The 72,089-nt window shown below is 47.6% G+C and overlaps 1 protein-coding gene and 1 pseudogene across 1 annotated transcript; one reads left to right on the forward strand and one right to left on the reverse strand.

The window, feature by feature from the left end:
* The first annotated feature begins 3,307 nt into the window (after positions 1-3,307).
* Positions 3,308-46,047, forward strand: LOC121046498 (1-acyl-sn-glycerol-3-phosphate acyltransferase epsilon-like). The gene is made up of 7 exons (XM_042286605.1): positions 3,308-3,382; positions 10,813-10,928; positions 13,083-13,169; positions 16,084-16,174; positions 30,075-30,236; positions 41,969-42,092; positions 45,746-46,047. The coding sequence occupies exons 1-7, from the start codon at positions 3,322-3,324 to the stop codon at positions 45,966-45,968; spliced, it is 864 nt and encodes a 287-aa protein (XP_042142539.1). The 5' UTR covers positions 3,308-3,321; the 3' UTR covers positions 45,969-46,047.
* Positions 46,048-63,284: 17,237 nt separating this feature from the next.
* Positions 63,285-65,066, reverse strand: LOC121833544 (annotated as a pseudogene).
* Positions 65,067-72,089: the final 7,023 nt, after the last annotated feature.

The raw sequence follows: 72,089 nt of genomic DNA on the forward strand, positions 1-72,089 counted from the left end.
TTTTGCCCTACACGACCACGGGAGCACGTGCTCACGTGCTCGTGAGCACGTGAGCGCGTGAGTTTACGAGCAGGAGTACGTGCACCCGACGGCGGACGGGCATACGGACATGGCTAGCCCCTAAGGAGCTTCGCCTCTAAAAACGCAGACTGAGTTGCGACATTAAGCAATGCAAGCGTGACGTTTTGGATTTCTTAATGTCACAACTCAAACTGCGTTTTTTGGTCTAAACAGATGTTTCGGCATTATCATTCGCTGAGCTGCCTCCGTAATTTGCCCTGATTGGTTCTCCGAGTGCTGTGCGTGAAAGTAGACTCACAGATGTTTTTAGAGTGCATCCGGTATATTGATACACGCTTTTTGTTTTTCAGACAGATGTGGTTTTTCGAGCGCAAATTCACTCTTGCGTACGGTAACTCTCGTCGTTCGAGCTTTTCGCAATATATAATATAATTTTGTTTATTTAAAAGACATTGCAGTCCCCATATGTGGTTACATAGAACCTTGAGTTGTGATTTAGCATTCTTCACGATACTCACAAACTACCGAGTCCGTTGGAGGAATAGTGCGCGCCCCCTGATCATGGCGATGAACCGGCGTCCTACATGGAAGGTTCTCCTGTGTGCAGTCGACCTTGCAGCAATATCAAACAAACGCGGTTAAAAAAAAAAAACGCCTTTTTTATGCATTTCTGTTGGGAACGTGAGCAACCAAAAGCGTCGCCGTGGTCGGTTTTCTACTTGCATTCCCTGACTAGTCAAACGCAAACTACGCCTTTAGAGGGACCAATAGACCGAACTCACCAGCCAGTTTCACTACGCCACCGCTGCCGCCATGCATCGTGGGAGCTGTAGTTTTTCTGCACGCGCGACAACCCCGCTGGATCTCTGCGCGAGCAGAGCACGAGGCGACATGAGCTGTCTCGTGAACTGGCATCTGCATCCTATAGACGCTTTCAGCGCGCGCCAGATTGAGCCGCCATAGCCGACCTTCTCTCGTCTTACCGAGCGGCCAAGCCACTGAAGCGGGTGTTGACGGGTCTCCAGAAGGACCTATGCTGGGGAGAAGGACACAGTAACACCTAAAGTGGCAATAACCTGTCCTGCTGTGGTAATGATGAAGTGGAGCGAACGGAATGAGAAGGAACAACAACTGAAGGTCGGTTATGGCGGCGCCCATGCACAGCTGCCTGAAAGCGTCTATGAACTACAGTTATGGCGGCGTCACGCATGCGTGCAACGCTTGGTGAGATCGGTCTGTTCTGCTTTCATCGACTGAAATATGAGTCACATATACCAAACTCAAGAGTGACTGTGTTGTTTTAAGAACATTATGGCCTCAAACTTTCATCGTGTTTCTTGCACACACCTCTGAACTCGTTGTTCGCAACTCCTGGTCGCGAAGCCAAGATAGGAACCAGAATAGGGCGCCATGAAAATACCTCGTCGCCGATAATTCGTATCCGCCACATCGTCGGTCCGAGGAACTCTTGTTCTATGTGAACAGTTCTTAAAGGGATTGTCCGGTGAAATCTGGAAGTTACTAAGTTTTCGCGCTGGTGACGTAGGGTGGGCTGACATATAGCTAGATGTGATATTTATTTAACTAAAAGGCGCCTCAATATTTGTTAAATCAATACCGAATACCAATACGCAACCCAACGCCAAGTTTCACGAGTATGCATGGCTGGTCGTGTTGTGATGTCCCACCAGGCATGATAACGTCAAAGTCGGGGGCGTTGACTTATCCCCGGTTTCGATCAACATGGTTGATGCTGCGGACAAAGTTCATCGTCAAAAAACTGGGCTTTCCTCAATAACTTAAATTGTCTTTCTCAGAACGAGGTTGCTTTACCGAGACAGCAGTGAAGAACTGTCGTGGCTTTTTTTTTCATGGTGTTAGGTCAGAGCTTCCGCTGTGGCGAACGAAAACTCCGTGTGTTTTGCGGGTGCAATTTAAGCAGGTGGGCACAGTTTAAAATTTAATTACTTGCGCGGAGGATGATTAAAAGTTCGAATATAGTGCGGAAGATACTTCTAAAAGCAATGGCAATATAACTTAGTTGTTTTCTGAAACACAACAATTTACTGCACCATCTCTTTAAACCATTTCCTACTAAGGCACCCTGATATTGTCCCACGGAAGCTAACCTGATAGAATTATCAGTATGGTACCGCAGAACACTTGTGCCTTGAGCGCTGCGAATGGAAGTCACTCGATCAGGTTAGTTGACCAGGCGGCGAGTACGTCACTAGAATTCGTGACTACCACACGGTGTGCACTGGGTGCGCACCCATGCAGGAGCCTGCATCCTCTCGGGTTTGTGTGAGGTGCAAATCGGTGGAGCAAACAAACAAATAAAAAGACGTACAAATTTTTTTAAAAATTTAAGAATTTCAAACGTTTGGAGGTAGGAAGAACACCTGGGCTTTATGTGTTGATGTCAAAATTTAATTGTGCAAAATGTAATCACACCGACTTTCAGGAAAACACTTTTGAACGTTTTTGCAACTAAAATATATGCAGGCTTCTTGAACAGCCTAATCTTGGTACGATTAACTCCTTAATCTATTACTGTATTACTCTATGTCTGAATCTCGCAAATCTGTCATCGTCCAGGCGTGAGACTATTCGAAACTTCCATGTTTTTGTCGTAAAATGTTTGGACATCTCCGAACATTTGAGTTATGTTTGTAAGCTTGGTTAATTCGTTCAAAGTTAAGGCGACAGAATACCAGTACTGTTTGCATTCTTGGACTTCTGGTCTCAACATGGTAAAACCCGTAGCTGGAAACCAATATTACGTCACAAGACTGTACTAGCGCATCTAACTAAGGTTGAACTGGCCCGTTTTTGCATCTTCACCTTGCTTCCAATATTTCTGGAATGAAAGCCTCCGATACTTGCTATTGGTGATACAGTGTTCCGGCATAGGACACCGGCAAAGACGAGGACACTCGGGGGCGTCCATCAGGCAAATGATGCTCATTCAGTAGGCGCAAGGTCCCGTCTCGAGGGTGGCTTGACAATGAAGAAGACGAAGTAGCAGCTAGTGACAGATATAATAATAATTTGGAAATTAGAAGATGACTAAAGAAGAATAAGTAGAACACTGCAGGTACCTCGTCAGAAGATACTTTAGCCTTTGGTCCCAATGTACCATGTTTGGAGAGTGCTCTCGCCGTGAAGACAAAGCAATTGATTGATTGATTGACAGCTTCTCTCGGGGGATTGAAAGAAGCATGGACTCGTTCCTATGTGGAGCGTGCCTACGTGTCAGTTGAGGTGTCCTATGTCTTGCAGGTGTTCTTTCACGGCGACATGAGCGACGTCGTGCAGAAGAAGGAGCGAGCCTTCTACGTGGTGAACCACCAGTCCACATGTGAGCACTTATTTGTGAACCGTGTACAGAGTTTTAACTGCCCCCTCAAGGAAATCCACGAAGGTTCATTACTCGTTCACTTTTGAAACGAGTTCTCCTTACAGGTTGCGTCGATTCAGACGTAAGGTAGCACTAAGCTGGGTGGCGAACGAAACCCGAACCGAAAACCGGAGCAAAACCATTATTTTTGAAAGAACAGGGACATTTGATGATATGAACTTTTAACAAACCGTTACCGCGTTTCGCGTACCGCACTACTGGAGTCTTTGAAGCATACTTCTAAGCGCGCACCCCGCAGTCAAGGAATCACCAGGGCATGTGCTTAAAAGCACGCGCAATGGCTTCGGTAGTACGGTACCTGGAACAGGGTAACGATTTGCTAAAAGTCCCTAATAAAACTGAACCAGAACGAAACCATAATTTCTTGTGGCGGTTACTGGTTCATTGAAGAACGGTTCGGCGTAATAAAATGTGAGTCGTGTCGATCGACGCTACAGCGCATTTGAAAAACTGTCGCGCAAACTTCCAATACACACAAGAAATACTCGCAGGGCGCTCACTAACAACACTCTAAAAGTCTAAAAAAAGCCCGTGAGTCTGCCTTCCCGCACAACACTCGGAGAGCCAATCAGCGCAACTTATGGAGGCAGCTCAGCAAATGACGATGCCGAAACATCTGTTTAGACCAAAAAACGCAGACTGAGTTGTGACATTAAGCAATGCAAGCGTGACGTTTTGCATTGCTTAATGTCACAACTCAGACTGCGTTTTTTGGTCTAGACATATGCTTCGGCATCGTCATTCGCTGAGCTGCCTTCGTAAGTTGCGCTGATTGGCTCTTCGAGTGTTGTGCGGGAAAGCAGACTCACGGGCTTTTTTTAGAGTGAACCCTGTATTGCGTGATAAACTTCTGTTTTTACTTTTACTTCAATTTAAGACAATTTTTAATTAGAAAAAACAAAAGAAAGGAAAAACGAAAAAGGAAAACTTCATTTCTAGCCCCTAGAAAACTTGCGGCTAGATTTTTTGTGACACTATTATAAACGGCGCGCTAACAGGTTTGTCCTCCAATTGTATAATGTTCTCGGCTTTGATAGTTTCCCTGCTTGGTTGGGTGACACTTGTGCCTAACACGGTGCGGTGAGGTAGTTGAAATGCGCCGAACACCCACAATCTCGAGAGTGAATTCCAGAGTTGGCTTTGAGGAGGATGTTGTTTTGTTCACGAAGGCGGTCATTGAGACACCGCCCAGCTGGTTCTACTCATTATCTTTCACAGGAAAAAGGGGATGAATAGGCAAACCCCGCAACGTTGACTTAAAACGAAAGAAACACAAAAGAGGACGAAACAGACGACAGAGACGACACCGAAAGCTGTGTCGTCTGTTTTGTTTTCTTGTGTGTTTCTTTCGTTTTAAGTCAATGTAGATCACCAATACTCTGAAGCCTTTGATTACCCTCAACGCAAAACACAAAGTTTGTTCTATGAGTCTTGGAGCAGCAGGATATGCTCGATTTGAGGATGGGGTCGCGTTTTTGCAGAGGCTCGAAAGTTTTTTCGGAATTGAAAACACTAAATCAAGGTTCAGTATGTTCGCTGTTTTCTTGAGGCTGTGACAACAATTATAGATGTACGAGACGAGGATTGGTTTTTACCTGTCGCTGTGTTTTCGCTTGACACCGCATCCTTGCTTTATTTCTTTGAAATTTTCAGCCACTGACACCGATCCCAAAGAAAGTTGATCCCGAGAGTAAAACTTTCGTCGATAATCTCCAACCTCATACAACGCGGTCGTGTACTCCCTCGGAAGGAACCACTCAACACGCGAAGCCATTTTGTCGTTTGCTAGCAAGGCGAAACCGACTGGGAAGCTTTATACGGGTTTTCGTTATCGCTTTATGGTACTGAGACGATAGAAAAACTTTTCGTGATTAGATATTGAGACGACCCAATGCTTACAAAAATATTCACTTTTTTATCCGACAATTCTTAACCTCACATCGTGTTTACGCGTTGGTTCGATAGAGGCGTTTTTTGATTCTTCTGTAAAGGCATGGGCTTTATTATTGGTACCCCGTGTAAGTAAGGGCACAAGAAAAAGAAGCTTGAGAATTTTTAAATTTACATGAGCAAAAGATGAGAAACTTCGTGAAACTTCGAGAAGTCCTTCCTGTGTCCTTTATTTTTGACAAAGTTTCCCATCTTTTACCACAGTCTCGGGTTATTTTCATCATGATCAACATTTACCAGCTTGCCTGCGCACTCGCTGTTTTTTGTAGAGCTTGAGAAGTTGTTTTTGCATGATAGCTGAGAACAATTGGGAATATCTTCAAATGTGCGTCCACCGCGAAATCGTAGAGCATCGAATGTTTAGCACACATAATATAAATGAAATATAAATCGAGACATAAAACTCATTGTTAGCCTTTGTTACTAAGCATGGTTTTAACAGTCTCTGAATATAAGCTGTTTAAAGAATTAAAAAAATTAACTATGTAAAAAAAAGAAAAAAAAAAAAAAAAAGAAACTGTCCTCCGGGCAGTTTAGGCCACATCTCTTACCTGTTCTGAATGCCGCTCAGAAGTGCATTCAGTAGCGGCACATAAAGCTGCAGGCCCTCGATATGAAACTGTTCGATGCGAAGCTGCAGCATAGATATTTTGGGCAGAAGATTGTAGATAGGCGTTTGGAAACTCACAGGGAAAAACGACCACAACTGATGGCTCAGTTGCACAGACAATAGAAAGAGAAACAGCCGTGCTTACAAACTAAGGCATTGACATCAAGGGAGTTGCAAGCGGCGGAGCTGCTGACAACCCCACCCCATCTTCAAAATGACAACTGTGTTCTTTTTTTGGCCGGCGTGGTTGTTCCAAACCCCGAACCGCTTTGTTTCGAGGGCATTAGGAAGCCCTTCAATCATAACAATAATTTTAGCGTCCTTTGCAAACTCGCGAAAAAAAACCTCTTGCCCTCATCATGCACGCTGCCGTTGGAATGGTCGTTTCCAGTCCGCAAAGCACAGAAAACGAGCTATTCGACCACCACGAGAGGTGAATCGTCCGCTGTCCGCATAGATAGGAATGGGCAGGCTCAACCGGCCTAAGAACCGCAAACGAAACGACAAAACATTCAAGAGCCGCCTGGAAGAGGAAAGTCAGTTAAAGGGGGGTCCAAACTTTTTTTAGAGCAATAAATGAAACCTGACCGACTTTAGATCCACTAGTGAGAACCAGAGGGATGAAAAGACCTTGCCTTCTAGGTGAAATGGTGCCTGGAGCGCGTCTCCGACTGGTGTGCTTAGCGTCCCATTCCGCCCATAGGCATCCTGCGTTACCCAGGGGACGCTGTAAAAAGGGCCCGCTGGGACTTGTTTTGGGTAGTACAAACTTGAGCGTCTCGAACTTCCACACATGCAGAAGCTTGTCTGCCCCGGTGTGGAACGCGAGATAATGAACAATATACAAAGAAACAAGAAAACTTCCAACACCGTCGAACACGCTCAAAGCGTGAGCCAAAATACAGCATTTTACGCGTTCCAAAGTAAAAAAAAAAAAAAAAAAAAAAAAGCGCATTGGGACATTAGATGTTTTTACGTCACCACGCAGAGATAAAAAACGCGCGCCCTGGCCGTGGGGGTGGGGGGGGGGGGGAGGGGGAGGGGGAGGGAGAGGGAGGAGGGGGGGGGGCGTGAACCTGGCACTTTCAATTGTCTTGCGGCGTTGAATCTAACCGAATTCGGACGTCGAAAGAAGTTTTCCTGTTCTTCAGCAATGCACAAAAAGATAAAAACTCAGCGAAGGTGCCATAAGTAGTACGAAGTCCATTCCGGAGAGCTTGTACTACTCAGAATGAGGGCGCCGCGATTTGTTCAGAGGTTCGGCGCAGTAGGCATATACCAGGGATGGCCAGGCTGACCCGACCTAAGAGCCGCAAATAAGAGCACGAAACTTTCGAGAGCCGGGGGGGGGGGGGGGGGGGGGGGGGGAGGGTGCAAACTTTTGTCTAGAGCAATAGACGAAACTCGAACTACTTTTATTCCATCCAAGTCAAAAGCAATCCAACTGCGCGTAAGGTAGCAGAGCACAAGACCAAACCGCAACCTGTCTTTCGATTTAAAACGCGTTCCATCTCTTTTTTTGGGTGGGGGGAAGTGAGTGCTCGTGTGACCGGAAGGGAGGCGGGGGAGGGGGGGGGGGAGGGTAGGGAGCCGCGAGCCGCACTTCAACACGCGAAGAGCCGCATGCGGCTCGCGAGCCGCAGCTTGGCCACCCCTGGCATATACAATGCATCAAAACAGGTCTCGAAGTCGCAACAATGACATCACAAAAGCCGGACGGTCGTGCCGCTGGATGTCGCTATCGTCGTGGTTAGGCGTACAAATGCTGGCGAAATGCACGAGTAAACGCATGTGTCGCGGGCATCACAGGGTCCCAACCGTAGAGTTATTAATAATAAATGCTAGAGGTTCAGCTGGTGCTACAGAGCCGTATATACAGGCAGTATGCCATCCATTGGGAAGTATAAAACGACAACGAGGAGACGCCATTGGCCGAAAGTGGGCTGAGCGTGTTCCAGGGCGTCTTCGCAGATTCGAATGTGGCCAACCAGAAGCCGGAAATAATACCCTGGTGGTGGTGGCCAGAAACAAACTTAATAAGTGCGTCGGAGTAATTCTCGGTGATTGTAAATATCGTGCACATGATGTTTCAATCAAGGTCATCCAAATCATAATTGAAGAGTGCGACTAGCGAGACGATCGACATAATCCGTACGCCAGGCACCGAGGGCCGGGAGTCTGTCGTCCGAGCGGTCGCACTCTGAAAGTTCGAGCGGCACATTCGTTTCTTAGATGTCTACGTGATCATGATCAAAACATCATGTGCTCCCTGTTTTAAACCATGAGGGGTTACCACATTCAGCCCTTACGCTCTTATTAAAACCATATGCCTATGATTAAAACTGTCTTCGCTACCCCAGCTAGGGGATTATTTTCAGCTTCTGGTTGGCCAAGAGAACATGGCAAGCCATCTTTCTGCGTCTGGTGCACGCCCTGGCTCTGCCCGCGCGTCCCATTGACCACACTCTCTCTATGCACGGCTCTGGTGCTGGCGTGCTGCCGCATTTTGAGGCAGACAGTGACCAGTCTAAATTTGACATCCGGTAATGCATTCCTATGGGAAAACGCAAATGTGTTCTCTCGTCGTGCTCTATTGTAAGAGCAGATATTGCTTAGTGTCGTGGCAGAGTAAAATGTTTGGAACGTTTTGTAATCGGATGTACAAAAATATGAGTCCGTTAGAGAGTTTTTCTTTTTAATTCATAACGTCGGACAATGCGCTGCAATAGCCCAATACACATGTATAATACGTGTTGACTTTGGAGGCTACTATTATAGGGCTCGTACTTAAGGATATAGTAAATGCTATGAAAGACACCGCGTGAATCAGCTTGACAAAATATCACAAGGATGATAATACACGCGACATCAATCAAAGCAGACGACAAGAAAAAAAAAATGCGGTTATGGAACGCACGTTCTGGATTAGTAACAAACTGTGCATGAATAATCAAAATAAAGCAGTAACCGAGTGTTGGTGTTAACCTTACTCACAAAAAAGCATTAACTAAATAAATTACACTTTTATAATGTGAATAAAGCTACATAGTACCCGTTACGAGTAAAGAAACTACGCTGATTTCTGTTTTTTGCTGGCGAAGAGAAAAATATCACGTTCGTTTTCCCATAGGAATACACAGGAAGACTGGAAAAGTAGACTGGTTGCTGTTTGCTTCAATTTGCAACCGGAAGTCCCGTAGATACTGACACCAGCTGAGCCTCTAGCGTTTATTGTAATAACTTTATGGTCTCAACTTCTGGTAGCCGAACCTTCCGTGGACAGTCACACTAAAAATCGACCTGCAGCAGAACAAGCGTCTGCCACATTCAACATCGCTGCTGAGACACCGCCAGGGTCGCGACCGGCGACAGCATGACACTTGCATGACGTCATGAGGCGGAACTCGAGGAACCACTTCTTTGGACGCGGTAAATATACCTGTCAGAGACTCGTTCTAGGCACCATAGCGTGAGCCTCCACGTAATCCTCGCCGAACTAGCCCAACTGCGAGCGGGCTCACAGTGAACTAGAGGAGGGGTATGTGGTGTTACCAGCAGATGCGACCGGCTCGAGTTACCGAGCGGGCGCGGCCGTTTCGAGACCTCACGTGGTTTCGTGTTAGCCGGCGGCCGGAGGATGCCGCTGAGTCGGAGTCCAAGGCCACGGCCAAGGCTACGCCGGGTCGACTAAAGATGCCAGGCTCCCGGCTGTATATATATCATATGTAAGGAAGACGAATAAAAAGGGGGGTTTTTCTGGTTTGGACTTGGGAGCGGGACTCTGTCTTTCTTTGGCGTCGGAGGCCCGAGCAGCGGCCTAACGCTACAGGGTAGTAAGATCAGACAACGACGTGCGCCATGAATTGCTGTGAAGCGGCGATTGTGAAAAGGTCCCGGATGTACGCAGCAGCGCTGCGGGAGCCTGGACTGCAGGATCCGAGCGTTCCGAGCGCTTTCGACGAGCAGGTTTGGCTTGGCGGTTTAATGTGTTTTCTGACGCTTATGTCGATTGAAGTGCAATGCCGAATCGTCTACGACGACAACGACAATGTCGTCGTTGTCGTTGCGTCAAGGGCGCGTCGTTGCGCCGTTGTCAAAAAGCGTCGAGGGCGCTGAATTTTCGCCTGCCACCTGATGAGAGTTTGCTTGTTGCGCAGTAAGAGCGCATGCAGACCCGAGAAGTATCAGGGGAAGCCGTTCAATGTAAATATTTTGAGATTCTAGTTGATCAAGTGTGCATATTCCCAAAGTTCAAATGCCTCATTTTTGAAATTTAATTCGGAGCAAGATTATTAAAGCCCACTCAAAGACACCGGAACGATCAGATCAAAACATCGACCGAATGCACTAGGAAGCCCAGCAGACGCCCGACTTCCGGGACAACCATCAAACTTCCGGTGGCTTCACTTCCGCCCTGCTCGGCGAGTGGCTGGCTATGCGCTATCCAGCCTCCTATAATAGAGATCAGTGGTTCGCTGAGCTAACTACCTATATTCTACACTTGGTTTTAGCTTAGGTCCGGGCGTGGCCGTGGTTATGAGCTGAAGGTCCAATCAGACAGAGCAGAAAGCGCAACGTCATGGCGTTTTTCGCTCTTGATGGAACGAGCCGGCGGAGGAGCCCGCAGAGAAAGATGGCGAGCACCGCTGGTCCTATCAACAGCGGAGAGCGCGCCATGACGGTGTGCTTTTCTCAACGTTAGATTGACCCTTCGGGTCATAGCGTCGGCCGCGCTCGGACACAAGGTGAAACAAAGTATAGTTCACTGTAGCAGTGGCCCTGGAATGATTGGCTCGCTTTGCACACGCAGTCGACTGGGTGGCGGTGAACATCTTCGCCGAGAGGACGGGCTCCCCGGGCCAGCTGCGCTACATCATCAAGCAGAGCCTGCAGTCGGTGCCCCTGTACGGCTTCTACTTCCACCAGGTGGACGCCCGAGTCTCCCCGCTCTAAGCGGCGTTTCTTGCGTCAGCATCGCCGCCAGCGCCTCTTGCAGAGTCTCGCAACGAGCGTAAAGGCTCTGTTGTACTCAGACGTTGAGCGCGCGGTGAACGCAGTGTAGCCCAGAACGTGGGCCTTTGATTGGCCGGCGAGCAGGAACTCGGCCTGAGCGACCAATCAGTTTCTACGTGTTCTGCGCTACGCCGCGTTTGCTACTCTCAACGACGGAGCATACGCTAGCAGGCGGCAATGCCAAGACGGACTCGCGTGCGGCTTGGCGGCGTCTCTCGTCAAGCGTTCAGCGTGCTTGCCACTTGTCGGGGATTCACGAGTAACAAAGTCATGCGCAGGTCTCGTGTTCTGGGTGGTATCGCGTTGGCCGAGCCCCACTAGAGCGACAAACGAAAAAAAAAAAAAAATTGGACACCGGCAAGTCTTGATCAAGTGCAAAATGAGGGTACCCCCTGCTGTCATTCTTGTTTGCGGCACGAACACAGGTAGACTGCAAGCTCACTAAAGGTACCATCGCCCGCTTGCCTTTTTGGTTGTTTCTGTTTGTCGCTCTAGTGCAGGGGTCTCCAAACCCCGGCCCGCGGGCCAAATCCGGCCCGCGGAGGTCTTCAGACCGGCCCGTGGCTGGCTGCAGTCCTCCCAATGGAGCCCGGCCCACGGCCCACCTCCAGCACGCCCGCTACTGGCGAAAAAATAAGCGCGTGTAAAACGGCGCCGCGGCGCGCACCAACCGTGTAAATGAAGTTACCAGAAAAAAACGAGAGAACACTGCCTTCCGTAAGGCGTGTCCTCTGGTCATATTAGTAATTGGGCATTTTGTCATTAGCAGAATCCACACTCCTAATCCCCTGCTCCATATCTGGGTAACTAAGTTAAAATTAATTTACGTCCCTATGTATATAGTGCTTGGTGTACTGTGTAGTAACTATTAAATATTGTCAGCATAACTTCTATCGTTCTCACTAGTCTTCTGCCCCGTGTGAACGTGCCAAAGTTCCTATGCACTCTGGTTTATGCTGGTATGTTTTCTGGGCTCCAATTATTGCGTGATGTCATAAGCAGCTAAATGATTAAATTTGATAACAAAGTGAATGCATTCATCTACCTTAAAATATTTTTGTTTCATGTTTACTCTAACTTAAAATATTGTATATTTAAATGCTTAGATATCTAGGATTATTTATTTAGATTTTCCTCATTTACATCTGCCCATTTATATTCCGGCCCTCGACACAGGCTGAGTCTCTATCCGGCCCCTTAGCCAAAAAGTTTGGAGACCCCTGCTCTGGTGGCACTTAAAGTAACTTGATCCTGGGACTGAACCATGTAGTAATGTTGCTCGGACATCGGGAATTACAAGTAAAGTGTAGTGGAATACGGGATAGTGAGGCAGGGTAGATTGCGACGGGTGTGGACGCCGGCGCATGGCTAGTGCGTCGCGGTAGGTGCGTTGCGAAGGGTTGCAAACGCCTGATGCAATATTCGCCAAACTTGGCAACTGCAACGACTTTCTAATACCGTGACGACTGCAGCGCCGCGATTGTTGTCTACACGCGCAGCCTCGTATTCTAGTAGACTCTATTACAAGTAGCGGCAACCGTTGTTTTGCGGTGGAGGATACCACGAGGGTATCCTCCACCGCCATTCGCTTTCAAGGGCCGCTCATTTCAGTGCTGCTCCGTAATTTGTTTTCAAGGACGCATGAGGCACGGTCCTCGGGCATCGGCGCATTGGACGCCACTTGTAAGACCAACGCAAACTTGTCAAGGAGCAGTGTTAGAAAAGAACAACGTAAAGGACGAAAACCGGACGAGAAACGTGTCGTCCGGTTTTCGTCGGAATTGTAGTAGACCTTTTTTCTCCTCCGCTACGGTATCGTGAAGAAAACGCCGCAGCTGCGCATGCGCACCGCCAGCCTTGTCTGCAAAGTTCAAGGTCTTGTGGCGGATTACGGAGAGCTATGCGGGTGCTTAGCGGGCTGCGGAGACGGTCTACTACAATTCCCCAGTTTTCTCTAACACCGTAACTCAACCACCACGCTCCATTTACACAAATTATCGAGCAGCTTAAGGCTGCCGCGCGCGTCCTTCTCGAACGCACCACTGACACTGACTCTCGGACGCTCAGCACGGCTGCATCTACGTGAACCGGCACCAGTTCAACGTGCGCAAGATGCGTCGCTCCCTGGCCTACCTCACCAACAAGAACATGCCGGTGAGGCCGCCGCGTGGCTGCAGCGCGGAACGTGTTTTTTACTGGCGTAATCATTCGGTACACGCACCCGTAGTCACCTGCCACAAGGGCCGCGAAGGGATTAACCCACTTTGAACGGATCGCAAAAATCGGTTTCTCAACGTAGCTTGCTGCGATCTACTACAGAGATGCGGCAGTGGTGAAAGTATGGATCGCAAATATCAACGAATAAGCTTACTTCGTTAAAAAAAAGAACGCGTCTCGTGCAGATAAAGATGGCCTTAGCGCTGAACTCTCCTGCGTCGCTAAAAAGGGCTGCCGTAGGGAACAAATTGGACACGAATTCTGCCTCAGCGTTCGGTTAAAACCCGTGTTCCCACGAATTTAGTTGCGGTCAACCGCTGATGCAGCACTCGCAGGTACGTAGCCAGGATTTTGTTTCCGGGGCGGGGGGGCGGAGGCCGCTTATGACAAAATGCTGTATGAGGGGGAGGGAAGAGATTAGGTCCCAGCAAAATCGAAGATTTTAGAGGGGGGGAAGGGGGGGCGCGGGCCCCATGGGCCGCCCCCCTGGCTACGTGCCTGAGCACTCGTGCCCAATCTGCGATGTACGGTGGCCTTCTTTAGTGACGCACAAAAACTCAGCCCTAATGTTTTCTTTTTTTTTAATCTATAGGAGGTGTTGGTAGTAGAGCTGCCGCAAATGTTTCTTTTTTCTTAACCTGGGGTTCGGAGATAGAATCGAGGGGTTCGAAACGTCGTAAACTTTCGAAGCTGTTACATGAGATCGTTCGGCGATTTTCAAAGTTACGATATTGTTGCGTTAAGAAACTGGCCGATTTGGAAATTTTCAAGTTTGTCGCAGTGTGAAGCATTTGCTGATTCCCAGCTTGCGAACCTGTGAAGTTAAGAAAAGTTTATGGACTTGGTATTTTCTGAACATAAGTGGGATGAAGTTGCAATCGACATTACCCACGAAGGTTTGGATAAAATATATATATATATATACGTAACACAAAGATTTAATTTATTTGGCCCTTAAATGCCCACGGGGGTCTTTACGTATGATGTGTGGAAAGAAAATTGCAAAATGCATCACTAAGGTCGCTCCAGCATCAACTCGCCTCGCCGACCAGGCCTCGTGCCTCATACATAAGACTTTTTCTTCGACTCTGGCTTAGAGCCTCTCCCACATATAACCCCATAGGGTTAACCGAGGTAACATGCGGGCCAACTGGTCCCCGATATGCAGGCCTAAAATTCGACCGAGGCGCTACACTGCAAGTGTTTCCTCACCTCAGTTGTTTCTTATTGTAAGTCCTCCAATTAGATTGTGTAAGCGGCGGGCGGGGAAAAGGCGCGCTCACAGTGCGACGCCGACGCTCGACATAAACGCTGGATCGGCGCTTGCTTTATTATCATTAGTAACCATCTGCAGTTTACAGTTGCCACTGTCTTTATTAACCGAAAATAAAGAGCGAAAAAGCGTCGAAATGGCGAGCCTGACGCACGACCGGCAGTGACCTGGGGCTCCAAGTTGGGTATTTTGCGAGAAAGTCGGCGAGGTTTCTGAGCGCCGCGATTGGTCAAGGCAGCGCCGCGTCTTGGCGCTGGCCAACCGTCTTGGTCAGAAATCTCGCCGACTTTCTCGCCGAGTGTCCAACTTAAGCCCCAGAATGATCGGGTGTATTTTCGAAGGACCTCCGGGTTTGAACTGTTTGCGTTCTTCTCGAACCTGAGCTGTGTCGGGTGCACGGCTGGGCGCCGTGCCCGTGTCGCCGTGTCCAGTGTTCATCCTGCGGGCCGTCCCAACGCTCTACTCCGTTGACTCCTAAGCTGAGACCGCAGTGGGAGCTAAGTGCCCACCGGACCAATCAGCCGCCTCCCTCTTATCACCTGACCTCTGCGTGTGGCTATAAGGGGGGGGGGGGGGGGGGTAGGGAGCGTTATTACGTGGCCAATAAGAGGTGTATGACTAGTTCAACCAGGACGTAGCTTCCACCGAAGTTTCAGCTTAGCGGTGAACGGAGTACAGTAAACACCTAGAGCATCTAAAACTTTCGGGAAGCCTGGGTGTCTTTATGTGCTTGCGTAGTCTGGTATGTCTCGTTCTTTCGTGCCACCTTTGAATTTAAGTGGTGTTCGATCGATTTGCTGCCAATTTGCAAAGAGTTAGGAACGAGGTTCACCGGTCTGCCTCGTGGTTTTTTGCCAAGCCGCTCAACCAGCTGAACGCTTACTTAATGAGTTACGATAAAACCAGAGTAATAATGGTATTACAGTAAGTACCACAGTACTTAGAAAAAGAAGTCTTCGCTTCATGAAAAAAATGCGCTACTTTTTAATGAAAGTTGTCGCACGTTTTGCAAAGTTTCGTGATAAATTCGGAAACATTTGATGAGAACCTAAGGAATTCGATTTCTTTCCGTGATATTCGAAGACTGAGAATATAAATTCGAAATACTGAAAACTTTCAACCTCTTGCACCGAAGAAATTCGAAATCTTAACGTTTCTCAAGCTTGAGCAGTAAAATATTCGAAATCTTGGAATTTTTCAAGCTTGACCAGTAACAAATTTGAAATCTTGATATTTTTCAAGCTTGACCAGTAAAAAATTCGAAATCTTGGAATTTTTCAAGTATAACCAGTAAAGAAATTCAAAATCTTTGAACCCTAATTTTCAGTGACCTTGACACCTTCGAAAGGTTCAAATTCGAACCTCAGCGAAATCTGAAAGTTACGATTTTTTCAAATTCTTGCCGCCCCCTCCCTCCCCCTCTCTCTCGTTTTCTATTTTTTTTACTTTCTTCAGGGCTACATGGTAGATGACGCGGAATGAAAGCGGAGCGCACAGGACGTTCCTATAATTCGTTTTGCACTTCGTACGCGGCCGTCTGGGATCATTGCAAAAAGTGACAACTGGTTCGCTTTGCAGTCGAGCCTCGTGATCTTCCCTGAGGGGGCTCTCTTCGAGCCAGGACACACGGCCAAACTTAAGAAGAGCTACGAATTTGCGCTCCGTCAAGGTACGAAAAGTGCATGACCTTTTTATAACTTAATTAAAGGAGTGGCGAAACGGAACTGTATACTCCTCCCAAACAAAATCGGAAAAAATTGTGCCGTCTTGATATTTACGTTTAAACGCCTCGTTTATGGATGGAAAGCGCACTAAAAGTAAGGTCTGGGTCTATTCCAACCAACTTATTTTCTTTTAAATTATAAAACAAGTTTTGGGAAAAAAAGTTTATATTGGTAATATGGTAAAAAAATTAAACTGAGTTTTAAACGCAATATTGACTGAATATGGGATATAAATAGACCTTTCCTAAGAAATTCCACAATGCCTCTCGGCGCGGATACTTGTGGGACCATGTGGTCAGGCAGGTTTTGCTGCCGGGTGCCTTCTGTGCTGAGTTGGGTTCTGTTTTCCGCCAGAAATCAACGTGGTTCTGCATTTCTGCGTGTCACCAACATAGCAGCAACATAGCGGTGGCAGTGTTGTGCGTTGTGAATGACTAGAATTATCGCCGATGTGACCGTGTGTTCGCATATCAGTTGGTGTAACAAGATGAGATGACGTAAACCGTCGGGCATTGATGTTGCTGGTCGGGCCGTGATTGGAGGGGGGTACTCATGTTGGAACGCTGGTCTGAACCGAAACTCCTATCGTACGGTGGCCAATATGACTGTGCTCTGCGATGTCCTGTTGTCTCCAACTCAAGAGCGATTGCGCTCTGGGATGGAGACAACAGTATGGACTAAAAACTGTGGAAATGTGACGGAAAGTACGTATATTTACAGTTTGGACTTTTAGCATTAAGGAAGTATTGTAGGTAAAATCGACAAAAAACAAAACAACTATATGTTATTTTGCTGTTTAAATATACTACGGTTCCTGGAGAAACTGCCCTCCAAGTGGCGTGCTGGGATGAGCGCTAGAAGTTTTCGAGCTCGCCATGGCGTAGCTCCATACACTTAATACCCGCCGCAAGTCGCGCCTTTGACTGCATTCAGGTTGATCGGAAAGCGATTTCTCTCCTCGTGAGGCATCGTTTCCGCCTGTGTGAATACCCCATCTACAGAGATTAATTCAAGACGACAATTGCAGCCGCACGCGAACAGTACCAAAATAAAATAAAAACTGCGATAGAAAAACTGACTATGACGTGCCGTGCGGTGAAGCAAACACATGGCTTGGAGCCGCATTGGAGCGGCTTGATTTGTTGGCTTTCAAATAATTACGGCATGAGTGTTTACTTTTTACTGAGAAATTCATCCCCTGAGCCGTTCAAAATTCTCTCAGAGGTATGACATTACTGAAAATAAATCAACATCCTGGAAATATTATTTATTGCTTAGGTGGTCACCGAGAAAATCCGTATCTTCAAAACGACCAGTATAAAAGGCGGAAATGCAGAGCTCAGAAGGGGGAATCGGCACGCGTTCCTGTAATGCACGTTAAAAGCTCCAGGTTAGCAGGTTGTACTGCACTGGCTTAATTTTACCTTTACAGCTAAGAGACCGGTCACCCGTTGAGGCGTACAAACTAGGGATGCCACGAACAAACCTAGGTTCGACTTCGAAAGGTTTCGAATTTTCGATCCGAACTGAGGTTCGAATCTGAATGATTTCGATATTTTCAACCGTACCGAGGTTCGAAATCGAAAAGTTCGCAACTTTAAATCGCCGTGGAGTTTCGAATCTGAAAAGTTCGAAGCTTTCACAGTTTCTAAAAGTTCGGGTTTGATTATTTCGAATATTTTTTACTTGAGGTTCGAGAAATTTGAAGATTTCGAACTTTCCTTTCCTAACTTGAAATTCGAGAGATTAGAAAGTTTTGAAATTTTTGGGGTCTAAAGATCAAAGAATTCGAAGATTTCGAATTCCTTTGAATCTGAAGGTTGAAAAATTCGAAAATATCGATTTTCTTTCTACATAAAATTCCAAGGTTTCGATTCTCTTTTAAAGCTGAATTCGAAAAAAAAAAAAAAAAACTTGAAGGTTTCGAATTTATTTTAAGGCCAAGAGTGCGCAAAGTTCGAAGTTCGTCTTTCATGTTCCTCCACAGTTTCAGTTTCAAATAACGTTTTCACGCCTCACTGATTTTCACGAAATCAGGTTTAGAAAAGTTCGGGTGTGTCTGCGCGAAGTTGGTAAGGCAATTAAATGGTACGACGAGTGTCCTGGATGTGGTGGAATATTTGCCAGTGGAGAGTGACGTGTGACCCCAGATCAGTAATTGTAACCGCCAGCCCCTCCCCCCCCCCCCCCCCCCCCCCCCCCCCACCCCCCCCCCCCCCCCCCCCCCCCCCCTCCGAGGGGGTCACACGAACTCACTGTTTAACGATACTCATCCAGTTCGAAACGGCCAGGGGCAGGCAGGTGGTTGAGACTCAGAAAACGTTTAAGCTATCTGGCAAACGGCCTCTCTACCCCCTCGCACGCTGGTAGTAATCCTATCGAACGCCGCCCGAGTGACGCTGGCATATAGTAAATTTAGTTTGTACATGCAAAATCCTGAGACTGGGAATGAAATTTGAAAGAAAAAGTGTGAGGCGAGAAAAAAAAGGGGGACAGGACAACGTCGCAAACTCAATTCAGCTGAAAACTCAGCTCAGTATACAACGTCTCAAACTCAACTGAACTGAGTTTGAGACGTTGTCCTGCCCCCTTTTTTTTTCTGTCTTCTTACACTTTTTCTTTCAAATTTCATTCCCAGTCTCAGGATTTTGCATCATGATTAACATTCACCAGCTCGCCTGCACCTTGACAATATTTTAGTTTGTAATTGTTCTGGAGATTTATTTTCCGGGACGGAAGAAACGCCGAGCAAAAAGCACAGAAACCGACACAACTCGAGTTCGAGGAACGTTCTACCATACCTGTGACGTCGGAAGAGGAAGAACGGTGGGGAGGGGGGGGGGGGGAGGGAGGGGAGGGGAGGGGTTCCAGTTCCCCCCGCCCCCCAGATATTTCGGGCTGTTAAAGAAAACAATACGGGGAAAGAGGGAATGGTCGAGCTTATTTTAATCTGAAATTATTTAGGCATATGTATGTCTACCAGACTTGTACCGTACGCATTACAAGTAATCAAATTACTTGTAATTCATTAATGTTTGGAGTAATTTTGTAATCAGTTGATTACTTTTATTAGGTAGTAATCACAAGAGTAATTTGAATACTTTTTGAAGTAATAAAATTACTTGTAACCGTTACGATTTGTCCACGGAACCCCCCCCCCCCCCCCCCCCTCCCCCGGCACACGCCTTTTTTCATCAAATAACAAAAATAAAATTTGCTTTTTTTTTTTGAACGGAAAAAAAGAGATATTTGCGGAGCTGTAGGAGACGAGGTCAATCTCTTTCTATGTACAGTTTCTGTGAATTTCCGTTTTTTTTTGTCTTGTTTTTTTTTTCGAGCTAGGACTGGGAGTGGGAAGCCCCAGGGAAGCCACAGTGCGTGACAAAGGCCATTCAGGGTGAAGTTTGAGGAAGCAGAATGTAGCTTTGTGAGTCCTTCGATCAAACTAGCCCCCTCACGCTCACACACACAGAAATAAAAAAATATAGAAAAAAATCCTGCTTAGGGTACCTACTCGCAGTCCGTAGGAGAACCAGAACCGAAGAATGCCTAAAGCGGATGCAAAATATAACAAAGGCAGTTGAAATATTTCCCCATTTCCCCTACGTGGTCTTTGTGACAAGCAATGTATCGAGTTGAGAAGTGGTCGGGGCGATCTCTTCCACTAATGGATACTACACATGATCCGTTTCAAATCCTGGAGCTGCTGCTCTTTTGTATAACATGCGAGCTCATTCACATGTGAATAATAAAATGAGCGACGCAAACTTTGAGCGACAACCCTTGCTCAAGCTTAACAAGATCTAAAGCCCCCTCCGCTCCCCCCCCCCCCCCCCCCCCCCACCACACACACACACTGGCGAACGCCCAAATCATTAAACGTCTTCAAACGAATTCTATGCTTGTGTTCGCATTGTGAAGGTGCAACGACCACGAAGAGGGAGCCAGTTTTTCTTTTTAAATACTTGTGCAAATGTGAAATACAGGTTGGAAGTAGTTCATTGTTATGAGCGCTAAAGATGTGTCTTCACTCAATAAAGTAATCGGAAAAGTAACGATTACTTCTTTAAGTAACGTCCAATTACTTTTGCCGTCGAGTAATCAAGTAATCTAATCGAATACTTTTTAGCCAAGAGTAATAGTAATTGTAACCGATTACTTTTTTTTAGTAACGTGTACAAGACTGATGTCTACTGTCGCTCTTCACTGCATAAAAGATTGCGTAGATGGTCATTGTTAGAAACTCGTTGCCAGAAGGCACTACTCGTCACATGCTTAGTAGTTCGGAGGTTCGAAACTATGTCTTTTAACCTAAATGACTTTGCTATTAGTTAAAAAAAATTAATCAGAACAATAAATGCGAAAATGAAAAGCTGGAGAAAAAAAAATCTATCAAGAACCCGCCGGAAGAGTTCTATTCTTGCACATTCAAAGGCCCAGAACACTTGAAAAAGTTTCTCCTACCGAAAACGTGTACAGGTTGAAAGAAAAACGTCCCAGAAACGTAAAATAAAAGAATGGCTTTTATTGTAATGACGTACTGAACTTGAACAATATTAGAAATCTTTTTCCATGAGTTAATTTATTCCTCAGCGTGAAAAAAACAAACAATACACTAATGACGAAATGAATCCCTGGAGAAGGGGAACAAGAGGGACATAGGACAAACACAAATCTCCAAACGCAGCTAGGTGACTGGAGAGCGAGGTGGTGACTGGTGCTCTACTGACGTCTAACCCCTGGTTAGATCAGTCGGTGGAGCGCTCCACTTGTAATGGAGAGGTCCCGGGTTCAATACCCGGAGCAGGCGGATTTTTTCGGTCGCGCACCAGTCACCTAGCTGTGTTTGGAGATTTATGTTTGTCCTATGTCCCTCTTGTTCCCCTTCTCCAGGGATTGATTTCGTCGTTCTTGTCCAGCTCGCTTGCACCCTTGCATTTAATTGCATTATAATTAAAACAATACACTATTTTGTATTCTGCAGATGGCAATGATATTTACTGTCTGTGGTGTTAATTTAAATGCTATACCTCCAACAATTTAGACGAAAAATTTAACAAGTTTAGCGCATAATTTCTCGTAGATACATCTCTTCGAAACTCATGTTGAACAACAATAATCATATTGTGCAGAGCCAGACCCGACGCTCTAATGGCGGAACTACACTGTTTCTCCACACCTGAAAGATGGAAGGTCTTCGAAAGCAGAGAGCAGAAAAAGGAAAAGATGTTGGTCGTTTCACGTCACCTTCGATGCACGAAATCGAGGGTGCTTGATTTAGCAGCGCATGATCTCCCACCACCGCCATTAGAGCGGCAATATTGGAGCTTTTTGGACTGCCACAAGAGGACTCTGACTTTTGAAAAGGGTCTATACATAGGTCATTCTTAAAAATTTTAGCATCTCCACCACAAATAGCTTCGGCTATAGCGCGCTTCAAATATGGCACAAACGGTAATTGTCAAAAACCCGTCGTCCTTCCTCGCTCCCTCGGGAAACTATTTCTTTAAAACCAAGCATGCTAGAACATTGGAATAAACGGCATTGTCTTTTGCAAAAAATGCGGCATCGGACTTTCAAAGTTCGTCGAACTTTTGACTTCTCAGGATTCGAAAGTTCGAAAATTATCGATTATCCAGATAAATAAGTTCGAAAGTTGGAAAATTATCGAATTTCTTTGCGTAGGAAGGTTGCAAATTCGAAAAGCTTCGAACTTTTAGTGCGAAAAATCGAAAGTTCGAAAATAATCGATTTTTTATTGTATCAAGTTCGAAAGTTCGACAAGCATCGGATTTTGCATCGAATAAGGTCGAAGGTTCGAAAAACATTAAATTTCTAAACGTGCCGATTTCGAAATTTCGAAAAGCGTCACATTTTTTTTAGTTTAACAGGTTCGAATTGATATAGAAAGTTCGAAAATTCGTAATCTTTTGAATCTTTCGAACCGCTTGATTCGATCATCGACCTTCGGTTCGAGAAAAGTTCGAGGCATCCCTAGTACAAACATCGAGGCTGTATAAACATACATGCAATACATTTTTTTGTAGAGCTCAGAAATAGTGATCGAGTTACTGTGCTGTCTTATTGATCTTTGTATGCGCTCAATGTTTATGTTCAGCCGTTGCTAGTGGTATGTGTAATGTGTGTTGCTGGTGAGCAAATAAAAATATCTTTTGTTGCACATAAATTGGGCGGTACGTAGCGTCACCTAGCCTAGCCACTTGCAATTACTCAGTTTTATCCTGTCACCCAATGGCAAGCGATTTAACCTTCTTTTACGCTTCGCCATAATTTCTTGTTACCGTGCCACCGTGCAACAACGAGTCAAAAAGGGTGCTTCGAATTTGCTCTTTTTGGGAGCGGTTTTTGGTTTCGCGAATGGTTTACCACTCCTCCGTGATGTGTGGTTGACGAAGAAATTGTGGCTTGAGGAATAGCAAAGGTGGGATCAGAGCCGGTTAAAGGATTCTGGTAGGACGTAAAGTTCGCGAAATAACCGGGTACCAGTCATCTCCGTTTAACATTGCAGTGCTGAGGGTGAGAAGGCAGAGTGATTTTTTTTCGAAACGCAAGTTTCTTTACCTGAGGGGGGAAGCCTGCTTCGGAAATACATACAGTTTGGGGAAAGCTGGTGTTACTTTTATATGATGCTCGTCTCGACCCGTACTAGAGACGTACAGTCCTTGTTAAGCCTTACTGAGCTCGATTTGCTAGATTCGGACCCGCCATAACGAGATGCAGGCGACGGAGGAACTTTGCTCCCCTGCTTTCAGGACGAAAACTTTTCCCTTTCTAAGGGAACATAGGTTATAAGAGCGTTCTTCCCTTTAGGCAGGACCATCGAGACCCTTTTTTCTAAGAGTGTATGGTTTACAAAATACGCTTTACAATATGTATATATAACACAACTGAGTCAAAATCTACAGTATTTTCAAAATGCTACGAGAGATTTAGGACAAGCTCTTTCTGTCTACCTTTTATAGAAACACTGAGTGGCAATCACATCGCTTGTTTTCCTAGCCAACATTGTTTACACTCAACACCGTGATGCAGAAGAAGTATCATATAGAATGGAGTGGTGAAAATTGTTCACTTTAACCAGTAGGCGCTTTTGTACTCAGATCAAATCTGGGTATTAGCGCGTACCTTAGTGAACATTTTCGAGTACGGAATAAGCTGACATAGCCTGACTGTTGAGGTTTGTTCGTGACAAGGTTCCGGTCAATTCGATTTGCACTTCACGCTCGCTAATTGGTGATTTTTCGATAAACACGACAAAGTAGTATTTCGCCATGGCAGCTACCTAATAGGTTACTTTCTGAAGGTCTGCGTACTTAATCATCACATTTCCACCACGCGCCCTTGTGTGCTATGTTTTATCCAGCCCACAGACATAAAATTGTTTTTCATAACATAAACGAGGCAATAGTATACTTCTATATGTGTGAGACATTACCAATGTGTCAGGACACATAGTTATTTAAATCAGCTTTAAAATCAGAAGTTTGTTTATGGCTCTCCCAAATCACTCATACACCTGCTTATCGAGGATAAAAATGTCGGAAAAGATTTGCAGAGCATCTTTCAGATAATTTGGGGAGCATTTACTTATGACGTATTTTTTAACATGATCGACCCTTTATTTATGTTGTCAAATATTCAGTCAGTAATTAAATATAGTGTATCATCAATAAGTTCTACTGTCTGAAGTTCACATAACCGCTTGAGACCGACACGGGAGGATGATACTCTAAAATACGTCAGCAGAGCCGATCTGCGGAAACGTGCTTTTTGTTCGCTCTTTGACAGTGTGAAACAGCGCATCGGGGGGTATGCCAAAAAAGGGCTTTGTGCCCACATGATAGAACTAATATCAAATACACGAAATGTGTTGAAAGGGAGAGATAATAAATGGTATTCTACAAAAGTGTCCCATACACGATGCCTCAATGCAAAAACAACAACAACATAACGATGGAATTATATATCGATTTACAGATAAAAAACGCAAAGGAGAGACAAAAATTCTTATTATTTAAAATCAATCACATATTGGGATTCAGCTTGCACGAACGCAAAACTTCGCGAAATACCGCCTCGGGAGGCTAATGTTTATGTTCGGTTATACCTGCACTTGTTTTTGGGACGTCACTTTACAACTCTACTTTTTAAATTATGAGTCATGCTCTCTAACCTTTCACTAGGCTGCCATATTTCATCGCCAGACTGCTATATATACTGCACAATTTTACAATTCAATCATCTACTTTTGCTAGTGTTACGAACATCGCATTTCGTCAAAGAACTAAATTATATAACATGCGTGGTTTGAACGGGACGTCATCGGACTATATGCTGGTGGTCATCGCGATTTGTTTTTGTTGAGAAAAGCAAGTCCGGTGTTGCAAAACGCAAGGTTCGCGCTTAGGGCAAGCCGTGTATTCCAGAGACAGAACTTACTCTTGCTTGGTGCAACGTCGTGAGGAACCGTGCAAACGTGTGCCACTATGAAAACCTGCTTTCTGGCAAGGTTTTTTTTTTTTCTTTTAACAAAGTAGTATCACGGGGGTCGCTTTCTGGTTTGTGCCAAAGTTGCGGGGTAGAGAAACCTTTACAACACGGTATGCTTTTGAAATACCCTCTCCCCCTTTTTTTTCTTTTTTTGTTGCTTCTTCAGAGGATACATATTACTCCTGAGTGACCCTCTTTTTCGCTTATGGGTGTTAAGTCTACAATTACGTTTGTGTCACTTGTCGTAAGTAATCCTCCATTGCTTTTATTTTGGACCCAAAGACTGTGAAGTTCCAACAAAATATGGAGGTGGATGAAGCTTGCGGAAGAATTTGAGAACGACACTCCTGTGATACTTAGAGCGGCTACCAAAGTTCGCCTGTCTACTATAGATCTTTCTTTTCAGGTGTTCCTCCCATACACACTTGTAGTTCTGCGTAACGATGAATTTATTAATAAGTAACATTTAGCCCTTCGAATGCTTCTATTCTCGTGGACAACTTTCTTAGGCAGTACAGCAACAACGAAAACACGTTCGGTGCCTCAACGATATGTGTACATGTAAAATGGGTCGTGAAACAATTTTTATTTTTTCTTTTCATATATCGTTGGTAGCTTGCAAAAAATATCCATTAGTTTTCATCTACCCGCAATGGCAGACGCGAAAAAAATAAAGGATTGAAACAGCGAGCGACCACGTGATCTGTTGCTAGTTATATACCGTCAGTGTTCATCATGGTCATGTACTGGGAATCGGCAAAGCGAAGCATAGATGGGCTGTGCTTCACATATTAAGGTTGGTTCACACACTTGCTTGAGTCCGACCGAATGCGACTGCAACGGCTTGCGACATACAGGTAGCTATGGCACCAGCTGCGTCGGCTCGAACAAAACAGGGTACAAACCGGTTTTGTTGCAGCCGGCGCAGCTGTTGCCATAGCAACCCGTACGTCGCAAGCCGTTGCAGTTACACTCGGTTGGACTCTATGCAAGTGTGTGAACCAGCATTGAGAGTCAAGCGCTGTTTATACACCTAAAACCGAGTAGGACCGAGAGAGACAAGACCGGTTTTTAAGCCTCTTGCGAGGGCGGAGGACCTGCTCCGCAGCAGCGCGTCCGGTCCTCTGCCGTCGTAAGAGGCTTCAAATCCGGTCTCGTCTCACTCTGTCCTACTCGGTTGCAAGTGTGTGAACGGCGCTTTAAGGCGCGTTCACACACTTGCGTTTGACTCGGACCGACTGAGACAAAACCGGTTTTTAAGGCTCTTACGACTTCTTACGACCACATGCGCAGCAATGCAGCCGGTCGTCATGAAAGGCTTAAAAACTGGTCCTGTCTCCGTCGGTCGGAGTCAAACGCAAGTGTGTGAACGGGCCTTTAGTCTATTTTCATCTTTGATTGAACATGAGCTATTAGCTGAATGTTTGCCGATGCTGATTGTCATGAACCCGAGCACTCAACTCGGGCTCATGACAATCGAGTACGTGACGGTGTCACGTGACCTGCGATGCGAAGCTCTGTTGTCGTGTGACGTCACGGTGTCAACAAAGCTAATGAATCCAGCGATGTTCTCAATTTAAATGAACTTGCCGCAGTGGGTGTATCTCGAAACAACCCATTCTTGTTTGAACCCTTCTCGTTTGAACCCATTCGCAAAACGCCCTTCTCGTTTTAACCTTTCGCGTTTCGACCCTTTCTTGTTTATACCCGTCTCATTTGAACCCATTCTCATTTGAACCCTACTCGTCTAAACCCATTCGCAAAACACCCTTCGCGTTTTAACCTTCCGCGTTTCGACCCTTTCTCATTTGAACCCGTTGTCATTTGAACACCGTAGTGAGGTATAGAAAAAAGGAAAAACAGTTGAGGATGAAGGTTGAAGATGAAGCGAAGCGGCACCATCTCTTGCATAGCACATGAAACAATTTTCCCTATGCCTGCGTGCCACCCCGAGTTTGTTGACGTAGCTACGTGGTCACACGGTGACGTGGTTTCAAAAGTGCTAGCGCAGATTCGGTGCTTCATTTCTCTTCTGTCGCTGTATGTCATTAAGATGTCGTCGTTTGGAGCGGATGGATCATTATGCTAGTCGTGTGTTATTGCTTGTAATGGCCAATTCGGATGGTCATTTTCCCTGAAAAAAAGTTTTCCCACATCTTCGGCAAGGGCGTTCGCGTGGTCAAAGACTGGCGAGTGCAAGCTTTTCGGGTTTCGCTTCTCAGGCGTGTACCGGCAATTTACTAGCAGAAGTTTTCCCGAGCTCCAAGAGGTCGGGCAGCTTGACTGCCAGACTGTATCCGGTAACGTCACATCTGAATCGGGATAGGGAACCAAACGAAACAATGTTCGCTGAGGCGGCAAATAGCGGGTTCGAGTGGCAAACGAAGCCATCGAGACAGGCACCCTTTTGTGCTCTGAGACAAGATAGCAAAAACAACGAAGAGAAAGATATTTTATGTTTCAAAGATAGTCAACATTTTTGGAAGAATTTATCCAGCCTGAGCAAGGTATGTTTGCTCTGAGACACGGGCTGCATCATACATCACTTTATTTTACAACTCTGTAATAACAAGGTATTACACCGCTGGAAAAAAAAAGTATGCATAGTGGGGCAGTTTGTAACTTGAACACGCATTGCAATTTCAAGGAGGGTGGGTGCAATGAGAAGACTGAGGATTCCAAAAAAAGTACTAGAGAGTTTTAGTAGATCATTTCGATACCCCCGATAGCCCCGATAACGATACTATGCATGCGCAAGGGAGGCAGTGGCGGAGTACCGGGTATCGTTATCGGAGTCATGGGAACGATCCACAAAAACTCTCTACTAACAGTAAACAGAATATGGAAAGCGACGCTGGCAAGCCTGCGTGGCAACAGTTAATCGAAAATCCAAACAAAGTTTATTGAAATTTGACGCGCGTGCGGGCAGCACCACACTGATTTATATATCTGCCCTTTCATTGATTTTATATTTAAATATTCTGTCAGCTGTACGGACTGTGGTAATGCCAATATTTTGAAAAGTTTTGTGAAGCCGCTTCTGTTTACACACATCTTAAAGAGTCGTAATTTATGTTGTTGGCGTATGCAGCGTGCTCATGGTACCATAGAATGATCGAAGAAGAAGTTAACAGAGCTCACTCGCCACCGAGTCAAATAAAAACGCCAGTTCATTGTGCTTTGCATTCGAGTGGAGACGTGATACGCCGCTGGCGCGTTTTTGGTCGCCGGTGCCACAAGCAAGGGCTCGAAGGCAATTAATTACCCGAATTCGCCATAAATATCGCAGAAAGATTGCGAGATCATGATGTTGGATTAATTTGGGTTCGAAATGAGAGAGGTTAAAAGGAGAAAAGTCTTTCCAACAATGGTCAAAACCAGAGAGTATGTTTTGAGAAAATTTGAAATGAGAAAGGTTAAAATGAGAAAAGTCGTTTTGAGAAGGGTCAAAACCCGAAGTTTGTTTTGAGAACGGTTTAAATGAGAAAAGGAGAAACGCGAAAGTTGTTTTGCGCTGGGTTGAAATGAGAAGGTAAAAACGAGAAGGTAGAAATGCGAACGGGCTCAAATGAGAACCAACCGCCGCAGTAAGTCACCTGACTACGTCACGGTGTCAACAACTCTAATCAATATAGTGACGTTCTCAACCTTAATCGGCTTGATGCGGTCGGTCACGTGACTACTTCGCGTTACGGGAGATTATATACAGCATGACGTCAAGTTACGCATATGATTAATCGTAGCAACAATACGAAAGCGCCACGAAACCACAATTTCTCATATCAGTGCTGTACATGGCAATATGATCAATACACAGAAATACCGAGCACCCAGTACCGGCAGACTCAAACGGGGTTAAACGACTCAACCTATAATCCGTGCTACAAGCCGTACTTCCACCAGCTCGTATGCACCCTGACTTTGAGTTCATTGTTTCAACATGTTTACATAATCCTGACAAGGAAATAGAAGAAGCTGTTATACACGCGCTCGAAATTATGAAAGAACTACTCTGGAGGAACTTGAAACAACAATGTCTTATACAATAAAGCACATTTGTTATCCTTTGGAATGCATGGTTTATTTTAGAATGGCTATTGTCTGTTATCTTAAAGGCGGGTGTATGAGCTGATACCAACGCCGAAGAAGGATTCAGCAATTAGGAGCATGAACCTAATAAAAGTCACGTTTTCTTAGCGTGGGAGTGGCAAGAGGGGTTCTATCTGGGAAAGACGTTGGAATAAGTATACCTCATTTACACTCATTACCATACCGGGTGCTTTTTCGAACATCTGCAAAACGTTTACTCCGAAAAGTACGCACAGCAAAGAAATAACCATTGGTGTTGTGTAGTCACTTCCAAAGGACCAATTTAGTAGGATACGTAGTTAGGTGATTCATTAGTTGTTGAGATTTTAAAATAAGCGTTTAGTACACTATGACAGTAAATTCGTTCGCTCTGAAATGATCAATGAATGTTAGTGTTTAATGATACAAAAGGCTTAACCAAGAAGTTATAAGCATTATCTGACAATTTCTCTGACAGAAAAAAAAAACGCAACTTAATTTCTTTCTTTATTTTCGTGATCGACGTATGTTTAAACACGAATAGTCTCTGACTGCCGCGCCGCATTTGTATTTCCGAATAGCTCGCCTTTTTGGCAATCATTCAGACTGAAGTTGCGTGATCCGGCCGCTTAAATTGGCGGTGTTTAGGGATCGGAAATGCGCGCGAAAATTGCGACCAGTCGCGAAAATTGACAGGTTCACAGTATGCGGTTGGAAAATTGGGTTTTGCCTGAAAGGAAGAACAATGTGTATAAAATTTTTGGCATCTCTTAATCACATCTGATAAACTTGCAGGCGCACTAAATCTTGCGAATGACTGGGCACAGGCTGTGTGTGTGCGTGTGACGTCGCGTAACACCGCAACCTCATAATGTGACGCGACGTCATGATGTCACATGCCGATGTCACATCACAACCGAACGTGACGTCAAGTTGCACATTCGGACCACACGATCGCACTGCACCTTGCAGCTGCTTGAGTTCATGTGGCGTCACTGTCGTGGGACGTAATGGTTTCGCGTGACATGACGCCATGTTGTCACATGACTTGATACTCACGTGACACCATAAACTTTTTTTCTGACACATTTAGCGGACAGATTTGCACCTTTTGTACGCACCCCTTGTACGAAACACGTGCAAGGGGTGCGTACAAGGCAAACGGGTGCATGACATACCCCTTGAATGTCATGCCCCCCTTGTACGAAACGCCCCATGGGATCCACGAGGAAAGCCCTCGGGAGCTCTGACGGCGCATGGACGCAGGCCTTCAGCCGCTTCGGCAGCATCTGATGCCGCGCAGCCAGGGGTTCTCGATCGCCATGCAGAGCATGCGCGACAACCTGGACGCTGTGTACTGCCTCACCTTCATCTACGGCAACAGCAAGATGGCCGGAGGGGGACGACGCAGAGCACCCACGCTCTCCGGTAAGCCTGCCCCGTTTGTTATCCTTCAGCCAGCTCCTGTCGTGGTCCAGTAGTTTGTCAGGATCTAACGTGTTACAGATATTTGTTACCGTCCTACAAATGAAGCGAATTAACGGTACTGATGATTGAGCTAGCTAGTCGCTTTGATTGCTTCGATTGAACTGCACCGCAAAATGTTACCAATAAACGAGACTGACACTGCGAAAACAACGCTTGATACACAAGTAAGCGCAGCCCTTGCGGCTGCTTGAGTGTGTCGGGCTGTCGTCGTACTCTCAGTGTCGCTTATTGGATACCTTCGCAGCGCATTTATTGAGAGCAATCGAACACTGGTGTGGGTCTCACTGGTTCGAGAAATCGGGTTTCAGTATAAATTGACAAAGAGTGAACACTCTGCTCTAAGGAATGTTACATTTTTAAGGATGGAAAACGTTGTTCTAGACACACACACCCATGGCTCTCACCGTTTCAGATAATTTTTTCGATTAATACACCCAGTTTAATTGTAACATAGGGGGCTGTGGCGTGGAACACCCTTCATTTTTAAGGTGTTCCATGCAACACCTTTCAGAAATGCATGCTCCAGGGACCTAGCACCCTTAGGGTGTTACAGACCTGGGACAGGCTAATTTACACACATAAGAGTGCAATATGTTTAGTGTGTAAGGCCCCTCAAGCTAGCCAGGACAATCGAGCGAAGCAGGTGACCGATCGCACATAGTATACTCCAACGTTGCTACGTGCCTCACTACGATGCACTAACTGCCTCACCGGGGCCATATAGTCTGCAGCGATAGACAAGTTATGATGAAACAAATTATAGGCTTTTAAAATAAAAAAAAAACAAGATTTGAGAACGAAACTTTGACAGGTCGCGCGTGCTCGCTTACTGAAAGCTTACACATCTCCTGGAGAACGGCTTTGCCCAATGACGAACGCATGACGAAAATATTCACCGGAGAAGGGGAACAAGTGTGACGAAAAACAAACACAGATATCCAAAGACAGCTAGGTGCCTGGTGAGTGACCGAAAAAATCTGCCTAGAGATTTCTGTCTGTCCTTTGTCCCCCTTGTTTCCCCTCTCCATGGATTATTATCGTAATTCTTGTCCAGCTTGCTTGGACCTTTCCATTTAATTGCATTACTGTCGTACCCTTAAAAACGCAAGCCGTTCGCGCTTGTTGGTCTTAGACTGTTGGCAGCTGATAAAACCCGTTTGCTTTACTGACGTCTAACTCCTGGCTAGCTCAGTTGGTGGAGTGCTCCACTGGAAATGGAGAGGTCCCTGCTTCGATACTAGGACCAGGTGGATTTTTCCGGTTGCGCACCAGTCACCTAGCTGTATTTGGAGATTTGTGTTTGTCTTTCGGACTCCTTGTTTTCCTTCTCCGGGGAATATTTTCGTCATAATGAGAAACAGCGCAAAAGGGACAGGATACAAAGTAGAGGAAGGACACATGACATACGTTGACTAACAACCAAAGGTTTACTATAACTTCCACGCGCGCACAGTGGCCCGCGCAAGCACAAGCTCCTGTTTCTCTTTCAAAAGAGATAAATGCTATTAAAGAAAGAAACAGCGGCACTAGAAGGACGTAACAAAACGCGTGACCAGAATAAATATTAAAAAAAATATTAAAATTCTGACAGCGGCAGGAGAAAACAATAAGATCATGCGCTGCGTACACTCCACGTTCGCACCACGTGCACACCGCGTTCAGGACACAAATTAGACCTTTACAGCTCGCGTGTACAGTATACTAAGGGAGGTCACAATTGAGAAGTTGTAATTCCCTGTTGGTCAGATGCACTGACGCGATACTAATGCAGTAATCTGGTCCACAGGCAAGTATACGCGCCGCTTCCATGATTTCTCTCTCCAACTTGCCCCTCATGCGTCCCACCACCTTTGTGGTGTCCAGCGCAGGAGAACACCCACAATTCCTGCAGTGTATAGGTAGATGGGAACCGTGACCAATGCTGAGTGAGGCCGAGTGCTCATACAGCCTATCGTTCAAACAGCGGCCAGTCTGTCCCAAGTAGACTCTACCACAGCTGAGAGGGATCTCGTGGACGACTTCCTTAACACAAGGCGCAAACTGCTTGGCCTGCCTCGTGTCACAGGAGCCGTTCCTAGGTTTGGTCCCGCTTGACATTGCGCAGAGTTTTGATAGTTTGCAGGGGGCCGTGAAGACAACGTCAACGTTAAATTTTGCTCCTACACGTTTCAGATTGTGAGAGATCCCGTGAACGTAGGGTAGCACTTCGAACTTCTTTGGCCTTTTCCCAGTTTTCGTGTCAGGACTTTTTATCTTCTTAAGCAGGGATTCGGCCACTCCTCTCATCAGAAAAAGAGGGAAACCAGAAAGTTCAAGGCGATATAGCTGAAGGTCAAAGCTTTCGCGTACGGCATGGGGACAGGACTTCTGTAAAGCCAAGCGGAGGCATGGGTTGGTGATACCCCTTTTGACTAATTTAGAGTGCGCCGAGTCGAATGGTAATATTGTCTTTTTGTTTGCGGCGAGTACATCCAACAGATGTGGTCGGAACCATAGAAGGTCAAACGTAAATCCAAGAACTGCAATGCACCGTCCGCCGGCAATCTGATCGTGAAATGTAAGGGGCTCGAGCACCCTTCAAAAACTTGTCGGACAGACTGGCCGACAGAGTCCAGGCGAGTTTGAGGGGGTACGCTAACCGAAACAACAAAGTCATCCACATATCTACAGATCTTGACAACAGGAACGTCAGTCAAAGCCTGTGAAACAGTGCAGTCAAACTTCGCGAGATAGATTTCGCACAGTACCGGTGCAACACTGGACCCGATACAAATCGGTAAACCTTGTCTTTATAACAGACGAGGGTGGAGTTTAGGTAGCAGGTAGATTAAAATAACTTTTTGGTCATCGTCAAAAAACTGATTGAAGCATCGGGTACTGTTGCATCCCGGAACACGTGTGGAGTAAACACTGGGGCATGTGGTAGGCGGGTCCAGTGTTCTGGGTGTCCTCTTCGACTCTCTCTGCATGCTCATCATTCATATAGCGTCTAATCGCCTCGTTGTACCCTGTAACGGTGCCATTCCGCTTCAGTCATCTGATCAGGTTGTGTAGAATTTGTGGGCTACGTCATAGTTGTTTCCCAGGACTCATGAGGTATCCTTCCAGGAGAGAGCAACTTGATAGCGCCCTCTTTTCATCGTGATGATTTCGTTAACCCATTAAGGCCCATAAAATATGTAGCCATCAAATTCGATTGAAATTTCGTACACATATGTATGCAAGTGCAGGAACAACATGTGGAAATTTTCATGAGAATTCATTGATTTGTTACAAACTTATGGCACTGTACTTTATATAGTACAATGGGCTCTTATAGTGGCAAATCCAGTGGGAGTCACTTCTGCGCATGGAACTTCTTGAAGCAACCATGCTTCAGTCACAGACTAAGGTTGCTGTAATAAGGTGGAGAACTGGGCCAGTTGGTTGACGTTATACATAATGGGGAAAACAGCTCAGAAAACACGGACTACGAAGAGGAACACACACAGCATTGTCCTGTCGAGTGTGTTCCTCTTCGTAGTCCGTGTTTTTTGAGCTGTTTTCCCCATCATGCACTAAGATTGCTCTTCTCGCAGTCTCACATCGACCTCTGGTGGCAAGACGAGCAACGTAATTGCTTTGGGAGCTTTTATGGGGAGTGTCCATTTTTGTCCAGCACAACATCCAAGGCAACCGATACTGGAGCCCTTCGCACTCCCAGGTTCTCCACGCCTAGGCGCAGATAGTAGCGAGTAATAATCGTGGTGAATGCCAGAATATATAGTCTTGAGTCTCCTGTAATCTGGTGAATTCTCCATGCATTTACGTCCGCTACATTGAGCATTTGTGTACACAGCACCCACCACCTTTTTCTTTCCGGATACCAATCCGAGGTCGTGACTAGTGAAAAAATTGTCCAAGAACCCGACATGGTCTGTTAAAGTTGCGACAGCCTCAAGTAGGGAGAGTACAACACGTGTTCCCAGCGGCCTGGTGTCTGTGGTCGGGGACTTTCCGTAGTGTCAAATGCGCAGAGGTAACCTTCCGCACTGCACATCATCCAGTTCTTGTACCCAAAACGAACTGGCTTCCCTCTAATGAAATGCTTTGAAGGGTGGTGACGTTAGTGTTTTACCATGGGCTCATCAACAGAGAGTGCCTCGTGAAAAATGCCATGTTGCCTGAATTTTTTGTTTAGCAAGCTCATCAACTGACGCACCTTATACATTTTGCCTGTTTTTCCTGGAAGCAGGTCAGTGTCGGCTAAATGCAAGAACCGCTTGATGTCAAGGAACCGCTGCCTGCTCATGAATTTGGAGACGCACGCGATGCCAACCTCTTTATCGAACGACCGGTACAGCCATTAACAGGGAAGCTTTGGTATCCAGTCAACAAGAGAATACCTATGCATTTTCTGAAATCATCCAGGCTAAGAGCACAGGCGTGCTCATTTGTTTGCTTGGCGTACGTGCCAGTTTGTATGACGAGGTGACTCAAGACTTCTTCATCCAGAATGGCGCTGAAGATTTCGTTTGGAGACATGCCCAAGAAGTCAAACTTCAGCGTCTCTTCTCGCTGTTCAGCCCCGTTCGTTGAAGACCATGTGTACTCCGGGCTGCTGAACTCCCAGCCTGGGTTTGTGAGCTTTGCCCACTTCGCACGCCGCGGTTGATTGTCAGCGTCCTTCTCATTCGCATGGCTGTGCACTACTAGTGTACCTAAAACAAACATACATACATTCAGTTTTTATGTCGAATGTCGGCAAGACCTGCTCAAAGTTCATAAAAGTTTAGTCTCTTACCTGAGACATCATTCACTTGAACGCTACTGGTGGCGTCATCATCTCTCTCTTCTTCGTCGGTGTCAAGTGACGGGCCAGGAGGCTTAATGATAACATCGACGCCTTCTTCGGCATCTTGGACAACGTCTAGAGCTGCCTCTAAAGTGTCGCTCAACCGGCAAAACGTTTTTTCCCGAGGAAAACGCCGGGATTCATAACCGCTGCAGACTGCAAGAAAACATGGACGAAAGCACATTGTACTATGCAAAGTACACCAATTTTTTTGTTAGTCATTATGTGAAAATACAACACGGAACATGAAAACCAAAGTATGCAGCGTTGTATTTGCGTTATATTAAAACAATGTCATGAAAAATTAGAACGAAATCTGACGTAATACGGCCAGAAGAAAATGTGAACGGTTGACTGACCGAAGCGCCTTCCTAGTCCCCGTGTTTCCCAACTTTCTAGGGTAGACAGAGTGGTAATACTGGAACGCAGGCACCGAATACTTATTTAGACGTATAGACCCGACACCTGGGGTCAAAAAAAAGAAAAAGACTAACAGAAACAAACTATTGAATCTCAAATGCTAAAAAAATAATTGAAACGTGCGTGTACCTTTTAAAGCACAATGGACGCTAATGGGTTAAAGTGTTCGGTTATGTTCTTGTGGTCCTGCAGTGTAGTCGTTGGCTCGTCCACGATGCCAAGGTTGTCTAATTCCCAAAAATTTTGCAAAGCGATGGAATCGTCTTCGTGACTAGCCCTAACGCCTGAGACACACACAACCGCATTCATAAAACATGATAGCTCCTGCGCGGCGCTGGTCGGCCTTAGGAAGGTCCATCCTAGCACAGTTGAAATGGCCACCAGCTTGGTGGCAATTTTAGCGCGACGGATTTCTCCCGTGAGAAGTCGCCACATCTGGTCAGCACCTATCATAAGGCTTATACCAGCTTCTGATATCACTGAGGGGAACATCAACTCGTCCGCGAACTTGCCTGAGATGGTTCGTATGAACGATTGGTCGACCGGTGTTTCTGCAAGCTCCTTACATATGAAAGGAAAACCACGGCTTCCAATATATGGCTCGCCGTAGCGTACTGGCTTCGCAGATGGAGACGCACGACCTTTAATTGTTGGCTGGAAATGTTTGTTTCTGTGCTTGCGAAGGTGTTGAATTTCAGTTCAAGGTACCCCACAGTGTCCAGTTGAAACTTTGTGGCCACACCCTCTCGGATGAACGCTTTCTGGCTTCCACCATCTACGATGCCGGAGATGTACGCAGATTTCTTGTCAGTCACAATCCAACTCCTGAAAGCCTGCAGGAGGACGCCGTTGCCATCAGAGGTCAGCATTTTAGGCCGCCTTCACTCACCCTCACCCTCACACTCACATAAGCCTTTCACTCACCCCCACCCTCACAGCTACACTCACCTTCAGCCCCTCACTCACCCTCATCCTCACAGTCACACTCACCTTCAGCCCTTCACCCCCCTCACGGCCTCACGCACTCATGGCCCTCACGCTCTTCACGCACTCACCGCCCTCACGACCCTCACGCCCCTCACGCTCTTCACGCACTCACCGCTCTCACGGCGCTCACGCACTCACCACCCTCACACCCCTCACGCCCTCATGGCCCTCATGTCACTCACCTCCTTGACGCACTCAAACCCCTCACGCACTCACAGCCCTCACACCCCTCACGCACTCATCACCCTCACGCACTCATACCCTTTACGGGCCTCACGTCCCTATGGACCTCACGCACTCACCGCCCTCACGGCCTTCACGCACTCATATCCCTCACGCCCCTCATGCACTCATGGCCCTCATGCCACTCAAGCCTGCTTCAGACGGGGCAATCTCGCCCAGAAACTTGACGTCGCAACACCAGCAACACGAGCCGCCCCCGTTTACACACAGCAATCGATTGCTGCAATTTGCCATCACCACCACGAAATGTTTTTTCTGACACCATTTAGACGCACAGTTATGTGCTATGAACGTGTTTTTATGCATTTAAATCTCGCTGAGCTTACTAATGCATCTTTCTGAAACAGTTTATTTCCAGAAATGATCAATTTCAAACCAGAACCAAGTCTTTTGTTATCATCAGAGACACGAGGTATCACGTGAAAATATCGCGTCCGTAATAGGATGCAGCCGCTTCAAACGTCTTCGAATTGCTCCGAGTTGCTCGCTTGTTTCGAGCCGGACCCGGTCTCAGCAATTCGTGTCGATCTAGAGAAAGCTAGGGAACAATCCCCAGCAACACCAAAATTGCTGAGAAGTTTCTCCATCTGAAGGGGCCTAGCTCACTCATTCACCACCCTCACGGCCGTCACGCACTCATACCCCTCACGCCCCTCTCACACTCATGGTCCTCACGCCACTCACATGCTCACCGCCCTCACGCTCCTCACGCACTCATGGCCCTCACGCCCCTCACGCATTCATGGCCCTCACACCCCTCATGCACTCACCGCCCTCATCGTCCTCATACCCCTCACGCCCCTCACGCCACTCATGGCCCTCACGACACTCACGCACTCACCGCGCTCACGCCCCTCACGCACTCATCGCCCTCACGGCCCTCACTCATCCTTACACTCATGAATTTTCCTTGTTCAGAAACTCACTCACCCTCACCTCACCTGTGAAGATGAGGGCGAGTGACATAACATGAGTGAGGTTTGCCTCATGACATGAGTTAGGTTTGCCGAGGTATGGCTGCCACAAGGTGAAGATGTGGAACCTGCTGCTAAGACATCGGTGGCCTCTCCGCTCTCGGCCGGAGCTCTATGATGGAGTGATTTTGGCCGCCACTCTGGGTTGCACATGAAGGCGGCATGTCTCCCGCTGCACGTAGCACATCGAGCCTTGCTGCGACAATCCTTAGAGCGATGGCCTCTTTTCGTGCATCGGAAACATCGGCTATCCTGTGCAAGCCGCCTTTTCTTCTCATCTAAGGAGTTTTCGGAAAAACAAGTGCTGGCACCATGATCCTCCTTTCCACAGAAGTAACAAGCGTCATCCAGATGACTTGAGTTTTGCAGCACCATTGTTAAAGGAATCGAGATAGTCTGTAGAGGTCTGGAAGCCCATGGTGAAAGATTCGCTGATGGACGCTCTTCACGTGAGGATCGCTCGCGGCTCCCTATTTCCAACCGTAGAATTCGTAGCAGCTTAGCTAGCTCTTCTCCCGCAGTCCTCCATGTATCAACCACAGCCTCACAACGTGTCGCACCACTGGAAGTGGCTGCAGTCTGTTTGGTGAGAGTAGGAGGAGCCAGTTGTGGCATATAGCTCTTGATTTGGTAGTACTCCACTACGAGGTGTGATGGCAAGCTGGTCAGAAGTATATCAACCAGCATAGATGCGTATGTATCACTTGAAATACCCAGGGAACGCAAGCCATAGATGTTTGTTTGCACGTGATCGTAGACGTTCCGTAGTCTCTGTACGTCGCGCTCAGATTTCACAGCTGGTAGCTTACGCAGTCTTCCCAGATATTCGCGTTCGATTCATTGTTTATCACCGAAACGCTCGGTCAGCATCTCTACCGCATCTTGGTAACATGCTGCGGTGGTTTGTAGCCCAGAGATTATACTGGCTGCTGGTCCAACGAGAAGTGAGCGCAAGTACTGGAACTTCTCCGGCTCAGAAAGACCTGTGTTGCGGTGTACCGTGACGTCGAATTGTTGCCAAAATGGTTGCCATTTTTTAAGCTCACCTTGGAACTGCAGCAGTTGTAGTTTCGGGAGCTTCACTCCAGTCAAGTGGGAGCTGCTGTCTTTGTTGCCTCCGGAGCGTGGCGGTTGCAGTGTCGTCTGGGCTCGCACCTCACTGACAATCCTTGCAACCTCGTCCTCGAAGTCAGCCACAGTGTTGTCCTCCTCCAAGTCGTTGTCGTCGATGAGGGGCTCTATCTCCTCACTGACTTTCCAAAGCTCGTCGTTGCTAGCAAGCAGTCTGTCACGCAACATTTCAAGTCTCTTGGAGTCCATGGGGTGCGACTGTAGTGCAGCTCGTATCTCATTTATGAACTTGGTGTTCCGGCTGCGTCGAACCGCTCGTTTCTTCTTTAGTCGATCCATATTCACCAATGTGGCGTCTAACTTTGTTCAACTCCCGGGTTTCGGCACCAACTGTTCAGCCTTGAGAGCGCTCGTAGGGGAAGGAACAGACGACCCAGCTCTGGTGAATGATTTACTTCAACTTCTTCCTTTTCTCCTTTTCCGCTCCCATGCCCGCCCCCTAGCGAGGATCGTTTTAACCTTCATTTGCAACCGATTTTTATACTTTCTGAGGCTTGTGTGTTTTGGTGTTTGTTTTTTGTTTTCCCTGAAGAACGTTTTCTACTCTTCCTTTGTCAAATAAGTACATGGTTTGTACTTTCTTTAGGGATAGCACTTTTGATAAAATATAAGGTGTCCCAAGTCACCAGGCTCGATCTAAAATGAACCGTTATAATTGACGCCTGCAAGTAGCAATCTAAACGTTTCGTCAAAGGTGTAATTCACAGGTCGGTTTTTTATTGTAAAATTCGCTTTATCTTTATCTTTATTCAGGTACCCCATTTCCCATCAGGCATTACAGTGTGCGTGCGTGGGGGGGGGGGGGGGAGAGAAGACAAACAATATGCAGACACTCACAAAAAAAAAACACATTAAGTGCGTGAAAAGGGCATCATTGGAAGCTATTAAGACCAGCGCGCGACAGAAATAAGTTCCAATCGCGAACGATCTCTACAAAAAGGCGCGTCGCAGTACGTCACCCTTAGAAGGAATTTCTCTATTTTTTTAAGCATGGTCGTTGGTACTGGATACGTTAAAAGGCGCTTTCATATATTTATCATTATCGACACCATTACAAAGCGTAGCTCTCTTTCTGTGAAAAATAGGGCCAAAACATTTACCAGGGTCAACGGCGGGCTGCGACGCAGAAGACAAAGTCGAGTAACGGGGTGGGGTTTGGCGCTCGTATTGATAGATGGCGCGCTACCTCCTTGACGAAACTACTCGCGACCACCATGGTTTATTGAATTGAACATAATCTTTTTTGTAATGTGTTTTTGGTTAAAAAACAAAATGCGTGCAATGAAAACAAAACTTTAAGGAGGAAAAAAAAACGCGTTTGCATAACGACGACGTTTTTGCTACCAACAGATTTCGTATGCTTGTCGTCTGCTTTTTTTCGCTGGTCGGCTACACCTTCAGACGCAGCTGCAGACGCGATCTATCAATACGCGCGCCAAACGCACCCCGCAACTCGACTCGGTCGTCTGCGTCGCCGGCCGTCGTTGAGCCTGGCAAGTTTCTTGATTTTTATTTTTTAAACAGGGAAAGCTAGCCATTGTAATTTCACAATAAAAAAAGTGAAAGCCGTTTACAACTCCCTGTAACGCCGAATCGGAGCGCAGCTTTTGAGGAGGACGAGGGAAGGGTACTGAGGAAAGGGTAGACTCCTCTTCCTCCTTCTCCTCCTCCTCCCCTCATTCTTCAATATGCTCCGGGGGGTCACGTGACCTCGGGGGGGGGGGGGGGGGGGGGGAGTCACGTGACTTGGGGGAGTCACGTGACTTAGGGGTGTCACGTGACTTGGGGGGTCACGTGACCTCGGGGAGGGGCCACGTGACCTTGGGGTGATCTGGGGGTTACGTAAGAGTTACCTTAAGGGGGTCACGTGACCTCGAGGTGACCTAGGCAGGGGTCACGTGACCTGGGGGTCACGTGACCTTGGGGTGACCTTTGGGGGTCACCTTGGGGGTCACGTGACCTTGGGGTGACCTTGGGAGGGGTCACGTGACCTTGGGGGTCTCGTGACTTTGGGGGTCACCTGACCTGGGGGGTCACGTGACCTTGGGATGCCCTTGGGGTCACGTGACCTTGGGGTGACCTCGGTTACGCCGACGGCGACGGCGGCGCCAACGGCGACGCCGACGCCGCTCAAGCCGGAAACGGGCTCCTAAGAGCTGCGCTCTAAAACCGACCAGTAAAATCCACCTTTGATGAAAAGTTTAGATTGCTACGTGCAAGCGTCGATATTTACGGCCCATTTTAGAACAAGCCTGGTGACTTGGGACACCCTATAGATCTGTCTAAAACAATATTTAGTAGAATGGGATCATTCCTGGTTTAAAGAATAATTTTCTTCCCGTTGGCCACCCTTTTTCTAAGAAAGTAATCTGCTCTCGCAAAACATTTCATGATGCACTTCATAGCATCACTCACTCATACACTTTACACTCTGCGGTTACAGACGTTCATGGTCCGCCTCGGCAAAAATATAAATCTGGACCTGCTGATATCCGCATCTGCTGCCCCCGGCATCCGTATTACGATAGATGCGGGCGCCAGGGACATCAGCATCTATGTAATGCGGCGGCCAGGGGCAACACTTTTGCCCCGTTTGTTCAGGATGCCTCAATATCCTTTTAATAGGGTAGGCGACTCGAAAGCCCACGTGAAGCACTAGTTTAGGATGATGCCACTCTTTATTGCGCTCAATGTGAGCGGCACACGCTCGTAAAAGATACAAAGAAATCATCGATAAAAAAATTCCACCTTAGCACCAAGTAGCACAATTAACTTTCAATGCCCGTGCCGGTAAGCTCTTATGGAATGCGCTCCTGATCAAAAAAGAGACGAAAGAATTTCTACGAAAAAGGTGTGAAGCCATCGCGCTAGTCTAAACGCACATTACGGCGATAGCTTTTCCAACTGGACCAACAGTTCATTGGAAATAAGTCTACACTCAATTGCTAAGAAAGCTGTAGACTCGGGCCGTCAATTTGTCGTGGTGTCAGTGCAACATGAGCAGTGCTCGTAGAGTTGCTGAATACTAACCGCGTCCGGTTTACAAAGTGGTCGTGCACTCAACAGCTTGTTTTGGGGCGCAGACATGTTCTTGGGCAAGTGCGACGAGATCCACATGCACGTGAAGCGGACGCCGGTCGACAGGTTGCCCGAAGACGACAAGGGCCTCAAGAATTTCCTCTTGGACCTCTTCTACGAAAAGGACGCGTAAGTCTCTCCGTTCTGAAAGCATGCATGACTTGCGCCGACGTCGCATTACCTACCATTGCGATTGCCTCGCTGCTGAACGTCTATACCTGCTGCAGTCGTTTGGCAACACCAAATTTGTCATCAGCAAGAACAAGCAGGAGTGACTGCGAGCATGGTGCATTGACGTCACGTGCAAGCCATGCTTATGTCCTCGTCATTCTCTAAGGACCTTTTAGAACCCCTAAGTCAGCTAGGCTTCAGAGTAACGAAGCCATCGTTTATCTTGTGTAAATTGACTGATCCTTTACGCAGTGCCTCTTTGGGCTGCTGGAAGAATCACAGGAGCCCGCTATTGCTAGCGCGATCGACCGTCCATCACATTCCACTGCCACGTGAAAAGAAACACGTTGGACAAACGTGCAGTTGATGAAATGGCAACATTATACATTCAAATGGAAACAAATCTCGGGATGGACATATTTGCGTTCACGCTCATGATTACGGCTGCGTTCCCTTCTCAGCGGCGGATCCAAGAAGGGGTGGGGTATCGATATGGCTAATAGTCGTGCGATGGCAAAGTGTTCATACACCAACTCAACGCTCTGACGCCACACATCTGCGCTGGCGCTGCTGTCGGCACTGCGTATGCGCAGAAGCTTCGCCTCAGAGAATCTGTTTTATGCACACGGGCAATGCCAACACACGGTGTGGGCAAACACGGCCTTTTTTTGTTAACACTGTGTTGGTGTATACTTTCGTCTTATGAGTAAAGAGCTGAAAGTTAGCGTACACTGGTGTTCTGTTTTCCAGTTATCCTTTTGCTTTGTTTACGAGCGCTCCGATATATTCTCAAATTCAGCACTAACTCACCAACCAATCAGCACTATTTCGTTCCACCTATTACTTCATTTTATCTAGAAGCCTAGACTAATTATCTACATTTGCTTTTTCTCAAGGTGTTGAATTAAGAAATGGGGGCTATTAAGTATTAAGTACGAGTAATATTTGCTCCGCCGCTCCGTAGATACGCCTGTGTTTTTCTCTGATGGCCTCATTATTCTTTTCGAGGCTCTTAAGACCGTTCGGCCATGGCGACCTTAAATTGCCCATGTCCGGCAAAAAAATAACACTTTTCAACTGCATACTAACCATAGGATAACTTGTTAACTATAACAGTGCGATTTCAGGAAAGCGGGAAACATAGTCCACAATTGCGAGGTTCTTTGTACCTTTAAAATGAAAAAGCTCAGCCCCTACCTTTTGCCACGCATCAGAGCAGGAGTTTCTGGCGGCCTTATAGCCTTCCAAACTTTCGGCTGCCCAGTTCAAAGGTATGCTTAAATAGGAAAAGGAGCCCTAGTGCTCTCGTGGGCAGCGCTGAAAGGTCGGAAGGCTATCTGAAAAAAGTTGACTTCCAGTTTTAGATGCCGTGTGCCGTACGGCTCGACGTCTGGATGAGACCGACATTGCGACCAAGTGCCAGGCGAGTCTTTAAAAGCCCCTTTTGAATTCCCAGACATTGTATTTTATTGCGTTAGCATTCGCTGCATGACAGGAAAACCTGACGGCGTCCCACGGTCTGTGGACAGAACAGTGTAAAGAGAAGCGCGCCCCCTAGAGAGGATGAGAGTAGTGAAGGACAAATGTGAGAGGGTGGCGACGTCACGAGGCGGAAGCCAATGCGCGCCCGGATGCTGGGGCGAGTCTGAACTTGCAGGTGTGAGGAGCGTGTATGCTTTGGTTTACGCTGCAAGATGGAGTACTAGTGCTGGCTGCCGAAACCGGTGAACAGAGAAAGCAGCGTCAGGCAGCGGTTGGCGCTGCTAAGCGTGCAAGGCGAGCGAACGAGACAGACGAGCAGAACCAGCGCGTATAAAAAAAAAACAAAAAAACAACAACAACAAGAGACGGTAAGAATTAAAGGAAGATCCATTAGTGGATCTCTAGGGAATGCGTTAGCGTGATCTTTGGGAAACGCAACCCAACTCCCCCTTTGGGAAACGCTGATTTTGGCCCCCGTAACGAAACCAAAAAAAGGCAGCAAAAAAAAAAAAAAAAATGGAGGCAGCAGAAGAGAAAGTTAAAACAGAAAAGTGAAGGGGTCAGCGTTAGCGTTTCCCTAAGGGGGACCTGTGTGGCGTTTCCCAAAGGTCATGCCAAACGCATTCCCGATATTCACAACCACATCCCGTCCAGATTAAAGCCCCTCTCTCCTGGAAAAAGTGGCGCCATTCATTGTTGCGGAAATGCTCGATACGCGTGCCGCGCGCTACTCCTGGGAAGAGCATGGCGTCGGAAATCTAGCTCAGTGCTGCGCTGTGCCGCCATGATCTTCCCCAGGACTGCACGTGGGACATAATTCGTGCATCGACAGACCTTGCGCTACTTTTGAAACATGAAGGGACTTTAGTCCAGATCAGAGCCGTATGATTCGAGAGTTTGCATATTCATTGGTTTGAATAGGTGAGCGTCTCGTGGCCAACCACAGGCCAAACAACAGCCCCTAGCGGTGGTCGTGAGCTCTAAAATTGTGACTCGACTAATTTAAGGCGTTTTAGCGTCGCTAGAGTGAAAATGTGTAACTTTTGGTGACTGAAAACTTGGGGCGTGTGGAGGTTTTTGTCAAGTTCATACTCAACGGAAGAATAAGCGAACGCGCGTTCCGAACCAAAGCAAACTGCATAGTTACAATCATTGCTAATGTGATGTAATTCAATGTCTTTATTCGGCTCTGGAGAGCCGCGGCACCGCGGAAAGGCAACAGCCCGTACCACGGAGGCCCGCGGTGCCGGGTCTAATTAACATGATAATGCGTTGAGTATACACATGCAAGAGGACGGCGAGAAGATTGTTGCTATTGCGGAGGATGTCAGATCGATATGAAGATGTCCACATTTCGTTGAGGTGGGTCAGCATGCGGGCCAGGGGGATCTGTAGCCTGCCGTTCTATCGGTGCACGGTTGCACAAGGGAGCCTCAGGACCATGATGGTCCTGTCGATTATTGAGGTCGAAGCATCAGGCTCCAATGAGGTAGGACAGTCAAAGCAGAAAGCTGCCGCCTCCGAGGTACCGAGGCCCAGGTCTTAGATTAAGGCACCGCCGACGCCCAGTGTGGCATCTTCTCAACGTCGCCGTTTTGCTGCTGCGAGATTGAACGGTTCTATTTCACATTTTAAATATCCTTTACAATATTGTGACGCCGAGGTCTGCTGATCAGTCGACGCTGTGCGCCTTTTTAGTTCACGCTCTAATCGCGGCTAAATATCCGACGCAGGTGGCGGCCTTTGCTCCGCCCACTGGCCAAACTCTCCCAATATACGGCTGTGGTCGAGATAATACGCGAGCGCCGCCTACCATGCGCATGCAGATCAGTCTCCTGAGTGGTAACGTCGCGATGACACTACAGATAGTTTGTGCATAGGAGGTGCTTTCCAAAGCCACGCACCAGCGGCTTTGTTTGCACTGGAGAGAAGCGAAAATCTGTTCAACCCTGCTTAGCAGGACCGCATCAAAACAGGTTACAACAAAGCGGGTTCCACGTAACTTCTGCCTGTATCCTTTGTGTTTCCAAAATGAAGGGGAAAAGACGCAGTAGTTGTGCGGCCGTCTGATATTGCTTCCTGTAAATATGGCAACAGTCTGTCTTATGGCCACAATTTATCCCTTTCAGTCTCTTGGAGGCTTACTACGGCACGGACGGCACACCTTCGGAACTGTCCGAACCCATGACGGTTCCTTGCCAGCAGTTCTACAACCACGTGGTACTCTTCCTTACGACGGTGTTCATCTGCCTGTTCCTTTTCACGGCCGCTGGACGAAGTCTGCTCTGGAAGACCTGGCTGTACGGCTCTATCTTCGGGTACTCCTGGCTCGGCATGAACTCCGTCGCCTGAATGACACACTCGCTTTTTGGGGTTTTACTTTTTATTCGAGAATCGCACACGATACACATATGGGCTGCCTTCTCTGCTTTACACCGTTTGCATCATTTATTTTACTGACTAGATATTTTTGCGCGAGTGGTTGTTCAATTTACATGAATTCTGTCCTTAGAGCTACGGATATGTTTCTAGAAAGAACGGCTTTCGAAGCGCATGAACACGGTCTTTCTCAAATATATAATGTTCTATATTTACCTTCGGCGAATAATGACCGAATAAAATGAAACAAATCTGGCCCTATAAAAATACGTTCTTATAAACTCTCGTCAATCTTTGCTTCATAGTATTGTTCGTGGCGTCGTCGCGTAAATAGACAGATATCCCAGGCGCATGGGCGTTACCTATGGCAGTTTGACCCAGTGCCAGATCACAATCGGCAAACTAGCGCACAAACGTGAAGAGCCGGCATCCCCTGTCGGCTTTCTTGTGCTATTGCTGAGGTGCATCCACTTTTACGATGCGTCTCAGCTATACAACGTAAACAACGCTGCACTCTGAGACTACTAACATGGACGCCTCACGACTTGATCTAAACTGCGGGGTAGGCCAGCATGCAACCGAGGCCACTTGTGGTAAACGTTAGGGGGCTTTAATAAAAATTCCATGTGAAATGTCCGTGGGATAGAAGGTTCTAAAATTTACATGATCACAAACGAGTATATGTTCCACCTTGGGGCAGGTGAAAGATCGCTTCCTCTGGGCAGCGCAGCGCTAGTCCAGCATGAAAGGGTGGCCGGAAAAATGCTGGTACGGCGCTCAGTTTTTTTCTGGAAATGTCGCAATATTCCGGAGGTTTCGCAACGGGTGAGAAGAAAAACAGGGGTTAGAGAAGTAACAGTGGGTATTTGTCTCAGAGATGTGCGATATTGTAAATATGTCACTGCGGACTTGTGAAGCCGCTGGCTTACTCACAGTAGAAAACAATTCCTAAGATCATAGCCGCAACGCTTGTCCTTCTCAGTAGGAAAAAAATGCTCATTATTAAAGGGACCATAGAATATGTTTTTTTGATCCATAGAATATTTTAGTTTTAATCCTCAACTCAGTCAAAATGAAAAATCACGTGGTCGTGACGTACTGGGGCACCGTATACGATGACTCCAAGTTTCCACCGTGCTTTTGAAGGGCGGTGGAAACTTGGACACTTGAGCACCGCGGATGCATCACAGTGAAAAGGCGGAGCGCTTTCGAAGAAAGGAGGTAAAAAATAGTCAGCTACATATTAAAAGATTAGTACCGAAAAAGCATGGCTTTTGGCTCCCTGACCTCGTGTACTAGTTTTCTTTTGGTCCATTAAACGATATGCGATTAGTAAAATCCCAATATAAAACCATTTATCTCAATCCAAAATTAATTTCAAGGTCCTTTTAAAGTTCAAGAGAGTAAAACTAACGTTAGTAAAGCTAAGTCATTGGATCCTGGGAAAGTGGTGCCACGCTCCCCGAATTGTCGCCATTTCAATTCATGGAATGAGTAGTTACTCCCTTGGCCTCTCCAGGTTTCTTTATAAAGACATTTCTTCAATACAGAAATTTCGTTATCCACACACCGGCGAAACAAGCGCATATCTTCGCTCCGCCACCATATGTGACGTCGTTGTTTGGAGGCATCGAAATATAATTTTCTTGTCTTCAACTAAGCAAGGCCACCACCATTGTAAGTAATCTGAGGAAATAAGCACGATTGATAAGTTGATTGCCTGCACAGTGCCAAAGACGCTTATACTGGCGCGGAACGCTTTGAATACGATGATGCTCTATAGCGATCTTGGCGCGACTGGTTCAGAACGACCCTTTCGAAACTTCGACGATTTGAATGAATCGAAATAGCGATTGTCATGGCAACTGAGAGCGATCAGTCAATAACCCTATGAGGTTTGGTCGTTTTCGTATTATTTGTGTGTGTCCGGCTAGCAGGCGAAGAAGGTAATGCCGCTACTTTCCCAAGATGCAGTGACTTTAGTTAAAACTATCTTCGACCGGGGCAGGTTGCATAACGCGCTTCTACACTTCGTCTAAACTTAACCTGGACCATAGCCTCCTCTATGCTCACAAAGCCTGGCAGTTCGAAGACGGAGCCATAGAGTGCCCGGTCGCAGGTTTGAAGCCCGAGGATCTGGTAGCACAGAGCATTTCTCGGGGAGCCTATAGTCAGTGCACAGCTTTTGAAGCAGCGAGGACCCGAAACATGGTTTTCAAACCCAACGAGAAAAGAAGCGATAGCTCGAGGAACGCGAGGAGCGCAAGCGGACATTCCATCGTTTGGGAGAAGTGTGTTTCGACGTCTCGCCGCAGCGGGGCGCCCGTTACGTGACCCCTCTCATCCGTTGTCTGCCGCTCTACCGTTTCACTTTTGGCGGCTGCGTGTCGTGGCGATCTCACAGGCTTTTTCAGAATAGAGGAGGCTATGCATGGACTATTAGCGGCGAGATGTTTAGGTGGCGCCCTCGTTCGGTTACCTTCCGTGACCTTGTGAACAACAAGCTCGATGGTGTTAGCAATGGGCATGGTGGAAGCCTGAAATCATAGCGCTCTCAAAGCAGCACTGCCAACACCGTCAAAAATGAAGTTCCTACATTCCCCTTATTTCCGTCGATGAGACATCCTTTGTTGACGTCATAGTCAGCATTCGGCCAATTATGGTGGGCCGACCACAGCGACGCTTTCGATAGCTCACGTCGCCAATACTGCAAAGGCTAGAAGCGCAAGAACGTAGCCTTAACAGCTGTTCCGTTTGCTCGAGCTTTCGTGCAGCCGAGGCGCGATCAAATCCAGGAAGCTAGCCTCTACTTCGCCAGCAGCACATGTAAAAGCTCATTCACTAGGGCGCATGCCTAAGTTTTTTTTTACGTTACATTCTGAATCACCTAGACATACGTGCTTCGTATTCCGTGTGCAAAGGTACTTACTGAATTGCCTGACAGGCTTCACACGAAGCACGGATGTCCCGGTGACTCAATCTGAGTAAGCTCTCGTAACATAACGCAAGCAAACGGAGCTGAGTGGGCTTAACAGAAAGAGGAGCGTCAGCATGTGGTGATCCTACTGAGAGCTTTTCAGTGCGTTTGTATAATCGGTGGTACGGAACCTTTAGAGAGAAGCGCTGTCTCCAGCGTCGAGTCAGGAACTGCATCAATATCATCTGTTGGGCTAGTTGGTTAAACATGATCAGATAAAATTAGCGCAAACGACAAGAGAAGAGAAAGGTAAGACAGGACAGAGCGCTACTCACAACTGACACAAAAGACAAGAAGGACGGGAAGCATTTTAACAATAAAAGGAAGAGAAAAACCCAACGAAAATACGACCGCGCCCTAGGTTGTCTTGATAAAAGAAGAAGGAAAACGCCAAACTCGTGACTACCTTTGGTTGCTGTACTAAAGGAAGAAGAAATAAGAAAAAATCTCAGAAAATAAGCCGGAACGTTCAGATGTTGAACACTTCGTCGGACCTAATGTGAAACACAAGTTAAAATTCTGTCATAATGTACACTACACACTTCTTGCGGTGTATGGATCATTACTGGTGGAGTTCAATATAGTGTAGTTCTTTTGGTGAAAGGGTCACCGAAGGGGCGCTGATGCAGGTGTTCCCGCGCGTGACGCCTCGAAAAGTTCTCTAGCTCGTTTTTCGCCGTAACGCCTCAGCACTTTGGTGTTGTTCAACAAAGGCGAGCAGTGACAGTCTCGTACATGCACGGCGAGGTGTCCTGCTGGTGACGACTTTAGTGCAAGAGCATGTTCTCTAAGACCCAAGTGCAAAGACTCAAGTCTTCTGGATACCCGAGTTCCCTGTTGTATGAAGTCGCTGAGTTTGATTACTTCACGCGGTAAACGAGACAAAGAAAGGGACAGAAGTCACCGACCAACAGTCCTGCCATACATTCATCGTTTTTCGCATAACTTAAAGAAGGTGCACTCTAAGAAAAAATGGAGGAAAAAAGTAGCAACGGCGCGTCTTCCTCCCTTCTACTGACGCGCCCCCAAGCGGACGCGAGAAAAGTGGAGGAACCGAAACGTTTTTCTCCTTCTCCAGGCAGATGGGAGAAAGCTTTCGCCCTCCCGACTCATCTTCTTTCGGTTTCGTTTTCTGAGCAAGTCGCGCACGTTGTTTAATAAATAGCTGTTGAGTTGATTGAGCCTCAGCGGCAGCAAAGGCCGCCTGTAATTCCGTCTTCTAGTCTAAACTTGCAGAATATTTCGGTTGCATTGACGTTTTTATCACTAATTTTATCAAACGAGCAAACGAAGCCGCTAGAAACAGCGAAGTTCCGGAGCAGTGCCAGCAGCGCCACGTACACTGGGGGATGGCCGTCTCCGGATTGCGGGACTCGCGCGGCGCGGAACTACAGTCACTACAGTAGCGAAACCACGCGGAACTGTGTCGACGTTTTCGACGGTATGGAAACCGCAGGAACTGCGTCCAAGGCAGGCAGGTTTTGCTGCCGGCTGCCTGGGTGCCTTCCGTGCTGAGTTCAGTTCTGTTTTCCGATGCCGAGTGCAACCGGCGTTCAACGTGGTTCTGTATTTGTGCGTGTCAGCAATATAGCTGTAGCATCTTGATGGCAGTGTTGGGGGTTGTGAACAGAAGACTGGAATTATCGCCGATGTGACCGTGTGTTCGCGTATCAGTGGCGTCACAACAACATGAGATCGTAAACTGTCGGGCATTGATACCGTTGGTCGGGCCGTGATCTGAGGGGGTGGGGTGTCGCAGGTTGACATTCCGCTTTACATTAAAAAGTTTAATACCACTTGAGGGGTTACGTGCAATCGATCAACGCGCGGATAGTCATGTTGGAACGCTGGTCTGAACAGTAGGAGCTCCTATCGCTATCGTACAGTGGCCAATGTGACTGTCGGAATTGTTTTGTCCGCGAGAGCGATTGCGCTCTGGGGCAAGGACTGAACAGTACGAAATCGTGACGGAAAGTACGTATATTTACAGTATGGAATTTCGGCATTAAAAAAAATTAGGCGAAATCGAAAAAAAATTTACCCTTTATTTTGCTGTTTAAATATACTACGGTTCCTGGAGAAACTGCCCTCCAAGTGGCGCGCTGGGATGAGCGCTAGTTTTCGGGCTCGCCACGGCGTAGCTCCGTACACTTAACACCTGCCGCAAGTCGCGGCTTTGACTGCATTCAAGTTGATCGAAAAGCGATTTCTCAGCCCGTGAAGTAACACTTCCAGCTGAGTGAATATCCGCTCTACAGAGATTAATTCAAGAAGGCAATTTCAGCTTTGCGCGAACAGCACAAATAGAAAAACGAATAGAAATACTTGCTACGACGTGCCGTGTGGGGAAACAAACGCATGGCTTTGAACCGCATTGAAGTGGCTTGATTTATTGGCTTTCAAATAATTGTGGCACGATCGAGCGTTTACTCTTTAATAAGAGATTAATCCCCTGGGCCATTCAAAATGCTCTCAGAGGTATGACATTGCTGAGAAAAAATCAACATGCTGGGAATATTTTTTATTGCTTAGTGAGTCACCGAAAAGTTCCGTACGTTCAAAACGACCAGTATAAAAGACGGAAACGCAGAGCACGGGTGTAGTGTTCGGGTTTGTGTGGTGTTCCGTTGTATTCAAGGAGGTTAGAAGTACTAGGAGGGGGCACGTTGCAATATTGGTAAAGCCTAGTCATAAAAAGTTTAAACGATTTTGTGCCCAGCGTGACCACAGATCTCTCTGGTGATTGGTGCGCGTGACATGTCACGTGCGAGATGGATGGTTGATTGTAGAAGGACTCCTTGCACCGGCGACTAGAGAGAACTTCGGCGCGAAGTTTATTGGATGAAATTTGTGACGTCATGACCAATAGGAGCATGGAAATAGACGCTGTCTCCTTAGCCTTAGCCCCCACCATTTCAACTTTCAACTTGCTTGTTCGTTGGGCGCTTCTCGGAGCGATCGCGTCGGTTCGAGCGGTCTTTGTTTTTCTCGTTTTATACGTTGTCGTATTATGTGCCGCCGTATTGCCGAGCGTAATAATCATGGAGTTGGTCGTGGTATTTAATGCTTGGGAACGAGCATCGGCAGTGAAGTCCAGAGTGCAGTCGGTGCACTCGTGCAAGTTAGCGGGCCCCGTCTCGCCACGTCGAGGCCCGTGGGACGCTTGTTCGGCACGTAAAAGGTGAGTGGATTTTACCTACTGGTGGCGTTTGATCGTTGCTTTGACACCGCTGCGGTGGAATTTGATAGCGCGTGGCTACCTCACGTAGGGCGGGGGACAAAAAATAAGAGAATAAAGATAATCAACGCGAGTGGCTGCCCATTCGAACTAGAAGGCAGCAGTGCGTTTCCCATGTCGTTCTCGGCAGAGCGGTTCAGAGTACTGCCCAGAGTTTGAAATGCAAAGGTTTGAGAATTTGTAATATGCAGCGTTATGATTGTATTGAGGCACTGCACTGCATATGGCTCAGGGTGCCGCCGGCGCCGCATTTGCATTCAGTAATCGCACTTAAAGAAGGACCAAACGCGTTGGGAATGTCAACTTTTGATGAGCTCCAGCAGTCACAAAAGCGTTCTGTCGAAACACAGGATTCATAAACAGATCAGACGACGCAAATGGACCTCCCGGCGCGTCTAATTTGTGGCGGGTAATAATGTTACTGTTCATCTGGTTGGCCTACCTATCTAGGTATGGCGTTTTCTGCACGCTATTCTGCCTCGTGGCACATGCACACTTGTAGTAGAACTGCTAAGCGGTTCTGCCACAGATTAATAGCGAAGAGTTGTATTTTTCCATAATGTGCAGGTTAAAGTGACGACAAATAAGTGTGCCTCGATAATCTCTGTTCTACTCCTCCTGTGGTATGCAACTGGTTGTATTTTCTGCTACATTTTGGTCACAAAGCCACTGCGATACAGGCGTTATTACTGTATATTATCCAAAAGAATGCTTGAGCATGAGATGAGGCAACAGAAATACTTCTTTATGCGCCTGCTTTTTATGTTTTCGCAATTCACCGGCTCGCCCACTCTTCTTGTAATTGTTTCGTTGGGTCTAAATTTTCCACTCCAGGTGTCCGATGCTTACAGCTGATGGCTTCTAACTACGTGCATCATAGAGCGGCCTGCACCTTTGCCGAGACAGCAGTGACACATTAAGAGTTCTGGGTAACTGCAGCGACTGGGTCACCGATGCCATTACACTTCCTGCACTGTGAAATGCTTGTCACCCGAGTGACTTCAGTGCCGTCGGTGGGGCTATGGCCGGTGGTCTACAATCACAGACTACCAAGCACCATTGCACTGTTCTTGGATGAACTAGTTGCTTTTGAGGAAGAACAGAGTGCTTTGAGAAGAGCTATGGTGTCCACTTTTCACTAGCTCCAGCTGTCGCAACAGACATTTTGTTGAAAGGAGCAATACCTATCAACGAGTAGACGGCGCTGAATGGCCGCAAGGGGCCTCGCTTCTTATCGAGGGGGTCAGGACCGTCCCGTTTCAAACGAGGTACCTTTTGGGGCATTGTACAACAGAGGAAATAAAGGGCCCGAAAGTTCTCAACCTTGACGAGGTGTGGGTTATGGCAGGATCAGTTTTCTCAAAGGTGCGGGTACACAAATGCGGCTTTGTTCAGTGACTGAAACCTTCATGCGTGGTGGCATGAGGCAGTCATTGCTTAAAGGCCAACGACCAGACACGAGATTCTGCAAGGCAGAAGATCCTCCTCACCTTGGGGGAGGAGGAAACAGGCAACGGTGGACAGGGTAGAAGGGGGGCGAGGAGGAAGCGGGAGAAAAGTAAACCGCGAACTGGTCGTCGGTTTTTAACCTGGCTTAAAGCTCAACAACTGGACTGCCTTGACCAGTCCAGTAGACGGCTTTAGATATCAACTTTAGACTTCATTCAACCCTTAACTGACAGGGCACTGGAAGCTACATGCTCGGTGAACCAGCCGATTGTCAGTCTTGCATCACTTATCATGCCCTTTGCTCATACAGATGTGCAGAGAGGAAACGAGGAAATAAAAGCTTGTCCCACCAACCAGATGGCCTCTATCGCCCTGCCAGCGTAGGGGTGAACGGAGCGTAGGGGCGGCAGAGCTGGTGGGGTCTCCTGAGTGCATCCGGCATAGCAGCGCGGCAGTGGTGAATTACTAGAGCACTTCTCACGTGGCATACCACTTTCATGCTGGTGACCACAAACTTTTCACGTCGCCTTGCAGTGACCACGGCACAGTTAGCTGATACGAGCTTGATTTGTTAGAGCGACAGCTCAAAATTGACTATATTTGTTATTCTCCTAGGCAAATAAATACGATGCCTAGACATGACCCTCAAAATGTAAAGCTTGGGAAGTATGTATTGGCGAAGAAAAAAAAAAAAGCCATTTCCGAACCCAGATTTTAAACTTCCACAGAATGGAGCAACGTCAAGGGGCGAGCAGTGAACTCCTTGCCATTTTGTCCTCTCTCAAAATTGATTTTCTCCGCTGCTGTTGAGTGAGAACACAACTCGAACATGTTAGTCACCCTTTTTGGGTCCTATTTATTCAAAGAATCAAGCTCTTCATCACCTCAAATTGCATCTCGCAAATGCCGCCATTCAATGTTACAAAAACGGGGCTTGCGAAGTCTCTAAATTGTGTGGTCCATGAAGTCGTCGCAAAACCGAAGTGAGGAGATGTTGGTTGGGAGAAAAGACCCCAAAACTTTAAAAAGGTGCATGTGTGCACAGGGAAATATTTTTTTACATTGCATTATTTTTGGAGGGTATATGACAATATTCTGCATTGTTTTATTTATATAAAAAAATATAGGCAGCATCAGGTGCCGTTCCACCCAAGCCTAACCACCAGGGGTAAGCGCACAGACATCACTTGTTTAGCAATGCGACTGCCAAATTCTCACATCGTTGGAAAGAGACCACCGCAAACGAGACGTGACCGGAGAAGTGCCCCGTGATGTTCCCGGAAGACGAAAAGTATCGTTCGTAATCGTCGTGCGCGCTAGCGAAGGGAGTCACAGAATCCACGAGTGCGCAACCACAAGCCAAGGTTCACGACAGCGCTGCGTTGGTTTCTGCGATCTCGTTCTGTTTGGTGCAACACGGCGATGCGACGAAGAGCTGAAACGTTCGTGGTGTGTGTAATGCGGTGCTATGTGTGTTATGCGGGGTTGACGTACAACGGGTTGAGTCCCGTTGTCGTCAGCTGATCCAGTCAAACTGGCCCGGGAGGACGCAGCGAGCGTTTTTAAAAGTAAATCTTCCTTTGTTCTGTTTCAAAACGTGGAAGATTCCGGACTCATACCGTGAGTAAAAAGCTGCAGGCGTTTTCAAATAAATTACGTCGTTTTAATTGAACAATGGACGCCGAATTGTTCTCCTAAATCTGCCGTTTATGCTTCGTGTTGTTGGACTGCGTTTGCACAGCGACGTGTTGTGCTCGTCGTGCGGCGTGAATAAATTTGGGCAAGACTTCGTACCTGTCTACAGATGCATGAACTGAGACCACTTTTTACGTAGTGAACATGGTGTTGTTTTCTTTATTTTGTGTGTCTAGTTGTGGACGTTACACTGTTAGCAAGTCCCGTGTATTTGGCGAATATTTGTGGTGAAAAACACGCTATTTACACAAATTACCATAAATTTACACGATGAGTCACGGATAATTCGTTCAGAAATCATGCGAGGTTGTAAAAAACGTGTTTTGGTTCGGTCATACACGCATAACCGTGTAGCCGACCTCGATTACACGCATCGCCCCCGGCGACGACCGCGGCATTGCCGGCTATCGAAGCACCGGAATGCTTGGGGACACACTTAGAAAGGACCGTCGAGACAAATGCCGCGGAAAGAAACATGTCTCGGAGACAGATATGCACCAAAAGCAATTGCGCCATGTTGCAGGACGTTGGCGAAACCCGCGCTCACCGTGCTCGCCGCCATCTTCTGGTCGATGCAATGCGGCTTCCCTCATGTCGCCCATGTTTGTATTTAGTTTAGGTGTCCTGATAACAGTTTCTTAGACACCACAAATAAAGTCATGGGTCTAATTATTCGTTCCAAACAGTTAAAATGGATATAAAAAGCGTGTCCTCGATGTGAGCAGGTGACATTGCAGTTGGTTTCGTTTTTGCTTCAACCTTCAACCACTTCAGCTGCAAGCGATCTGGCCACGGCGCAAGCGCAACGCCGATGTACGCTGGAAGCAAGCGCCGGTTGGGCCAGCTGGCTTTCGTTGTTTTTGTTTGACCGGAGAAAATTTGGCAAGTACGCATGGCGCCGCTACTGTTTTGGTTTGACGTGACGCGAGAAGCTTCGCATAGAGCTTCGGAGTTTGCGAGCACATAGTGAAGACGTGACCGGAGAAGTGCCCCTGTGATGTTCCTGGAAGACGGAAAGTAGCATTCGTAATCGTCGTGTGTGCTTTGAAAGCGAAGGGAGTCGCAGGGTCCACGAGTTCGCAACCACAAGCCAAGGTTCACGACAGCGCGGCGTTGACTTCGGCGATCTCGTTCTGTTTGGTGCAACCCGGCGATGCGAAAAAGAGCTGAAACATTCGTCGTGTGTGGTGCGGTGCTTTGTATTCCGGGTCTGTTTGAACCACGCACACGGAGCGCAAATTGTTTGTTGCGTGGTGGAGGTTCAACGGGTACAGTCCCGTCGTCGTCAGCTGATCCGGTCCAGCTGGTCCGGGAGGACGCAGCGAGCGTTTTTAAAAGTAAATCTTCCTTCGTTCCGTTCCAAACTGTGGAAGTATCCCGACACATACCGTGAGTAAGAAGCAGCGGGCGTTTTCAACAAAATTACGTTGTTTTAATTGAACAATGGACTCCGGATTGTTGTCTTAAATCTGCCGTTTATTATGCTTCGTATTGGACTGCGTTTGCATAGCAACGCACACCGCTCGAGTAGATGATTCGGTCCTGCAACGAGTTTGTTGCGCCAATCATGCGGCGTGAATAAATTAGGGCAAGGTTTCCTACCTGCCCACAGATGCATGTACTGAGACCATTTTTTATGTTGTGAACGTAGTGCTCTCTTTATTTTGGAACACGCGTTGGTGCATTTATTATGGTACAATCACTTGAGAGTTGAGAAATTGGAGAGCGAGCAAGCTTTCCCAACTTTGTCTCTTTCTCTCTGGCACTGCCCTGTTTCAGTTCCAGTAGGCATATCTACTAGCAGGTACAAACTGCTCTAAAGCAGGTAAAAAACGGGAAGCTTAGGACGGTGCGGACTCAGTGTTTCGCGCTTTTCGCAAGGTGACAGGGTAAATGCTTTTTTGAGATATGCGGAATATGCAAGCGATTTTGTCAGGCCCGTCGTTTGCGTCTCTCCAGCAAAACGAATAAGATAAAGGCGCAATCACAAGACAAGATTTAAGATAGCAGTCGTTTGCTTCGGTGATCCGTGTAGCTGTATTTTACCCTGCTCTCTGCAACACCGTGTCATGACGAAGAGCTGGAATGGTCACGGTTTGTGCTGGCCTCCCGGTTGACAGAAACCCGCGTCGCCCGCATCGGCACCGAGTGCGCTTGGGCTGTTGATGCTCAAGCCTTTCATCCGCGGCTTGTCGCCAGCTCATCCTGCTGCTCAACGGTGAGGAAGCGGCGAGAGTAACCTCGGAAGTGAATGTAAATCCTCGTTCATTCAGTTATCCGGTGTCAAAGTGTGGAAGATGTCCAACGTGTACTGAGGGCGGGAACTACGAGCGTTTTGCCTTGCTTTTATAACCGAAACCAGACCAACGAGATAACTGCCTTGCGTACTCTAAAATGACGGAAGCAATAAGTTTCAACAGGTCGAGTACGTCACCGGGGATGTAGGCGAGACGGTGCACACTGTTTAAACGCTTGCAGTATCCACGAGTGGTACCAGGAAAGCGACGTCAACAGAGAAGGAGCTCGCGATTCAGCATAATGCACTGCTACGGGCCCGTGTATCTTCAAAGTTCGGGGTGGTGGCAGTGTAAAAAAAAAAAAGACGCATCAGCGCCCCACACCAGTGTTCACGAATAACACCGGTCACAAACTCCCAAGCCCCACCGCTCTTCTCGACACCGACACGACATATGATACGACAACAAACTGCATCAAAACGCCCCAAAAGTGAAGGCGTCTGCTCCCGTACTGCAACTGCTGCAACTAGCGGAAGTGAAGTGTTGGGCGGATGTCCGGATATCCTTCACAAAAATATATAAAAAAATGCTTTGCGCAAGGATCATTTCCATTTATTATTGTATACGTAATGACAAAAGCCCAATAATTTGTTTTCCTATCTGATTCAAGCTAGTCGGACTGCTCAAAACACTGGTCAAGCAAGAAAATAACAAAAATTTGAACTTTTTCATGACCGGTTGAAGATTTATTGTTAACATATCGTTATTTATTGCAACGGACTAACATTATAGATTTTGCCTCCATACTTTTTAAATGCAAACAGTTCTAACACACGGCTGTCCATTGCGCCGTGTTTTGTGTATTCTTCTATAAATCTGTAATGGTCAGCGACCAAAGAGCTCACCCGCACATGTCAAGCTTATATGCGCCGCGGGGAGAAATGGATATCGAGTAGGAAGGGTCGGGCGTAGTGTCGGTTGTTGTGTTTGTGTACATGTCGGTGCTGTGTTGCCTGCGTTGTATGTAGGGTTGTGTGTAGTCGTGGTCGTTCGCAGTGTTAACAGACTCGTCTTTTTAAAAAAAAAAAAACAGGCTGCTAGAAATCTTGATAGGTGGCGCAAGTTACCGCCCGATTCTAAATAGTTTGCTCAAGTTATTTATCCATGTAAGTTCGGCATTCGTTTTTTTCTTTTTTTGTCTAGCGGCTTGTTGAAGTTACCGACGCCGCCGACCGCCGACAACGCAAGTACGTACCTTTGCAAGTAGCTACGTCCGCCGCTTGAAGACTTTACTGTGTATAAAAGACATCGAACGAGAACTAACGCGCCCTGTGTGCTTTCAATTCGGCTGAAAGGCGCGCGGCTCGCTGTGCTCGTCTCTCCCTGTTCTCGGCCGCTGGCCGCCATGTTTCATAAGGAACACGCTCGAAACGGTTTTGCGGAAGGCAGACACGGTGTAGCGTGTTAAGTTTACACGGCACCTCATGTGTAGACGAAAAACACAGATGGCCTCGTGTAAAACGAACACGTTTCGACGTGTCCGCTATGGGACAAGGGTTTACACGTCTGGGCGTGTTATTTTTGCTAACAGTGTAGGTGCACCCGGTGCGAATCTCGATGGCCTCTGGAGCGATATGACGAGAACGTAACTGGACACGTTTGTCGCTACGCGAACGCCCGATTGCCTCCAGCCAAATAGCATTCCTTTCGGGACGACATGGCTGCTGGAAGGCTCATTGTCGGGATCACGCATCTGACATCTCCGAAAAGTCAGCATTTGCACGCGCAAACAAGCAAAACAAACACAAAAAGCACGCTAAGCAAGCAAAGAGGAAAACGAGGAGGAGGAGGAGGAAAAACTTTATTTGAATGCCAGCAGTCGGTGGTACCTCGCCCCGCGCAGGGGGTGGTGAACACAACGCGACGCGGCCCCCACGTCTATCTCGCGCCTTCTACTCCCCGGCCCCGAGCATTCCCCTTAGCTAACCGGGATCGGGAGGGAGAGCCGCCCGGTTTTCCGGGCGTTCCCTTACCCCCCTTACTGTCGTCTGCCCGTTGCCTCTCCAGGGCAGCCGAGATCTGCTGGACGGCCCTACGTTGAGTCTCTAAGTCACAGCTCCTCGCCGCAGCCTCGAACTGAGGGGGAATCGTTGTCTTCTCGGTTGCCTCTCTCGGGTTCTTCTCACAGTCCCAGAGTACGTGCACCGCGGTGGCCCTAGCCTTCATGCACAGTCTACACGTATCGTCCACGTAAAGTCCCGGGTATATGTACTTAGCTAACACTGGTGTTAGTAAGGACCCTGTTTGTAGTTGCCTAAAGATCACAGCCTCCCCCCGCTTGAGTCCAGAGTGAGGGGGAGGCATAGTTCTTCTACTTAACCTATACCACTTCGCAATCTCGTTGTACGTAGTCATCCGGTCCTTGGAACTATACCACGCACCGCCCTCCGAGGGGCCCACGTTTGCCGTCGCGCGGTTGGTGAGTCCTCGCGCCACGGCGTTGGCCGTCTCGTTGTGGTTGGTGTTGCCCCGCCCCGACACATCATTGCCCATGTGGGCCGGGAACCACTTGATCACCACCGCCCCTTGTCGCCCTGCTTCTTCGGCGGCCCGCAAAATGCGGGCTGCCGCACTGCATACTCTGCCCTTAGCGTAACTCAACACCGCCGTCCTTGAGTCACTTAGCACCGTCTTGCAGCCGGGGTCGGCGATGGCCAAGGCAATGGCCACCTCCTCTGCTTGATGCGTGTCCCTGGTGCGGGTGCTGGCCGCCGTTTTGACTGCTCCCGTCGAGGCGCTCACCACTACTGCGGTGTACGCCTCGACGCGGTCTTGATATTCAGCCGCATCTACGTAGACGGCTCCCTCGTCTTCCGCGTGCCTATCCACGAGAGCACCCGCCCTCGCTGCTCTTCTTTCCGCGTTGTGCGTGGGGTTCATGTTCCGCGGTATCGGACATACTCTGATTCCGGTCATTAAGCTGCTCGGAACGGGTTCGGTAGCCGCCGAGCCGCTGCCATTAGGATTTATGCCAAGGTCCTGTAGGATCTTCCTCCCCGTCTTCGTGCCGGAGAGGCGCTCCAGGTGCGCCGACCGTTGAGCTTCTGCAATCTCCTCCAGTGTGTTGTTTACCCCCAGCTCCATGAGTTTCTGTGTGCTCACGTTGCCTGGGAGTCCCAGTGCAATCTTGTACACCTTGCGGATGAGGGCGTCTATTTTGTTTCGTTCCCCTGTAGTCCATTTGTGGAAGGCAGCCACGTACGCAATGTGGCTGATCGCAAAGGACTGCACTAACGTGATTAAACTTTCTTCCTTCATGCCATCTTTCCTGTTGGATATCCTCCGTAAGAGCTTCGTAGCAGACATGACCTTGGTGTTGAGCTTAGTGATTGTTTCTCCATTTACTCTGTTCCGCTCGAGTAGCAAACCGAGCACCCTGATCTTGTCTACCTCCGGGATTATCCGCCCGCCCGCCGTCTTGACCGTGATCTTAGGTCTCTCCACCGTGATCGGCGCGTCCTTTCTTCTCCTGCCTGCCCTTTTAGGTGGTAACACTAGCAGTTCTGATTTTGTCGGGGAGCAAACGAGCCCGGACCCTTCTAGGTGTTCCTCTATGGCCTCGACTGCTTCCTGCAATTGGTTTTCTATGTGACCATCGCTGCCTCCTTTGACCCATAATGTGATATCGTCAGCATAAATGGTGTGTCTGACGTCCCTAACTTCCTGTAATCGGTTAGCCACCCCTATCATGACAAGATTGAAGAGCAGTGGGGAGATCACCGACCCCTGTGGAGTTCCGACGCTGCCTAAATCTTTCTCGTCTAGTTGTAAGTCCCCCGCACAGATTCTAGTGGTTCGTCCAGTTAGAAAGTCCCTGATATAATCGTAGGATCGCCTACCCATGTTAAGTTTTGAGACCTGGGCAAGGATGGCAGAGTGGCTCACCTTATCGAAAGCGCTCTGTAGGTCCAGCCCCAGGATGGCCCTGTTGTCACCTATGCTAAGTGGTACGTCTATGATTTCATTCTTCAGGAGAATCATTGCGTCTTGTGTCCCCAGCTTATTCCGGAACCCGATGATGGAGTCCGGGTAGAGGCCCGACTCCTCCAGATATCGTTGCCATCTGTCCAGCAGTACGTGCTCGAGAAGTTTGCCGACGCACGACGTAAGTGAGATCGGCCTGAGGTTCTCTACACTGGGTTGCTTGCCCGGCTTGGGGATGAGGATCGTTTTGGCCGTCTTCCACTGCTTTGGTAGTTTCCCTTCTCGCCAACACTTGTTGTAGTACTTCGTGATATTCTCGATAGCCGCCTCGCTGAGGTTCTTGATCGCCTTGTTAGTAACTCGGTCAGGACCGGCTGCCGATCTACTGTTGAGTTTTTGCATGGCTGCTCTGACTTCCCACGTTGCAATGTCCTTGTCCAAGGTCGCGTTGTCGGTACCGTGGTACTCCAGGTGTTCCGTTGTAGGAGTGGACGGTAGATACTTCTCGTCCAGACGCCTCTTGATCTCGACTTCCCCTTCCTTGCTAATGGCCTTGTGTAGGATCCTCGCAAGGTTGTCGTGCTGATACCCCTTAGTCTTGGTCTCGTCGAGGAGATGTCTGAGCATGCTCCAGGTCCTGCTCTTGTTCATTTGACCGTCCGCCTTGTTGCATACCTCGGTCCACTGCTGCTCGCAGAGTAACCTGCAATGGCCTTCTATACACTGATTGAGTTCCGCGATCTTCTTCCGTAGTTTTCTGTTTGTGCGCTGACCCTTCCATCTTGCTTTGATTGACTGCTTAGCTTCCAGTAGGTGAGCTAATCTGCTGTCCACTCTGTCTATACTCTCGTCCGTTTCTATCTCCTTCGTGGCTCCCTCCATCGTCCTATTAACGTTATCCGTCCATTGATCGATATCCGTGATTTCTAATTGCCAGCTAGTGAGTGCCGTCCTGAAGGCGTCCCAATCCGTGACGCGGTGCTTTCTCTTCTCAGTGTTACCACCTTTCCCCTCCAGCGGGATGAGGACTTCTAGTATGTAGTGATCACTTCCTAGGTCATAGCCCGTGTTGTTCCAAGTGACCTCTCTCTTCCTCCCCGCCACTTTGACGAAGGTGAGGTCCGGGGTGGTGTCCCGGGAAACCGATGTTCCCGTTCGAGTGGGTTGTTCGGGATCTGTGACGAGACTCAACCCTGCGTCCAGCGCGTCCTGCAATAAGTCTCTTCCCTTGGCCGTTGTCTTGCGGTACCCCCACACTTGGTTCGCTGCGTTAAAGTCGCCGCATACCATCAGCATGTTTCCTCCCGCTACCCTACATGCTTTATGAAACAGTGCTTTGAATTTCTGTTGCGTGTGAGCTGGCTTGCTGTACACATTAACTAAGAAGGTACTCTCTTTTCTCTTCCTTCCCGTGATAACCTCTACCGTGCAGTGTTCTATGGCGCTCTTTTCTAGTATTTCGTGCTCTACGAATGTGATACCCTTTCGTACGAAGATACAGACTCCCCTACCCTTCCCCTTGGGCGTTTCGCAGGTATCCGGAGGCCTGTTGTGCGATCGGTATCCCGCGAGCTTGGGTGTCTCCGTGGCATTAGATTCCTGTACCATGATCACATCTGGTTTCCTATCTACTTTCTGCAAGTGCTGTTGTAGTACCGCTTTCTTGTGTGCAAAACCGTTACAGTTCCAGTGCCAGACTAGGAGGCCTTTTACTGGCGGAGTGGTTGTTGCTGCACGCCCTGTCCCGTCCATGATTGTTAGAGTTTGGTAATGATGCCGATTTCCATGCTCTGTATCTGCGCTTGTATTTGTGCTTGTAACTGTATCTGTAGTTGCGCCAACATACTCTGCATGTTCTTCTCGAGCGATGTGAGGCGCTCGCTAGTGTCCTTGCAGATTTCCTCCATTCTGTCCAATCTCTCATCGTGTCTCTTGAGCTTATCCATGATCTTTCGATCCCTGATGCTTTCTATGGCCCTCCTCTTGGGGGCTGGTTCCGTTGGCCTATCGGCTCTGGGGTCCACTTCGGTCTCTGATTCGTCTTCGACTATGGTCTCCGTCGTCTTTTCTGGCGCGGGTTGTGGTGCCTTTTGCTGTCGCTCCCCAATCAAGATTGCCAGCTTCGCATTGATTTCCTTGATTATATCATCCTGCTCCGAGATTCTGCGCTTGAGCTTGTCGTTTTCGTCCTTGAGGGATTTCATCGCTGCCAGGTCCTCCTGCCTCTTCTTCTCGTAATAACTATTCACACTGGGTTGCTTGCTCTCGGACCTAGTTGTCTTGACAGCGTCTGCCCAGGAAGTTCCCTCCCTCGGCCGCGCTACGTCGCGGCGGTGACTGTTGCTTCTGCCTTCCTTACTGACTTCCCTTCTCCGACTGTCGGCTCGTCGTCTTGATACGCTGCGCGGATTCTCGATGGAGCGCGACCTAAACGGTGGAAAGTCTGCGGCTACCACTTGCTGCTCCGCGGCCTCCGCTTTGCGCTCCCATTGGCGTCGCTTAACTATGTATGGCATCTTGTATTTGTTTTTACAGCCCCTCTCCCCTGTTGGATGTGGGCCCCCGCATAGCTTGCATTGCGGTTGACATTTCAGCTCGTGCCCTTCCTCCGGGTTCGCCATGCCGCAGCCGAAGCAGGACTTGTTTCCGGGATTCGGGCACACGTCTCGTCTATGTCCCAGTTTACCGCACGTCTTGCAAACATCGAAATGCTTGCGATATAGTCCACACTTGATCAAAACTATGCCGTACTTGATGTAATGCGGTACCTTCTGCCCCGCGAAGAGCACTACGACCGCGGTCGTCTCTCCAATTCTATGCGCCTCCACTGCCGTGGGGTTGTTCGTATTCACTATGTTTTTCGTGATATCCTCCGCCGTCTCTTCTATGTTTATGCCTCGAATGACTCCCTTGACTGTTCCGTCAGGTGCCGTTCTATAGGCGCTGACATCATACGTCTTGCCTCCCTCGCTAATGGACGTCATTTTAGCGTATCTCGTAGCTCGCCGCTCGTCTGGGGTGCTAATCACTATAATGTTCTGCTGCGTATTTATGCCGACGGTATCCTCGCCAGCCTCCTCCCTTGTGACCTTCGCCGCCCTTGTGACCGCCGCCATGGCAGCCGGGCCTCCCATCTTTGCTATATTGAGGCCGCCACGTGGCCTGACCACTATCTTGATATCCTCCTTCGGCATGCTTACTGGCATCCGTGCCCCTTTCGTGATTGCCGATGCGACTTTCTTGGCGTATTTGGCCCTAGTTCTGGGCCTGGACGACCGGTTGGTTGCAGCGAACTCACGGCTTTCTGGGCCGTTCGTGATCTCCTTGATTCGCTTGCCAGAGACCTTCCATCCCTCGACCTCTTCCGGTTCGATACGCTCCCCGGGAACCTCGATGAACGTGCGCCCGTCGACGTTGCCGACTCGTAGTGATGGAGCTACAGCCTCTCCTGTTGACGTGGCCGTCGTTGTCTCGTCCATCATTTCGAACATGATCACCGACAGGTTAGGACTAGCGGCCGGCGGGTCGCCGCCAACGGCCGTACTTGTGCTCGGCCTATGTTAGGCTTAGCGGGGATTCCCGCCGCCCCGAGAACAAAGTCCACGTACCTTGGAAATGTCACGCACCACTTAGGAAAATTCGGGTGTCCGCCGATAACCCACACCTTCGCCCGCACTTGGGTACCAGTTTTAGAACAATATTGATTATTTAGCACTGAATAAGTTGGAATTAAAGCAGGAGCCGATGTCCTGCGGACCCTGTTTTCTTGTTTTCTTCTTCCTCCGAGGAAAACGAAAGAACCGCGCTATGAAAGCCAAAACCCCGCGTCGCTTCCTATCATTAACACCTGCGACAGCTGCTAAACACACACTACTTCACTTCAAGAAGTCTCACTCAAGCACCTGGGTCAGCACGAAACACTAATCATTTCGGCGAAACGATGAGTCGAAGTAGGCGAGACAGGCGGGAGCAGAGACCGGCGGCCATGAAAGAATGGCGAAGCTTTTGTTTGTATGAATCCAAACGGAAGTGCCCGTCTTGTAAACCTTTTGTAAAGAATAATAAAGGCCCGTTCACACTCTTGCAACCGAGTACGACCGAGAGAGACCAGACCAGTGGCGGATCCAAGGGGGGGGGGCGGTGGGGGCGATCGCCCCCCCAAACGCCTCGCCATTTTTTTTTTTGTGGAGCCATTGCTTTTCCCATTTTTTTGTCTTTTTGCTCGCTTTTGAAGCACATCCCTTGGTACGCCAAAAAGTGTGGCGGCAACGCGAAGGGAGTGACGCTGTTGCTTCACTTTCAAGAGCATTCGTAGTGTTACTTATGCGCCATGAAGCCCCTGTTGTCTTTCTTTTGTACGTTTTGATCCTCCTAGGCACCGAGAGGAAAATATGACTCAGGAACAACCAGGAAACTGGTACATTATTGACACACGCGTCATACAATGCCACATTGTCGCGTTTTGTCTCGCGCGTATCCCGTTACGTGAATAATTATTTCCGTAAAACAAAGCACGCTGAACACTCAAATTTGGTCTGCATGCAGCGAATAAAACTTAGGAATGAAATTAAATTATACCTTGGTAGAAAGTCTGTGCCAACCGGGGCGTACTTCTCGAAGCGAAATCTCGCGCGGAATTATGCACCTCTTTGACGGGCGGTCAACTCGGCAATCTCAAATCGGCATTTCTTTTTCTCCGGAAAGGACTTGCCAAAGGCAGTCATTTATGGCTCACGCAAAGTGAACAGGCTAAGGCACGTCTCAGTGAAGCTTGAAACTTGTGTCTAGGTGATAGCTGGCACTAAACAAAAACTTTCGTTGGGTGCCTTCACTCCAACTGTCGCATTTTGCCCCGCGTCTCATTTGGCCCATCTTACCCTACTTCACTTTGGACAAACGCGATCTATTAGTTTTGGAGCTTCCCCCACACGAGTGTTCGTGCGGTCGAGGTGTTTTTTGACATATCAGTAGTAGTAACCAGGCATTGTGCGCAGCTTTTATCGGCGCCCAGCATGCTCGGGCTCACAAGCGCTTAGCTTCGAAAGCATAGACTGTAAAAAGTAACCGTCAAATTCACGGCGCTATACGCTAATAAAAACTACAAGTACGCCGTGAAGAGGAATTATCTGAAATGCACCGTAAACGAGCAAAAAACCGTGAGAGAAACGCAAAACTTCATGGAGCAAGAAAACAGAAAGAAAAGACGCGCTTCGCTAATTGGTCACCACGCTTGACCTTTCGGAAGCTGCGGGAACCCAGAGAGTCTCCTCTTGCCCCTTCACCTCCTTTCTTCGTCCGCGCCAGCCGCGGCAACGCAGAACGTAACTGCCTTAACTGAAAAAAGAAAAAAAAAAAAGAGAACTAAGAGCAAACAGTAGAGCAACAATGCGACGAGCTAGAAGCATAAACAAAAGAAAGGAACGTTGGTTGGGACAACGCGGAAAGAAGTGGAAAAAGCTGACGTTCAGTTCATTTTCCCGCCTTCCCACCCGTCTCCGCGCCATTTTGTCCTCGTTCGTTTGTGGCATTCCCGGATTTTTGTGCACCTGAAAATGTGGAGCGGAAGGCAACTGGATACTCGAGGCAGGTATTTCACTATCAATCTGCTGCTTGATTGGCAAGGATAGTGTAATGGTGGCATAAATACAACACTCTAAAAGATGTTTACTTGCAGAATTTGTAGTTTCTGTTCAAGCACGCTTGATGGTTGTGCAATTCGATGAGCACGTTTTCAGCTCTCGAATTCTCCAGTGTGTGGACGAAGGATGCTGTCGCCAGTTTGTTACGTAGGATGCTCTCAGGTGTCATATTTTGAGAAGACATAGGCATTGGTACGCCTAAGGGAAGTTTGGTTTGTTTCGAGGAGTTTGGAAAGCTTTCAGTGCACTTTGAAACCATGCCTAGAGGAGTGCCACACAAGGGAGGCTTTGCTAAAACATCTAAAAGGCCACATCACCGACAGTATTTTGTTTTCGTGTTCGTGCTCCAACTGTCAGAAGGTGTGAAATCATACTTCGATCACGGCACATTTGAACTGGGCGCATTTACGAGTGACGGGTTTCTCTGGCGACGGCGCATCGCCTGCAGGCCCGCTTCAAGTTGAGGACTCTTCGGCTCGGTCCACTAGTGCGGATTCTAATGAAGACGGTGCTGTTAACGTGATGCAATCCCCTAATGATAACTACGACGTGTTAATGTCTCTGTCTGCAGGAGAAAAAAGGAAAACCGTAAAATACGACCTTGTTTGTTTGTTTTTTTGTTTTTTTTTTCTATCTAAAGTTCAACGGAACGCTTCTTATGCCGATATAAACAGTTCAAAAAACCATTTATGAATTTCAACGTCGGCGTTTCTTGTACAAACAATACATGTTCGGCCAACTTGCTGAAAGCCTTCAAAACGTGCTTGGTTCAGTCGAGGCTCATAACATCATTGAGTTCATAACATCACTATACAATGATGTTATGAACCCGAATACTACCACCTTTCTCGCCGTTTAAATTGCACCGTAAAAATAACGGCGCGCTGTAAATTTTTTTTTTACCGCAAATTTGAAGGCTGACCGTAGATTTCTACGGTCCCCGTTTAAATTTATCGTAAACCAGATTTACAGTGCACCGTTATTTTTACTGTACAAGTTTGGCAGCATCAGCTGCCTGGTATTTGACCGTAAATTTTACGGTCAAATTTACAGTCAGGACGCTACAGTGTAGCGTCCTGACTGTGTGTAGCGTCCTGACTGGTGCCCCATACGAGCAGGTACGTGTGGCGTGCACGTGAATATAGCTTTGGTAGGCTTGCAATTGCACGTGATTTTCCGCACGAGCAGAGACATTCGTTGGCCAGATGCCCAGCTTTCTGAGGCTATGCAGTCAAAAGTACGGGAGCGTGTGCCTTGGTGTGCATAACCACAGGAAGTTCAAAGAGTTCATCCCCTACAGGTAAACCGATACAAAAGCTCTCAAGATCTATATTATGTTATCAGAGTTTAGTAAAAACGATGACTCCACAAAAAATATAAACACTCCCCCCCCCCCCCCCCGTTTAACGCCGAGGAACCGCCCCCCCCCCCCCAAAATGGAGGTCTGGATCCGCCCCTGGACCAGACCGGATTTTAAGCCTCATGCGACCTCTTAGGACCGGCTCCGCTGCCGCGCATCCGGTCCTAAGAAGTCGCAAAAGGCTTAAAAACCGGTCTGGTCTCCCTCGGTCGAACTCGGTTGCAAGAGTGTGAACGGGCCTTAACTCTCATCACATGGGTTATTCTTTAAACGTAAAAATATGCCGCTCAAAAGGAAATTGCAACATATAACAAACGTTTAACAACCAAGATTTAAGCTGTCAATCAAACTCTTAGCCAATGAGAACCTATTGGGATTGACGTCACGTAATCACAACTTCGTGGCGCACGATTTAAAACGGACGAAATAGCCGCAAACTAAAATGAAGGCCCGTTCACACTCTTGCGACTGCTTGCGACCTCTTAAACCTGGGTTCCTTAAAACTTCTTAAACCAGAGGACACGCTGGCGCCATCTATTGGGAAGCAGTGTTAACTCGGCGGTCCGGCATATATTTTTTTTTTATTTCTCGCGCAATATCCTTTCTTTTTTGGCTCGAAAAGCTTTTGTCAATGTTATAAATGAGCCTTTCTATGGGTATTACGCACATTTGACCTCGGAAATCCCGCAAAACGTTCGCTTTTGTGAAATGCAGTTCTAGGGTCACCGCATAGATGGCGCCACAATGTCAGTGTGTTCCCTCATTTTAGAAACATTTAAGAAGTTGTAAGAGATCTCGTCTCTCTCAAGGCCCGTTCACACTCTTGCAACCGAGTGCGACCGAGAGAGACCAAACCGGTTTTTAAGCCTCTTGCGATCTCTTAGGACCAGCTCCGCTCAGTGCATCCGGTCCCAAGAAGTCTTTCTCGGTCGTACTCGGTTGCAAGAGTGTGAACGCGCCTTCAGACGTACTCGGTCGCAAGAGTGTGAACGGGCCTTGAGTCTCACGCAATAAATATTGCTGTAAAAAATGTTTTTTTCTCGCGGAAAAATTGTTTTTTGACATGCTTGTCCCAATTAGGCTATTAAAAAAATCTTTTTCTTCTTTGCAGTTACCCTTTACCCTCCGTGGCGCGTCTACTTGTGATGTCTGCGTTTGTTCACATGTCAAGTGATAAGTGCATGTTTCCACGGATGTATTATTAAAACAAATTTACTGGATATTTTTTCCGTCAAAACTGGTAAATTGTTTGTAGAATGGGATACAAAGTTAATAAACTTTTTATCTGCTTTCTATACAAATTGTACCTAATCTCAGCACTATGTCATATAGAAGGACTACAAAAACAAAGTGGCCAAAAAGCTCGGACCAGTGGAGAGAAAAATAGATATATTTTCTTCAGAATATCAATTACCTCCACAGGAAGTTTGAAGAAAGGGGGTAAATAGTTTTGTAAGGACTGATCTCGAGCACCTCCTCTACACTGTTAGCAAAAATAACACGCCCAGACGTGTAAACCCTTGTCCCATAGCGGACACGTCGAAACGTGTTCGTTTTACACGAGGCCATCTGTGTTTTTCGTCTACACATGAGGTGCTGTGTAAACTTAACACGCTACACCGTGTCTGCCTTCCGCAAAACCGTTTCGAGCGTGTTCCTTATGAAACATGGCGGCCAGCGGCCAAGAACAGGCGAGAGACGAGCCCAGCGAGCCGCGCGCCTTTCAGCCGAATTGAAAGCACACAGGGCGTGTTAGTTCTCGTTCGATGTCTTTTATACACAGTAAAGTCTCCAAGCGGCGGACGTAGCTACTTGCAAAGGTACGTACGTGCGTTGTCGGCGGTCGGCGGCGTCGGTAGATTCAACGAGCCGCTAGACCAAAAGAAAACGAATGCCGAACTTACATGGATAAATAACTTGAGCAAACTATTTAGAATCGGGCGGTAACTTGCGCCACCTATCGAGATTTCTAGCAGCCTGTTTCAAAAAAAAAAAGACAAGTCCGTTAACACTGCGAACGACCACGAATACACAGCAACCCTACATACAACGCAGGCAACACAGCACACAGCTACACAGCACCGACATGTACACAAACACAAACCGACACTACGCCCGACACTTCCTACTCGATATCCATTTCTCCCCGCGGCGCATATAAGCTTGACATGTGCGGGTGCGCTCTTTGGTCGCTGACCATTACAGATTTATAGAAGAATACACAAAACACGGCGCATTGGACAGCCGTGTGTTAGAACTGTTTGCATTTAAAAAGTATAGAGGCAAAATCTATAATGTCAGTCCGTTGCAATAAATAACGATATGTTAACAATAAATCTTAAACCGGTCATGAAAAAGTTCAAATTTTTGTTATTTTTTTTGCTTGACCGGTGTTTTGAGCAGTCCGACTAGCTTGAATCAGATAGGAAAACAAATTATTGGGATTTTGTCATCACGTATACAAAAATAAATGAAAATGATCCTTGTGCAAAGCATTTTTTATATATTTTTGTGAAGGACATCCGGACACCGCCCAACACTTCACTTCCGCTAGTTGCAGCAGTTGCAGTACGGGAGCAGACGCCTTCACTTTTGGGGCGTTTTGATGCAGTTTGTTGTCGTATGTCGTGTCGGTGTCGAGAAGAGCGGTGGGGCTTGGGAGTTTGTGACCGGTGTTATTCGTGAACACTGGTGTGGGGCGCTGATGCGTCTTTTTTTTATACTGCCACCACCCCGAACTTTGAAGATACACGGGCCCGTAGCAGTGCATTATGCTGAATCGCGAGCTCCTTCTCTGTTGACGTCGCTTTCCTGGTACCACTCGTGGATACTGCAAGCGTTTAAACAGTGTGCACCGTCTCACCTACATCCCCGGTGACGTACTCGACCTGTTGAAACTTATTGCTTCCGTCATTTTAGAGTAAGCAAGGCAGTTATCTGGTTGGTCTGGTTTCGGTTATAAAAGCATGGCAAAACGCTCGTAGTTCCCGCCCTCAGTACACGTTGGACATCTTCCACACTTTGACACCGGATAACTGAATGAACGAGGATTTACATTCACTTCCGAGGTTACTTTCGCCGCTTCCTCACCGTTGAGCAGCAGGATGAGCTGGCGACAAGCCGCGGATGAAAGGCTTGAGCATCAACAGCCCAAGCGCACTCGGTGCCGATGCGGGCGACGCGGGTTTCTGTCAACCGGGAGGCCAGCACAAACCGTGACCATTCCAGCTCTTCGTCATGACACGGTGTTGCAGAGAGCAGGGTAAAATACAGCTACACGGATCACCGAAGCAAACGACTGCTATCTTAGATCTTGTCTTGTGATTGCACCTTTATCTTATTCGTTTTGCTGGAGAGACGCAAACGACGGGCATAACAAAATCGCTTGCACATTCCGCATATCTCACAAAAGCATTTACCCTGTCACCTTGCGAAAAGCGCGAAACACGGAGTCCGCACCATCCTAAGCTTCCCGTTTTTTACCTGCTTTAGAGCAGTTTGTCCCTGCTAGTAGA

The sequence above is a fragment of the Ixodes scapularis genome, unplaced genomic scaffold (genome assembly GCF_016920785.2).
Source record: "Ixodes scapularis isolate PalLabHiFi unplaced genomic scaffold, ASM1692078v2 PGA_scaffold8__174_contigs__length_109621045, whole genome shotgun sequence".
NCBI classification, from domain to species: domain Eukaryota; kingdom Metazoa; phylum Arthropoda; class Arachnida; order Ixodida; family Ixodidae; genus Ixodes; species Ixodes scapularis.

What these genes read in the sequence shown, in the direction of transcription:
- LOC121046498 (XM_042286605.1), top strand. Translation starts at nt 3,322, where the DNA reads ATGAGCGACGTCGTGCAGAAGAAGGAGCGAGCCTTCTACGTGGTGAAC. An exon ending in ACGGCTTCTACTTCCACCAG is followed by an intron (nt 10,929 to 13,082) that starts GTGGACGCCCGA and finishes TCGGACGCTCAG; the next exon opens with CACGGCTGCATCTACGTGAA. An exon ending in TCACCAACAAGAACATGCCG is followed by an intron (nt 13,170 to 16,083) that starts GTGAGGCCGCCG and finishes TTCGCTTTGCAG; the next exon opens with TCGAGCCTCGTGATCTTCCC.